Source organism: Miscanthus floridulus, chromosome 3, assembly GCF_019320115.1.
Source record: "Miscanthus floridulus cultivar M001 chromosome 3, ASM1932011v1, whole genome shotgun sequence".
NCBI lineage: Eukaryota > Viridiplantae > Streptophyta > Magnoliopsida > Poales > Poaceae > Miscanthus > Miscanthus floridulus.
In genome coordinates, this window is record NC_089582.1 from 130,926,342 (window position 1) to 130,996,794 (window position 70,453).

At 46.8% G+C, this 70,453-nt stretch overlaps 4 protein-coding genes and 1 pseudogene across 7 annotated transcripts; 2 read left to right on the top strand and 3 right to left on the bottom strand.

The window, feature by feature from the left end:
• The first annotated feature begins 5,092 nt into the window (after nt 1–5,092).
• Nucleotides 5,093–6,784, top strand: LOC136546956 (F-box/FBD/LRR-repeat protein At1g51370-like). Of its 2 annotated transcripts, XM_066538912.1 has the most exons (4): nt 5,093–5,152; nt 5,393–6,295; nt 6,405–6,539; nt 6,663–6,784. In XM_066538912.1, exons 2-4 carry the CDS (start codon nt 5,423–5,425, stop codon nt 6,693–6,695), a joined length of 1,041 nt encoding a protein of 346 aa, XP_066395009.1. In that variant the 5' UTR covers nt 5,093–5,152; nt 5,393–5,422; the 3' UTR covers nt 6,696–6,784. The 2 variants fall into 2 exon arrangements, with proteins under 2 accessions (XP_066395009.1, XP_066395008.1); XM_066538911.1 differs by lacking the exon at nt 5,093–5,152 and having other exon boundaries at nt 5,220–6,295.
• A 334-nt stretch (nt 6,785–7,118) lies between these two features.
• Nucleotides 7,119–11,120, bottom strand: LOC136546957 (equilibrative nucleotide transporter 3-like). The gene is made up of 9 exons (XM_066538913.1): nt 10,762–11,120; nt 9,804–9,869; nt 9,589–9,693; nt 9,092–9,247; nt 8,851–8,994; nt 8,652–8,757; nt 8,034–8,209; nt 7,769–7,929; nt 7,119–7,658 (listed from the first exon to the last, which is right to left on the bottom strand). Exons 2-9 carry the CDS (start codon nt 9,837–9,839, stop codon nt 7,292–7,294), a joined length of 1,251 nt encoding a protein of 416 aa, XP_066395010.1. The 5' UTR covers nt 9,840–9,869; nt 10,762–11,120; the 3' UTR covers nt 7,119–7,291.
• Nucleotides 11,121–12,596: 1,476 nt separating this feature from the next.
• On the bottom strand, nt 12,597–15,183 carry LOC136546958 (equilibrative nucleotide transporter 3-like; annotated as a pseudogene).
• A 6,560-nt stretch (nt 15,184–21,743) lies between these two features.
• Nucleotides 21,744–25,153, bottom strand: LOC136546959 (equilibrative nucleotide transporter 3-like). 2 transcript variants are annotated; one of them, XM_066538914.1, is made up of 10 exons: nt 25,074–25,153; nt 24,870–24,932; nt 24,674–24,778; nt 24,159–24,314; nt 23,947–24,090; nt 22,899–23,004; nt 22,630–22,805; nt 22,393–22,550; nt 22,017–22,275; nt 21,744–21,930 (listed from the first exon to the last, which is right to left on the bottom strand). In XM_066538914.1, exons 1-10 carry the CDS (start codon nt 25,104–25,106, stop codon nt 21,823–21,825), a joined length of 1,308 nt encoding a protein of 435 aa, XP_066395011.1. In that variant the 5' UTR covers nt 25,107–25,153; the 3' UTR covers nt 21,744–21,822. The 2 variants fall into 2 exon arrangements, with proteins under 2 accessions (XP_066395011.1, XP_066395013.1); XM_066538916.1 differs by lacking the exon at nt 25,074–25,153 and having other exon boundaries at nt 21,746–21,930; nt 24,674–24,798; nt 24,870–24,911.
• A 13,926-nt stretch (nt 25,154–39,079) lies between these two features.
• LOC136542452 (E3 ubiquitin-protein ligase JMJ24-like) lies at nt 39,080–49,824 on the top strand. 2 transcript variants are annotated; one of them, XM_066534882.1, is made up of 6 exons: nt 39,080–40,211; nt 40,397–40,530; nt 47,988–48,096; nt 48,185–48,311; nt 48,383–48,446; nt 49,212–49,824. In XM_066534882.1, the coding sequence occupies exons 1-6, from the start codon at nt 39,201–39,203 to the stop codon at nt 49,606–49,608; spliced, it is 1,842 nt and encodes a 613-aa protein (XP_066390979.1). In that variant the 5' UTR covers nt 39,080–39,200; the 3' UTR covers nt 49,609–49,824. The 2 variants fall into 2 exon arrangements, with proteins under 2 accessions (XP_066390979.1, XP_066390977.1); XM_066534880.1 differs by having other exon boundaries at nt 39,082–40,292.
• Nucleotides 49,825–70,453: the final 20,629 nt, after the last annotated feature.

Consider the following 70,453-nt stretch of genomic DNA (forward strand, 5'->3'; position numbering starts at 1 on the left):
CCTCGGGTTGGGCCGAGCCAGACGTTTGGGCCTCGGCGAGCCTGGTGGCGAGGCCTTGTCTTCTTCGGGCGCCAGCTTCTGTTCCCCGTCTGTACGGTGCGTTCGGCTGGCTGGCCGCGTTGCCTGATGCCGGATTGTGCACAGTAGCTGTTTCTTTTCAGTTTCGTCGGTAGCTATTCTTAAGCGTTTTCAGTTTCAGTAGCTAAGTTTAGCTTGTGCGCATGTAGCCGCTCGCTCCAGCTCGCCATGCGCGCTAGCTTCACGGCACGTCCCAACGGTGTGGGATGGCACTTCGTGAGCACGAACGTGCCGTGATTTTCGCAGCCACTAAGGCTTGTAAGTTTGTTTATATTCAGCAATCTAATACAGAAAACGTTGCCACTTGGTAACACCAAAACTACTCTGTGTCATCTGTGTTCTTGCGTGCGTTCTCTGTTCATCTCGCCGGCAATTGTTTTCTAACAATTGGTACCAGAGCCACGGTTACGCCGTCGCCATGTCGTCGCAGCCTCCGCCCGACAAGTCGAAGGCCCAGGGCGACATCTCCGGCGAGAAGAAGGAAGCCAAGCCGTCGCGTTCGCCGCCTCGACGTCGGCGCGGCCGCTCCAGCCGCTCGCGCACCTGGAACGCCGGGGAGCGCATCATCGAGCGCGTCATCGAGCGACCGTCCGCAAACGTCTCCTGGCCGATGCTCACCCGGACAAATTATTCCGAATGGGCGTTGGTGATGATGGTGAACTTCCAGACTCTCAGGGTCTGGGAGGTTGTCCGGGACGGCATCAACGACGAGCACGACGACGAAGAGTACCACGACGATCGAGTTGCCATGGCCGGAATCTTGCGTTCGGTCCCCGCTGAACTATGGAGCACACTCGCCCGCAAGCCCACGGCGATGGAGGCGTGGGAGACCATCAAGAGTCTGCGGATCGGCGACGAGCGCGCACGCGACGCCAGCGCGCAGCAGCTACGCCACGAGTTCAACTCCATCTCCTTCAAGGAAGGGGAAACCGTCAGCGAGTTCGGCCTCCGCATCGACACGCTCGCCACCAACCTCTGCACGCTCGGGGACGAGATCACCGACTCCGAGGTGGTGAAGAAGCTGCTGCAGGTCGTCCCGGAGAGCCTCAACCAGGCGGCGGTCTCCATCGAGATGTTCATGAACTTGAACACGGCCAAGGTGGAGGACGTAGTCGGGAGGCTGCGCGTGTTCGAGGAACGAGCCAAGCCGAAGCAAGTCACGGACGCCATGGGGCGCCTGATGATGTGCGAAGAGGACTGGGAGGCCCGCCGCAAGGGGCGTCGCGAAGGGGAGAACTCCGGCGGCGGCGGCGATTCCAGCAACCGCGGCAAGTCCAAGGGACGCGGTCGCGGGCGCGGTGGCTCGGGGTCCTCAGGGCGTGATGGCCGCACTGGCCAGAACGCGAACGCTGGGAACGCTGGTGGCGGGAAGCCACCACCCGGCGACCGCTGCAAGAACTGCGGCAACACGGGCCACTGGGCCAAGGACTGCCGCAGCAAGAAGAAGGCGGCAGCCCACGTTGCGGAGGCGCACGGCGATGAAGAAGAACCGGCGCTCATGCTGACCATGGTGGAACTGGATGCGGGCGACGTCATTGCGCCTGCGCCAACGGCACCACCAGCGACGGGCGTCGCGCACCACATCGAGCTGAACGAGGCCAAAGTCTTCGGCCAGTTCGAGGGCGAGGCCGATGAGGCGGCCGGGCGCTGGCTGCTTGACACGGGAGCAACTAACCATATGACAGGTGTGCGCAACGCTTTTGCCGAGCTCAGCCCCGACGTCTCTGGGACGGTGCGTTTCGGCGACGGCTCGGTGGTGAACATTGAAGGACGAGGCACGGTGCTTCTGGCATGCAAGTCAGGCGAGCACCGCGCACTCACTGGCGTGTACTACATCCCACGTCTCACTGCCAACATCATCAGTGTCGGGCAGTTGGACGACGCTGGGAGTAAGGTCGACATCGAGCACGGTATCCTGTGACTCTTCGACCCCGACCGCCGCCTCCTCGCCAAGATCAAGCGCTCACCAAATCGCCTCTACTACCTCGACGTCCACATTGCCCGCCCTGTGTGCCTGGCGGCGTGCGCCAGCGAGCCGGAGTGGCTCTAGCATGCCCGCTATGGGCACCTGAACTTGAGTCCATGGTGCGCGGAATACCACCGATTGATCGGGTGAACCAGCTGTGCGATGCTTGTCTGGTTGGGAAGCAGAAGAGGGGCTGTTCCCGCAGCAGGCCTCCTGGCGCGCCGACAAGCAGCTGGAACTCGTGCACGGCGACATCTGTGGACCGATCGAGCCTGCCACGCCGGGTGGCAAGAGGTACTTCCTTCTGTTGATCGATGACATGAGTCGCTTTATGTGGCTTACCTTGATCACCAGCAAGGATGAGGCAGCCACGGCCATCAAGAAGTTCAAGGCCCGTGCAGAGCTGGAGAGCGGGCGCAAGCTCCGAGCCCTGCGCACTGACTGGGGCGGGGAGTTCACGTCCATCGAGTTTGGCGAATTCATGGCGGAACATGGCGTCCACCGACAGCTGACAGCCCCCTACATGCCCCAGCAAAACGGGGTTGTCGAGCGCGGGAACCAAACTGTGGTTGCCACCGCTCGCAGCATGATGAAGGCAAAGGGCGTTCCCGGGAGGTTCTGGGGAGAAGCCGTGCACACCGCGGTCTACCTCTTGAATCGCTCCCCCACGAAGGCGCTGAATGGAGTGATGCCTTATGAAGCCTGGCATGGCGAGCAGCCGTCTGTCCATCACCTGAGGACATTCGGTTGTATCGGCCATGTCAAAGATGTTCAGCCTCACCTCAAGAAGCTGGCTGATCGTTCGACGCCGATGGTGCTGCTCGGTTACGAACAAGGGAGCAAGGCGTACCGGCTCTATGATCCTGCTGGTGACCATGTCCATGTGTCCCGCGACGTCGTTTTTGACGAGAACGCGAGCTGGGACTGGGAGTCTGCATCGACTCCGCTCAGGGCGCTGAGCCATTCAGCGTTGAGTACATGGTCCTGCCTGTCAGCGACAGGACACCGGAGCCATCTGCATCACCGACGTCGCCAACTCCATCAAGCCCCGCACCTGCGCTGTCTCCATCGGGCTCACCGACTCCCATCGCGGCGTCTGAACACACCCCAGGTGCTGCATCCTCTGCTGCTCCGGCTTCTCCGCAGGACGGCATCGAGTTTGCGACGCCACCGTCGTTCGACGACGCTCTGGACGCGGACGTGGACGACTCCGAACCCCAACGCTACCGGCTTGTCGACAACATCCTTGGCGAAGGAGCTCTCCCTGGGTATGCACCCCGGCCACTTGACTTTGATGAAGTCCATGCTGTCAGTGCCGAGGAACCAGGCTCGTTCGAGGAGGCGGAGCATGAGCCGGAATGGCAGCGTGCCATGAAGGAGGAGATGGACGCCATCATCGGCAACGGGACTTGGAGCCTCACCGAGCTTCCTGCTGGTCACCGCGCCATTGGCCTCAAGTGGGTCTATAAGGTGAAGCGTGACCAGCGGGGCGCCATCGTCCGTCACAAGGCGCGTTTGGTGGCAAAGGGGTACGTCCAGCGCCAGGGGGTGGATTTCGAAGAAGTGTTCACACCCGTGGCTCGCCTCGAGTCTGTCCGCCTCATGCTCGCCATCGCCGCGCACTGGAGCTGGCCGGTTCATCACATGGATGTGAAATCGGCTTTCCTCAATGGAGTTCTGAAGGAGGAAGTCTACGTCGCTCAACCACCTGGCTTCATCGACAAGCATAGCCCCGGCAAGGTGCTGCGCCTTCACAAGGCGTTGTACGGGCTGCGCCAAGCTCCCCGCGCGTGGAATGTCAAGCTGGACGCCACACTGCTCTCACTCGGCTTCAGGCACAGCGAGAATGAGCATGGGGTGTACACGCACGGAAGGGGCCAGAAGAGGCTGATCGTTGGCATTTATGTCGATGATCTCATAATCATAGGTGGTGATGTGGATGAGCTCTAGGCGTTCAAGGATGATATGAAGGCACGGTTCCAGATGAGTGACCTTGGTGCCCTCTCGTACTATCTTGGTATTGAGGTGCACCAGGCTCGCTCAGGGATCACAATCTCTCAAGAACGCTACGCACTCAAGCTGTTGGAGCGAGCTGGGATGCTGGGCTGCAACCCCACCTCGACTCCAATGGAGCCACGCCTCAAGCTGCTCAAGGAGAGCACCGCTGCGCCCGTCGACGCCACAAACTACAGGAGTATCGTCGGAGGCCTCAGGTATTTGCTCCATACCCGCCCTGATCTCTCATTCAGCGTGGGCTATGTGAGCCGTTTCATGGAGGCTCCCACGGAAGAACACCAGGCTGCCGTCAAGCGCATACTGCGCTACCTGGCGGGGACGGTCAGGCTGGGCATTCATTACAAGACGGGCAACAAGAAGGAGCTGCCGCTGTTGCATGGCTTCAGCGACAGTGACCTTGCCGGTGATGTCAATGATCGCAAGAGCACCGGCGGGGTAATCTACTTCCTCGGAGATGGGCCAATTTCCTGGCAGTCCAGCAAACAGAAGGTGGTGGCCCTCTCGTCGTGTGAAGCGGAGTACATCGCTGCGGCGACCGCGACATGTCAAGGTGTGTGGTTGGCTCGGCTTCTTGCAGATTTGCTCAACGTAGAGGCCAGAGCACCGACACTAAGGGTGGACAACAAGTCTGCCATCTCCTTGATCAAGAACCCTGTGCACCATGACCGGACTAAGCATATCGACGTGAAGTATCACTATGTCCAGGAGTGTGCAGAAGGAGGTCTGATCAATGTTCAGTTCATCGGAACAGCTGAGCAGCTAGGTGACATTCTGACGAAAGCACTCGGCCGCCTGAAGTACGAAGAGCTCAAGAGCAAGATTGGCCTCGCCAAGCTCCTTCCCGGCAGCAGGGCTTAGGGGGTGATTTGTTGGATAAGCCTGATGCCGGATTGTGCATAGTAGCTGTTTCTTTTCAGTTTCGTCAGTAGCTATTCTTAAGCGTTTTCAGTTTCAGTAGCTAAGTTTAGCCTGTGCGCATGCAGCCACTCGCTCCAGCTCGCCATGCGCGCTAGCTTCACGGCACGTCCCAACGGTGTGGGATGGCACTTCGTGAGCACGAACGTGCCGTGATTTTCGCAGCCACTAAGGCATGTAAGTTTGTTTATATTCAGCAATCTAATACAGAAAACGTTGCCACTTGGTAACACCAAAACTACTCTGTGTCCTCTGTGTTCTTGCGTGCGTTCTCTGTTCATCTCGCCGGCAATTGTTTTCTAACACGCGTTCGGCTGGGCTGGCTGGCGCACTCACAAAATCAACAGTGATTTTAGTTAGAATAGTATTTTTTTCTCCTGCCAATTAATTAGAACATTATTTTGATTTATTTTTCAGTCCCGCCGCCCGCCGCGCCGCCATTCAGCCATGGCGATGGTCTCCGGAGCCAAGAGGAGGAGAGGACTGGAGGAAGAACAAGAGGAAGACCGCATCAGCCGCCTTCCTGACGGCATCCTCGGCGACATCGTCACCCTTCTCCCGACCAACGACAGCGCCCGCACGCAGGTGCTCTCCTCCCGCTGGCGCCACATCTGGCGCTTCGCTCCTCTCAACATCGATCTGGACATCAATCCCGATTACCCCCTCGGCGCCAACAACGTCACCGAAAGCGTAATCTCGCGCATTCTCTCCGCGCATCAAGGTCCCTGCCGCCGCTTCTCCATTCCGGAGCACTACCTCTACTACAGGGGCCTCCCCGTCACAAGCCTGGACGGCTGGCTCGAGTCCCCCGCCCTCGACAGACTCCAAGAGCTTGAGTTCCACTACGGCCGTCCTCATTCGTCGAATTTAGCGCCGCCTGCATCTGTACACCGCTTCTCGTCAACGCTTCGCGCTGTCAGCTTCGGGGGCTGCGGTTTTACGGATGGATACAATGCCAGCGGGCTCCACTTTCCGGTTCTCAAGCAGTTGAGCCTTGCGGATGTCAGATTCTCGGAGAGTTCTTTACGTGCCTTGCTATCTGCCTGCCCTGTCCTGCAGAGCTTGCTGCTAAAGGGCAGCATTGGCTTATCTCGCGTCCAAATTGCGTCCCCGACCCTCCGAAGCATCGGCGTGCGCTCTAATCATGGACGCGTGATTCTGCGACAAGTCATCATCGAGGATGCCCCCTGTCTAGAAAGGTTACTTTGCTTTGATTACTTGGGAGTCACCATATCGGTGATTTCGGCGCCAAAATTGCTTGTTTTGGGTCCACTATCTGATCAAAGCCCCAGACTCGAGTTTGGCACCACAGTTATTCAGGTATCAGTATCACCGTGCTTTCTCACTTTCATATTCATGAGGCTCTTTCTCCAAACAAAGTCCCTATGTTGACTTTGATTCTAACCTTAGTACTTTGTGCCTTACCTAGGGAGGATCAGGCTTTTTTAGCTTGAAGATGGTGGTGCACAGTGTGAAGGTCTTATCATTATTTGAGCGTCTTAGTTTGGATGTGGTTATTGAATTCATGAAATGTTTTCCCTACTTGGAGAGTTTGTACATCCAGGTGACTTCACTTACTCCATAGTTAAGAGGCCATCTACAATCTTTTTGTCACTATTGCATCATATACATGGTCTAATGGTAGGTTGTAAGTTGCAACTGTTCTCTGTTCATTTTTCCTTTTCAGACAAAAATGGCAGGAGAGAAAAATGTGTGGTAATGAAATTCGGTTTTTACCGTGGTGGAAAAAAAAACTCGTCACCTTTCCGTTTCAAGCTATATTGGTGCCAGAATAGTCAGTATAATTCTTATATCTCTATCGAGGTAATATGAAGAAGTTATGATTCTTGTTACAATCTGTGCAGAAACGAATAGATTTAAACCTCGTTGTTTGAAACTGTGAGATTTGAATGTTGCCATTTTATTTGGCGACACGAGTAAATTCCTACAAAAGTTTGATTTGGGTAATTATTTTTGCAAAAGCCAAATTATATTTTAAGAAAATACACCCCGGTGCTCAAGCTCACAGCTCAACCAAATCAAATTAGCCGTGGGAATCTTCAACTCTGCACGAACTCCAATAATATTTCATTCCAGAATACTATACAACATTCAAAAGTTGGAACAGAAAGGGTGTGATTGCATCTGAAAGAGAATTTCAAATGTAGCCAGATTACAGTATCCGTGTTCTCTCACTGACTAGTATAGCTACCTAAACACAGAAGAAATTTTCCTTTTTTAAGGAAAAACAAGAGGGGGAAACAGTGATCTAAAACCCAATCGATCCCGCACAGGACCCACGTGCAGAAGACGTACTCACCAGCCCTTGCCAATGAGCCAGAGCCAGTCGAGCACGACGCCTGAGAAGAGGCCGCCGAGGAGGCAGACGACGAGCACGTTGCCCAGCGCGTTCTGCTCGGGGCCATTGTAGCCGTTGGGCGCCTCCATGAGCACACACACGGTGAGGTACCCGTTGGTGAGCCCCAGGAAGGAGGTTAGGAAGATCATGTACCCCTGGTCGCCATATTTGGCCGTGAAGTAGAACGCCGGGATGAACAGGAACCGTGCCAAGACAGCCGCCATCATGACCTTCCGGGAGGTTAGCTTCAAGCACGGGATCAGCGGCACGTACCTCCCGATCAGGTCCCACACATTGTACATGGCAATCAGCACAAGTGCGTACCTGAAAATATAAGATTTCTCAGAAATCACAAGCATTTTTAGTGTTCACGAAAGGAACATCAACAGATTGGAATTCTGATTTGTAGAGCGCATCAAAGCAAGAAACTTCACCATGATCCTAGGTTGTGTTCTCCAGTGTCTTCAGACAAAAATCCTGGGAAGATTGACAGCGTCAGGACGTATATCAGGTAGATATCGATCGCGTAGTCGATGTTCTGCATGAGCAGCTCTTTAGTGGTCAGACGCTTGTATTTCTGTGGATCCTCCTCGATCTGCACGAGTCACCCACTGAACATCATGAGCATTCGGATCTCGAATGATAAAGTTGCAGCGAAACGCACAATTGTTTGGTATCTATCACAGGGGGAACGCATACTTGTCCCTGTTGTTCAGCGATGATCCCTGCAGCAGCAAGGTCGCTGGCAACAGTCTTGCTACCTTCAGCCGCTGCCTTTGCACGGTAGTACTTCACGATGGGTAGTTTGGCGAAGACGAACGTGTATAGCAGGAGGCACGCCAGCTCGAACAGGCATGTGATTGAAAAGAACAGTACTGCACCAAGTAATGAAAGACATGTTATTTGACAGACAAAGATCATGATCTTCTGTGAAATTTCTAGACATGATTGGAACAGGGCCCAACGGCACATCAAAGGGAAGAAGAGAGTTATGAACAATCTTGTTGATGAGATCATTGGATCATTAAATCCTATCTGATAAAATAATCCAGGAAATGCAAGTATAAGACCTTGGTCAAAACAGATGCAAATCCATAGGTCTAGTTGACATAGCAAATAAATTCTCAAGAAAAGATACCTAAAATGCACACAGATCTAAACCGCCCATAGTATAACCTCACGCTTTTGGCATCCCGTTAAATTCCCATGTTTGCTTCAGAATCATATACTTTTATTTTGGAAGTGTCAAGATTTGTTTTCTTAAACCAATAAATAACTTAACTAAATCTGAAAATGTTTCACAAAATTCTGACTTACTAGCTCCAATGCGAAGACCATCTTTTGAGCTCTCAAAAGCTGCCTTGGTAATTAATCTCAAAGCTGATGTGAGAACCCCTGATGCAGCTAAGCCTGCCATGAAGGACTGAAAACCCAAAGTGCAATACAAGTCATGAAAACTCTGAATGACTGAAAACAGCAGCATAAATGACTGAGAAAAGACAATGTGAGATGTTACCTGAATGAACTCTGGGCACATTAAAGAAAGGTCGCCAACCAATGCGCCTTGACAATTAGCATCAGCTGTCCCAAATATGGCGCTAATTATGCATACACCAATGAAAACTCCAAGCCCACCATGTCCTTTAGTTGCAACATCCAGCTATAGCAACAAAACGTGATTGCATGAGCTCATATGGTGGTATACTAATCTGTACTGTCCTTTTTTTTCTTTAATGTTGTGAAGGCAATGTGCTTACAATTATCAATGCAAAGGAACCGAGGAAGAAAAGGGAAAACCCTGCAAGATTTCTCAATCTTGTGTTCATCTTTGCTTCGTAGTATGTCATGATGAGGGTTATTCCAAAGGCAAAAGGCTGGTAAGATAGCGTGAGTACTCTTGTTGGGTGGTAATTCTGCAACAATAACATATTTGTTACAAATTTGAATGTATGGATACAACAAATACTGCAATGAATATGGGACTAACTTTATCTTCTCAGTAACCATTAAAAAATGGACTGAAATTAGAACGTTTGAGAAACCATATCAGTAGAAATGCAATTAATAATATCATTGGCTAGTGAGACATTGCAATATTAACTGTTTGAATATCTGAATAGAATCAAATCCTGGTTCCATTCAGTTTATTCGACGAAACAAAGACAAATCAAGGATGCCACCCCCCATGTTTTTCAACTTTGCTGCTAGCCTGCTACTCTGCTACACTGAAACTGAACTCATTCCAATCATGTACCGGGAAGAGATGGGAGTAGTAATCTTCAATGGTGAGCATACTGTTCCACGCGAAAAGGCTTCCATTTCCCAAAAGCCAGCAGACAAGTATACCAAGGAATTTCCCCTGTCAATTTTCAGAAGCAACCTCATGAGTACAAATCAATCTGCAGCTCATACAATGCTACATGGACCTGTATCTGAATTCGCAGAACAGATGAACAGAAGCGAAGATACCTTAGGTGCCTCTGCACCTGCTACGTCCATGCTCATGGCAACTGTATATGTTCACCTGCTGTGTGCCTATAAAGAAAATGATCCAGACACGTTATTTCGATTTAGACATCAGGAATGGAAAGAACTGAACAAAGACACTTCGATTCTGCTGTCTGTCAGCTAACGAGCTCACAGTCCACAGGTTAGAAAAAAGGAAGTGTTTCCGAATCACGTGTGGTAACATATCTAGTACTAGGATGATTACATACAGATTGGCTGTCCAAAGACGCAGACTACAGGAGTAGGATTTCCTAATCTTATCCCGATGGAGGGAAAAGAAAACAAAATGGAACCCGATATCCCTGACCCCACGAGAGCACGAAAGAAGCCTCAGCGAAAAGGGGCGGCGAACTAGGCACATCCCCACATGCGATGCGTCTTGAGCTGGGCTGGAGTTTATAGGAGAAGTTTCAGACGTGCAAGCCACCCGTCGCTGCTACTCACTGGTCACTGTTGCTACCAACCACCGAACTGGATGGAAGGAAGGACCAACAATTCACGGGGCGAATCCGATACGACGCGGCCACCGCTTTTTCTCCGTGCCAGAACAAGAACAAGCGCGGGCGGCCGTCGTGCGTCGTGTTCCACGCCACAAAACATTTTATTAAACTCTGAACACACTAGTCTTCTATTAGCAGTAGATGAGCAGATCTTCTTCCCCTTGGACTTGGAGGATGGACGGATGAAACCCGCGAGGAAAAAAAAAGATTCCGTCGACGGTCGACTCAGCCAAGCCAAACAGGCAGGCGCGTTAGCTAGCGACTGGCAGCAGCCGAGAAATCACGAGGAGAAACTCTCCAATCGTCGGCGGCATCTCTGTCACTCCGATGCCTTCACCAGAGACAGAGGCAGAGGAGAAGAGCCGAGGCAGAGAGACGGGACGGGACGGGAAAGGGAGGAAGGGTTAGCAGCAACTCACCGGCCGGCGCGGGGGCCAAGTATCGGTGTCGTCGGCGTCGTCCGCAGCGGCGGCGGCGGCGCCCAAGAGCGGCTGGTGGCCACCGAGAAAGCCGGGGAATGGCAACGACCAGTCGACCGCGACCCAGGGAGAGGGAGTGCGGGTTAGTTAAGCGAGCGCGCGGTATCTTGATCCGACGGTGTGGTGTTTATATAGCAGTTGAGATTCTAGGCGCGGACGCAGAAGAATCTCCGGGCAACGTGTGCGTTTGTTCCGTGAGGTGAGGGTGAGGGTGAGGGTGAGGGTGAGGCCCGGCTCAAGATAGCTTAGCGCGTGGGAACAGCGGCGCCATGGCCAACCACCGAACGGCGGGGCCGATGGATGCCTGATTGATTGCCTGCGGGGTTGGAAATGGGACGGCGTTCACACCGTCTCCACGCTCAGCGTCAAAGCTCGTGACAGGAAAAAAAATATTGACGCCTTGGCGCGTGAGGGTGACATCTGACATGGTGCCGTGTCAGCTTATATATTTATATACAAATTTAGAAGGTTATATCGTCGTGCTAAACATGGTGTTAGATTCCATCGGATTTTAAACGGATGATGATGGCTGGTCAAGAGATGGCCAAATTCGATCTCATCTCCGTGGCTGTCGGCTCAAAAGCCACGGTGGATCTCGTCTGCCACTGCTAGCTCTATCATTTGCCTCCATTCTGCAAAGGGATGGTGCCATATACAACAGCGTGCAGCTCAATAAAAGGCACTCTGTTTTCTCTGAAGCAAGATATCCATTCTTCCGAGCGCAAGCTCAAACAGCTCGTGGCATCGCTGGTCGCTGCACAGGGAGAATAATCGCCCAAAGTGAAAAGGCTCCCAGCTCGATTTGACCTAAAATGTCGAGGGGACAGCGACATCGGCCGTCATGGGACGGGAATCCGCTAATCTCAACCTCAGCCACCCGCCGTCTCACTCATCATTGGAAAACTGGGATCCACTCCCTCAACTTGCTAGTACATTTTTTCTTTTGAAAGCGTGCTAGCATTTCTTTCTTTCTTTCTTTCTAAAAAAAAGTAGTTGGTTTTGTTTGTACTAGTAGCTTATTCGTGCACTTAGTTCACATGACTAAAGTTCGCTGGTTGGTTTCTGGGCTGATAAGCCCGGCTAATGCTGGTTTGCTATGAGAGAAAAACACTGTTGGCTGACTGATAAGCCTTAGCTGAAACAAATAAGCGAACGTGTTGTAAGAAGCCTGTTTGATCCATTAGCTACTAATAATTAGCTAACTAATAATTAATGGCTAATATTAGTTACTACGAGCTAGTTTGGTCTAACTAATGAAATAATTATTAATTGGGTATTCAACTAACAATTAGCTAAATTATTAGATAGACTTGTTTGGATCGAGGAGCTAATTATTAATAGCTATCTATTAGCTCCTTAATCCAAACAGGACCTAGGGTTCTCATCTTGTCCTCTCTTCTTTGCCGGCCATGTTCGTTTGGCTTATAAGCCGTACTTTTTCAGCCAACGAACATTATTTTTCACTCACAACAAATCAACCAATAATACTTTCAGCCATGGTTTATCAGCCATGACGAACAGGGCAATATATGTCATCCGTTTGCTTCCAACTCGCAGCTTTTCCTGCACGCTTTCCGTAGTCAACGATGCTGACAACATGTAGATGTGCATGACTGTATCAGATACCTTCAATTATGGGTGGTTTTTTTTTGCCATATAATTTGAGCAGAACCGCTCTTCAATCAGGTAGAATATCTTTCCCATCAAAAGATAGCCTGTGTATTCAGTTTCAAGCCTCTCTTTGCATTTGTGGAACATTTGCAACTTTTGCTCTACAGAACTGGAGGAAAAAAATATATACAAATTGGTACACAGTATTATATATTCACAAAATTGTACAATTCAGTCCAGACCCAGCGTGCCTTTTCCCTTTCCATTAGTTCTTGTTCCCACCCCTTCTTGGCCCAAAAAGAGCTGTAAGCTAAACCTGAAGTCCTGAGAAATACAGTCAGTGCGATTGGAATCGAAACCTTCGGCACAAGATGAACCAAATGCTGCTAGGCGCTTGATTGCAACCACACATCAGACTCCAAGGACAGGAAGAGCTTGTGCTACACCATCTGATCACCACCCTTTGCCTATGAGCCACACCCAGTCAAGAACGGCCCCGCAGAAGAAGCCACCCAGGAGGCAAAGCACAAGCAAGTTAACCAAAGCGTTTTGTTCTGGTCCCTGCAGGCACCATCGTGTACACAACTCGATCAGATGTTGCAAAATGACAACAGTGATTCTCTCATGCTGAGCTCAAAGCATTTATACGCTAACCTTGTACCCTTTGGGTGCCTCAGTGAGGACACGGTGAGATAGCCATTGCTCAAACCGAGGAACAACGTTAGCATGATCATCCAGCCCTGATCGCCATACTTTGCAGTGTAGTAGAATGCAGGAACGAGTAGTAACCGTGAAACAACAGCAATTAGAAGCCCCTTCCGAGACCTCAGCTTGATTTGCTCAATCAGGGGTACGTACCTTCCAATCAGATCCCACACGTTATAGCTTGCAATCAAGATGAGTGCATACCTGCATAATGATGTGACATGGCGTGAGTGGATCCTTTTGTTTGCTAAAGTAAACTACAGAAGTTCAGATAGTTACCAAGATCCCAAGCTGTGTGATCCAGTATCTTCAGCTAAAAAACCCGGGAAGATGGTCAGAGTCAATATATAGATCAGGAACATGTCCAGTGCATAGTCTATGTTCTGTAGTAGCAGTTGCTTTGTGCTCAAACGCTCCACACATGAAGGGTCTTCCTCAGACTGAAAAAGTCATGAAAAAATTAGCTGCGAAAGATCATATGCAATTATAAGAAACTTGCTGCGAGTTAAAAAAAAAAGATACCATTGGATTTTGGCTATTTTCCACGCCACCAGCAGCAAGATCAGCAGCTACTGTCAAAGATCCCTCTGAAGCTGCCTTTGAACGATAGAACTAAACAATTGGCAGCTTGGGAAAGACGAAGGCATATAGCAGGACACATAGCAGCTCAAAAAAGCATGATATTGAGGAGAAGAGCACTGCATAAATTGTAGCCCAAGTAAATATATCAGATGAAGTAAACAGATGCAAATGTAATTTTATCAACAGTTGTTTCAACATACTAGCTCCTTTGCGAAGTCCATCTCGGGAACTCTCGAAAGCTGCTTTAGTTACAAGCCTCAGCGCAGAGGTTATCGCTCCTGATGCAGCCAATCCAGCAAAGAAGGACTGAAAATAATAAAATGGATCAACCTATAAGTCAATCTACACTTCAAAATGTGTTTCTTGAATCTTTCCAAGAAAAAAAATCTTGTTAAGTGATATCTGGATGAACTCTGGGCACATCAGAGAGAGATCACCCGTCATCCCACCTTGAACATGACCATCAGCAACCCCAAAAGCAGCAGCAATGATACATATGCCAACGAAGGGGGCAATTCCACCTCTTCCTGAAGTTGCAATATCCAGCTGCAATGTTTAAGAAAAGATCAGTGAAAATGTGAGATATGAATAGTGGATTAACTATTCAAACAAGAACGTCTCAATGCAATTAGTCATACTTACAATGATTGCTGCAAATGAGCTCAAGAAGAATAGTGTGTACCCCGCCAAATTGCGCAACCTAGTGTTGACCTTTGCCTCATGATACGTGAATACGGCAGTTGTGGCGAGGACGAATGGTTGATATGTAAGTGTGACAACTCTAGTGGGGTGATACTTCTGAATTCAGAAAGCATAAAACAGTACATCATTTTATATCAGTAGTTTCAACACAGTTGGAGAACTAAGTAGAGAACAACAACACAGTATGCATATCGTACCGGGAAGAGGTATGTGTAGTAATCTTCAATAGTAAGCATGCTGTTGAACCCAAAGAGGCATCCATTCCCCAGAAGCCAGCAGATGAAAATGCCCCAATGTTTTCCCTGTGATTAGTGTACCATTGTTACAGAAACCAAAATATATTGAGTGACAAGGTTACAAGGACCATTTCACAGAGGAGAGCTAACAAAAACCTGGTTTGAAAGTGCAGGGTCTTCTTTCTCGTATGCCATGTTTTGTAGTCACTTTGATGGCCCTATAGATCGAAAACAAACATGAGAGGAAAAGATCACACAAAGATATGCCGAATCACTTGGAACACAAAGAGTACTTATGTGATGGCACTCTAAGATGACGAGCTGTGAATCAACCTGGAAAAGCAAGAGAAGCATATATAGGCAGACGACCAGGAAGTTTGCAGGGGCAAAGGAAATAAAGAGCAGACTAGGAAAGGTAATAACAAGAAGAGGCTGCACCCAGGGGAAGACTAAGATGGGGTTAGATGAACCAACAGAAAATACAGATGGGATCACGATGGAAGTATTATACAGATGCCTACTTCATAAGTTGACGCTAGCACATAGGGATCACAATCACATCCACACATGACGCTGGGCAAGAAAATTTGGTGATAACAAAGACACATACCCATTGTTCAGTGGCAAGTGGGAAGTATTTTAACATTTTGAGTCTCGGGCCTGGGGATAAAACAAATATAGTTCGTTGAATCATTGTACTATTTTTTTCAAGGATCTTTGAATCAATGCATGGACAACTATTGCATTCCCATTAGTACATGGCAACCCATGCTCACCAATCGTTGCATAATTGTATGGTGCATAATCCACGCAAGCAGAACAGAGTAAGTTTCCGTGTTGCCTAGAGCACATGCCAACGGATTTTTGGTATATATCAATCAGCACTAGGGAATGTGGTGACCTCACCTCCCAATCCAGCGCTCGCCAACCGCGATGCTCTCCCCTCTGCTGCTACGCCACCGCTGCACCCTCCTCCTCCCGACCAATGCACAAAAACCGTGTCAGCGCATCCCCCGAAGCCCCAGAGCAAGAACCGAGAGCAGAGCGTGGGTGGGCCCACCGACCTTGCGCAATGGCACATCCCCGATCCGACGGGACCCGGATCCATGCGCAGCCCCGCTGGGTCCATCAGGGAGCCGGTGATGGGGCACGTAGAGCATGGGCAGAGAAAAAGGTTTATGGCATGTGATGTAGAGAGTTCAAGATAATAGAGAGCTCATGTTACTGCAGTTCATTCCACTTTAAATGGGTCCTTGGAGAGAACTTCTCAGAAGAAAGAGCATGGAGCTCCCCACTTATGATTGTGTCCTATGCACCCAACCTTCTGAGGAAACCTTGGAACACCGCTTCTTGAAGTGTGACTTTGCACAAGCTTGTTGGCTCAAGACTTAACCTCAGCATTGACACTGTGGTTGAACCTTTTGTCACTCTTGAACGTTTCAAACAACATTGGGAGTCCCTTTCTACATGGAAATTATCATACTAATGAGCTGGAGCATTTGGGTCGCAAGGAATGATCTCATATTTCAAGGGATTCTGCCGACTATATCAAATTGTTGGGTTTTCTTCAAGAAAGAGTTCGCTCTGGTTTGTTGGTCCCTCGGCCGCCCTGCACAGGTAAGCAGTAAGCTTACCAGCACACTCACTCACTATGGCTAGAGGTAGAAGAAGATATTGAGAACAGCTCACACACACAGCACAAGTCCAGCGCTGGCCGAAAGCTCTGCTTCTGGATGTGGCAAACTGAACTGCTCTTTTGCATTGTCTTAGGTGTGATATATATAAGTGCTAGTACCTCTATCAGGTACATAGTTGTTGGTGAGTACACCAACTACCTACTCCTAAGATATACCAACTACTCCTAGTACTAGCGGTTCAAAGCTTTGATCAGCCCACTACCAAGACATGACTGATGTAATAGCTACCAACTAATGTACTAGAGGTGGCCTATTGCCATACTGCTACAGCAGTAGAGACTAGACAACCGAGGTGACCAAATGCCAACTCTGCTGCAGCAAGAGAGAGAGATCAGCAGCAGATTATGTCTTACATGGTTATCCATAGAGCGAAGAAGAAATATTTCCTTTTTACAGAAGAATGGCTAGAGCACCAATTGTGATATTTTTTTATCTTCTTTGTCTCCTTTTTTGTCTCATAAATTCAGTTACTTGGACACACCTTCTTCCCTTTTTTAAATATATATATTAACCAGTAGGGGCTACCCCTCCTGTTTCTAAAAAGGGTGGGGGGGATTTGAACTCCAGGAGTTCAATGGATCCTTCTAAGGTATGGAAAAGATGAAGCTACAAAAGACAATACCCTCTAAATCCTAAAAGACTACCATTGGTCTCGATTTGGTAATGTTTTAACATAGATATATTTGTAGCCTGCATATATTTGATTTTGACCTGTGTGAATCCTCATGTACTATAGAACATCTACTTACAAAACTTCAGTTGCCATTATGGCACTGTCCCAGTGTCCCTGGAACAGGGTTTCACTGTGGTCTGATATTTGTGTGTACAGAGAAGTAAGAGAACCATATGAGATGCTATAAGTACATATTTGCAAGTACTGTAGCCTGAATATAGCTTCACAACTGGGTGCAGGAACAAACTCAGAGGAGTTCTTGGTTAGTACAGTAGATGAATTTTTGGATCGCTTCAAACATGCATAGGATTCCTCGCTGCTAAAGAATCCCACACCCTCCAGCAATCCCACACTACTAAAGAATCCCACATCTCCTTCATCTTTAGTACTGTAGTGAATAGCACAATCTAGAGAAACACAGATTTCATCCCTTGTTGGAGCTGTCCTTACCATAATCATCGTATACACAGTCGACCGGTCAGGAAGGCTGAACGAACCTCTCATTCGAGGAGAGCAAATGCAAATTGCATGGTGCTCTTGTAGTGCTCCCCACGCACACAGCAAATAAAAAAGGGCAGACCTAGTATCGGAGCCTCCCACATGGGTGGGGTCTGGGGAAGGAAAAAACAGAGGTAAGCCTTTCTCCGTAAAATCTGCGGAGAGGCTGCTTCAAACCCACGACCTGGTAACCCGGTGAGACAGCTCTCACCGCTGCACCAGGCCTGCCCTTCACGCACACTGCAGATAGATAGATTAATTTCCCACTGCGACTAATTACTTTTCACAGTGCCAGTGATGATGTGCATCTGCCATGAAACAATTTTATTGACCGCCAAATTAGGCTTAAGTTTATACTGTATGCATGTCCACTGCCCAGAGCAATTTTTTTTAAAAAGGAGACACCAAACTACAACCAGGAGAACACAGCATGCATGGCACGTAATACTGTCCATTTCAGACTTTCAGTGAACCATACAATGGAGTTCTCCAGGACATTTCAGTCCTCTAGCACATTCTAGTTAAACACAGATCTAATCATCTAAGTCTCTAAGCAATGGGCAATGGATTTTTAAGCCTCCTGGAAGGAAACAGACACATCAAAGACAAACCAACACGTTGAAAAGAATTTAGTTGGGTTGAACATTACCATTTCAAATGAAAACGGTGAATAGGGTCAGGGTGGTAGCCAGTACTGGCGAGAGAGCTGTGTCTTCTCGCCCCTGTGGAAAGCCCCCCGGGCGCCTATTTAGCCGGGCGATGCTATCACTCCTCCGCGGTGTCGATGTCGAGTGGGTCCAGGCGACGGAGCAGGATGCGAGAGGCAAGTGTCGAGGGGCGAGGGCGAGGGCGAGGTAGCAGTTGCGAGAGGCGAAGGGCGTAGGGCGATGGCAAGGTTGAGGTCTGCTGGCTTAGTGGACAGGTAGCGGGGAGGGGGTGCGGTATAGGGGAGGCACACTGAAGTCAGGGGGCACGCCGAAAGGGAGTACAGATGATTCCTGTTGTCTTTTTAGTAGTAGAGATTTTGGGAGTACATTCTGTATAGCTTATATTTGTCTTCACTAGACATGTTGTTCATGTGACCAAAACCTGTTTCACAAAAGGTCATGTTGTAGATTCCAACATGAATTTCCAATACATTTCATAAAATAATGCTGCTTCGACTAATGTTTCTATATTGTCATCCTATTGCAAATGAGCATCTATACCTACTACACACGCATCTATGATTCTAGTAGACCTTGTATTTCCTGTTGTAGGACATGAAAAACTTCATAGTCGAGATTAAGGGCCTCTTTGGCACGGCTTATGTCGGCTTCGGCTTCATCTATTTTGCGCAAATCGAGGCACTGTAGCGTGAAGCCGTTTTGTAAGCCGGGGTTAAAATGAACTAGAAGCCGAAAAAAAACCAGTTTTTCTGGCTTCACCGGCTTTGGCTTCACCGGTGAAGCCGTTTTGGATGAGCTGTGCCAAAGAGGGCTTAACATGTCATGTTCCTTTTTTCAGGACCTCGACCTCCTTCGACCTTAAACCCATGAGGGGTTCCAGGTTATGTAGTATGACCAGAGTTACATTCCTCTCAGGAGGGCCCGACTTCATGTGCAGACATGTGGAATGTGTATGAGATCTGCATGTAATCTTAAAAATCATGGACGTCTTTCTGTGATGTGGTTACATGATTGTGATATGTTTATGGAGTGTATCTAACATGTTTATGATCTGCTTGTCATGTTGAACTTATTGGAGGTTTTTACATGTATGCCATTAAGAAAGTTTGTAATTACACAGAAGACATTAAAAAACGTGACCGTACACAGGTGCCACTGCTCTAAACTTCTTTGCCTTACACGTCATTCTGTCCTTGTTCTGTTTGTTTTTTGCCGTTTGGTAGCCCTTACAGGTGGGACCGGCCAGTGAAATTGTCCATGTTGCCCTTGAACGGTGGAGATCGTGTTGACTACGATTCACTGCCACGTTAGTTTTCTTGTCTCTCGGTCTCTTCTGCTCATCCTCCTCTGGCCACGGCATAAAGACAAGGGCGTTACGGCACCGCGCCTCCGCCTACTGGGCCCGGCGGCCGCGCCTCGGGAGGAGAGCGCAGAGGAGGCCCTGACGCCGAGCGCGGCGAGCTCCACACGGCAAAACCCGCGGCGGCGCTTGGTGGTGGGAAACACGAAGTAGATCCGCCCTGCTCGGAGTGCCTCCGCGTCACGCACAGCCGGGACCTCGGGCAACCGGCAGCCGCGGGCGGGTGGAGGACGCAGACTGGGCCTGCCGCCTAGTGACGGCAACGGAGGCGCATGGGCCAGCAGCTACGAGCAGTAGCGCGCGCCTATGGGCTGTGGACGAGAAAGTGTGGCACTGCAATGGGTGCGCACCACCGGCTCCACCATCTAACGCCGCTCCGCTGCTTGGATCTGGCGCGCCAGGTGTTCGACGGCCACAACGGCGTGTCGGCGGCGGTCTACAACAAGGAGCATTTGCTCGAGCACGTCATGAGCGCGCTGCCGCCGGACATCGGCCGCGACGACTGGCTTCAGACGCTGCCCCGTGCGCTCGTCGCTGGCTTTGTCAAGGTGACCCTGGCGGCCTGGCCCCACGCTCCCGACCCCGGCACCGCCCTGCACCCTCGGCGGCGGCGGCCGTGGACGACGCGAGGAGGGCGAGGTGGTGGCCGTCGCCGCCGCCGCGGAGGAACAGGAGCAGGAGCAGGAAGGCGAGCGGGAGCACGAGGACGAGCAGCGGGTGGTCGGGGCCGCCGGGGTGGAAGTGGTGCGGCGGGGCCTTGGGGTGCGCCTAGGCCTTCTTGTCGTCGGGCTCCGGGTCCTCGACAACCACGGCCTGGAAACGAGGAGCAGTTGGCACCGTGGGCGAGCGCAGCAGCAAGGACAGCGTTGGCGTCAGCTTGCCGGCCCCTGGCCCCGCCCCCGCCCCGCCGCCGTGGCCGTCCATCCCTCGCCGCCGCCGCTCCCCGGCCCCAACGCCTCCGTCCCTCTCCTCAATCTCTGGCGGATCTCCCCTAGAGCAGACGCGCCGCGCAAGCGGGGCAGGCAGGCAGAGGATGGACGGCCACCGCCCAAGGGCAACATGGACAATTTCACTGGCCGGTCCCACCTGTAAGAGCTGCTAAACGGCGAAAAACAAACAGAACAAGGACGGAATTACGTGTAAGACAAAGAAGTTTAGAGCAGTGACACCTGTGTGTTGTCACCTTTTTTAATGGCTTCTGTGTAATTACAAACTTTCTTAATGGCATACATGTAAAAGCCTCAACTTATTGTGATATGTCTATGCATGTAAACTGGTTGCATGAAGTGATTATGATATGTGTATGCATGCGAAGGTTGCACGAAGTAGCTCAGATTCTGAAGAAATGCATGCAACCTCATGATGCTAGTGTAAGCCCAGTCTGCTTTGTCCGTTAGTCCGTGGCGCGGTCGGCCTCCTGAACGGTGTGCCTGCCTGTAAGGCCTCGAGGGTGCCGAGCCGAGGTGGACAAAACTGTGGCGTGCAAGGAATCCTACGTCTGAATGTCTTCTGAAGTTATAATGCGTGATTTGTTTAATTGTCTTGCCTATTGCAACTTGCTAGTATTCTACAGTGCACCTGAGCAGGGTTTTCATCGGTTGGCAGATCTGGGTCAACTTGACAGAGTTCCTTACCCAAGTTCCTGATGACTGGATAACCACAGTAAGGGCCCGTTCGTTTAGGACAGTATGCACCAGAAATAATTCCGGCAAATAAAAACTTATACAAATTTACTAATGATTCCGGCCAGGAATTCTTCCTCGGCTCATTCCAGCAGAAGCTAACGGGGCCTAACTCTTTTCAGAGCAGGTTCTGCGTATCCTTGCGCTGTTGTACAACCCACCTTCACCTGGTGTTTTCACACCTAGCTGCTTATGATCAACCCAACACCCACGAAGCCCACCCCCTGCCACGTCAGCTGCCTCATCAGCCACCTCAGCGCCAAGTAGCTCTACACCGAGATGTGTAAATGTGTAACCTGGTGCCAAAGGTCATGGCAACTGCAAACCTTTCTCCGATGGGTCTAACTTTTAAAAATATTTCAAAAAAGGACTAAATTAAAAAAAGGTCTACAACTCCCGATGTTCAATGTTATTCAATCCTCGAAAAATTGAGCTATTCAACACTATGACAACTGCATAGCAAGTGAATAATTCATTCATATTGATTATGATAAAAATACACTTATTTTTTCTGAAAACTATTGAAATGAGTTATTAATTGCATGATCACTCGCTTGCATAAATACACCTGGGTAAAATAAGTTTGGTCACCACCCTTTGCCTATGAGCCACAACCAATCAGAAACAGCGCCAACAAATATGCCTGCCAAGAGGAAAAGCACTAGCAGGTTCCCCAGAGCATTTTGTTCTGGTCCCTGCAGCCAAAACACCGGCAATGTGATAAACCCGAGCAAACTCTGTTACAAACAACAATGGCGGTTTTAAATGTTCATACACCAACCTTATAGCCTTTGGGTGCCTCGGTGAGGACGGAGACGGTGAGATGGCCGTTGCTCAGTCCAAGGAGTGACGTTAACATGATCATCCAGCCCTGGTCACCGTACTTTGCTGTGAAGTAGAACGCGGGGACGAGCAGGAATCTAGTGATGACTGCGATTAGTAGCCCCGTCCTGGATGTCAGCTTGATTTGCTCGATCAGAGGCAGGTATCTTCCGATCAGGTCAGACACGTTAAAGCTCGCAATCAAAACAAGCACGTACCTGAATTGTCAAAAGGAAGTAATGATGACTCACCTAGACGACATATGTTTTTTGCAGTTACAGATGAGGTGAATATAGTCAACTTGATAAATAAAAAAATTAAAGTAGGATTATTACCAAGAACCCAAGCTGTGCGATCCAGTGTCTTCAGCCAAAAACCCTGGGAAAATCGACAGTGTCAGGACATAGATCAGGAACATGTCCAGAGCATAGTCCATGTTCTGATGCAGCAACTGCTTGTTGCTCAACCGTTCAACCACACGATCTTCCTCAGCCTGACCAATCGGCGAGAAATTCAGCATCATGAGGTTGCATTTCAGCTGAAACAAGATTTTCTATCAGTCATGTGGGTACCAATGGATTTGGCAGGCTTTTGATGCCTCCAGCAGCAAGGTCAGCTGTGACTGTCTGAGACCCCTCAGAGGCAGCTTTTGAACGGTAGAATTTCACAATTGGCAACTTGGGGAATACCAAAGTATAAAGTAGAACGCATAGAAGCTCAAAGAAGCATGAGATCGAAGAGAACAGCACTGCAATCAATTTAGTTTCATCCATATGTATCAGTAATGGTAGGTTTTATTATAAATCATGAGGTAAATGCAAATCTGATTGTTGCCACATACTAGCTCCTTTCCGCAGGCCATCTCTGGAATTCTCAAAAGCCGCTTTTGTGAAGAACCTTAATGCTGCGGTTATTGCACCTGATGCAGCTATGCCGGCAAAGAAGGACTGAAAATCCAGATCCAAACATACCGAACAGTGTAGTAGTAAGTTGATATCAGAGTTAAATGCACTAGAGGTCCATTAACTTGTGAGGAGGTTTCGGTTAGATCCACCAACTTTCAAAGTGGTTTTTTGAGTACATAAACTTTGTACACCGTATCACATAGGTCCATATCCCTCCACGTGGACTTCTCATGCTGATGCGGTCTGCTGGCTTGTCCATCTCAAGCAACTATTGACCTTCATTTTGTCAAACATGTTGTGGGCGCCCAAGCAGGCGCCCGCCGCGGCCACGCGGGCGTGCGAGTAGGCATCGCCGCCGCCACCGCGAGTGCGTGGGCCACGCTTATGGCACACCCGGCACACCGCGCGGGACCCGAGCGCACCTGACATGCCATGCGGGTCATCGACGACCTAGCAGAAGGTCGGTGCCGGGAGCTGTGGAGAAGACGAGGCACTATAGCAGGATATGGCGCGTGGACGAGTACGTCGAAGGCGCTCGACTGGTGATGTCAGCACCTGGAATTGGAACGGGCTCATGTGAGCCCCGTGAGCCGTGAGACGGTGGCGGTGGCGGTGGCGGTGCCTGCTCGCGCGCCCGCATGGCTGGCCGCAGCCGAGCCTTGCTCACGCCCCCGCGTGGACACGACGTGCCTGCTCGGTCGCCCGACGCGTGCTTGCACGCCCACAACGTGTTTGACGAAATGAACGGTCAATATTTGTTTCAGATAGATAAGTCATCAGGCTATGTCAGCATGAGAAGCACACATGAAGGGATATGGACCTAATTGATACGGCATACAGAGTTTATGGACTCAAAAAGCTACTTTGAAAGTTAATGGACCTAACTAATGGACCTCTTGTGCATTTAACTCTTAATATTAAACAAATTCTGAACAAATGTTTCCTGAAAATTGTTGTTGCAACGGTGATTATATAAAACTGCACCTGGACGAATTCTGGGCACATCAGGGACAGATCACCAGTCATTCCGCCTTGAACATGACCGTCTGCTACGCCAAAAGCAGCAGCAATGATACAGACACTAATGAATGGGGCAATTCCACCACTTCCTGAAGACAAAACATCCAGCTACCAGAGCAAGAGCAAATAAGTGAAGATCATTTATGTGTTTGTAGGCAGTAATTAGCAGGGCTTACAATGATCACTCCAAATGAGCTCAAGAAGAATAGCATGTATCCTGCCAAGTTGCGCACCCTAGTATTGACCTTTGCCTCGTGATACGTGAATATGGCGGTTGTGGCGAGAACAAAGGGCTGATAGGTGAGAGTAATAATTCTTGTTGGATGGTACTTCTGCATTCAGAAGGCATCAAATCAGTTAATGCGTGCCTTTTTACCAGGAAGGGCGCGTTTAGTTCGGCAAAGTTTGCATTGCATAGTGCACGATTCTCCACTGTAGCATTTCGTTTGTATTTGTGAATTATTGTCCAAACATTGACTAATTAGGCTCAAAAGATTCGTCTCGCAAAGTTAAAGCAAACTGTGCAATTAGTTTTTTATTTCGTCTACATTTAGTACTCCATGCATGTACCACAAGTTTGATGTGACGGGAAATCTTCTTTTTGCATAGTGCACTTTTGGAGAACTAAACAAGGGCCAAATCAAGGTACATGGAAAACACATGGAAATAATAGTCATGTAGACATTCATACCGGGAAGAGGTACACGTAGTAATCTTCAATTGTAAGCATCCCATTGAACCCAAATAGACATCCATTTCCGAGAAGCCAGCAGATAAAAATGCCCCAATACTTCCCCTACAATCAGCACTCCTATCCTTCAGCCAACAATATATTTAGCTTATGAAAATACTAACGCATATCTTCAGTAAGGGCAACAAGGGTAAACCTGAGTTTTAGCAACTCCAATTTGTTCATCATCGTTGTCCATGGTCAGTTCACTCTGATAGCCCTACAGATCAAGAAAACAAGGGGCAGAAAGCCAGAAAGAGTGTCAAGAGTCAAAACTGGTGGTACCAGAGCTGCATACGGCATACCATCTGTATTGAGCAAGAAATTGAACTGTGTAATTTGGGAAACTGAAAGTACTTACAGGGAGAACACTGTATGACGAAGAGCCTGCCATGGAACCAAAAGGAAACACCAAAGGAACAAACAGACGAAGAGACCGAAACTGAGGGGGGGGGGGGGGGGGGGGGGGGGGGGGGGCAAAATAAAAGAAAGAAAGGTCACTTTCTGTGAAAGCTTAGGGGTGATCTAAGAAGTTGATGTCTACACGCCTAGGGTCACGTGGAAATATTATATGTCTCCTGAGTCCGCGTGTTACCACCACGAGCTGGGATCACAGTCGCTGAACAGAGCCAGGAACCATGTTGCTAATTAAAGAATCATGGCAATGTGTATCCTGACCTGTTCAGTTATCTTAAAAAAAAACCTGACCTGTTCAGCAAGAAGTGCAAGCTGCATTTCTTTCTGCTGTGATGATGGTGCATAGATTACACATTCTCTGGTGTCCTAGTCCCTTTGAGCTTGTAATCAGCCTTCTTGATTCAGGTGGCCTTAATCTCACACCATATACATCATGGAGCTTCCATTGGCATCTGTAGAATGTAAGGGAAGCTCAATTTGAAACTGAAACTACATGTAATTGAGCTTCTATTGCCAAGCACTGCACATTAGGGATGAAAACGGTATGGATATTTTCCGACCGTATTCGAGACCGAATCCGTTTAGAGGGGTTCAGATTTGTCCGTATCCGAGTCCGGATATTCAACATCCGATACCGTATCCGTATCCGAATACTAAAATCGCATATTTATGATGTCGACATCCATTCGTATCCTATCCGGCATGGCTGACACTATCCGTATTAGAATCCGAATCCGACAAAAAATATGAAAACAAATGTAATATCAGTGATATCCGTCCATATCTGATCCGTTTTCATCGATACTGCACATGAGGTAAAATTTCAAAGAGTTACACAAGGAGGGAAGGGGAGAGGATGCTGTGGGAATCCAGGACCAGAGTAGGTCGTGTTCCCCAGCTGCTCTGGCGGGCCAGGTGAGACCTGGGGACGAGGAGAGAAGGGAGCATCAACATCAGTTGCATCAAGCATTCGACCGTGCACCCCGGTGGTGGTGTGGTACCGCCGAGAAGGTGAACAGGATGAGGGAGGGAGGGAGGCACTGCAGGTGCCGCCATGCCCTGAAGGAAAGCTGTTTACCAGTGCTGCAATTTCTCTTTGAGCTCTGCTACTGGTCAAGCAGATCTCCTTCAAGACTTCCCGGTGTCATCTAGTCTGCTGCTAGAGCTTACTGATTGGCTTCAGAAATATTTGCAAAATTTTAAATTTTCAAATCTGGTTAGCTTGAAGCTTCAGAAGTTGTCCACGACAGAACTGTTTCAGTTTTCACTTCAAATAATACACAACCAATTTTTACACAGTACTAGGGGAATGCGAAAACATTATTTACAGGACACATGACAATGAAATGAAGATAACAGTCGGTATTCGGCAACAACAGACTGAATAATGTTCAGCTGCTATTGTAGTGTTGTACTGAGCCAGTTCCAAGGTTTCAAAAAGACGAACAAAAATAGATGAGCATTCTAACCGGCCACGTCATTTCAAGAATAGCTGCTGATTGGCAAAATGACGTGATACACAAAGCTAGTTTCAAAAAGACGAACAAAAATAGATGAGCATTCTAACCGGCCACGTCATTTCAATAATAGCTGCTGATTGGCAAAATGACGTGATACACAAAGCTAGGCTTGCACGTAATTTTGAAAAACAGATCCAGTTGGGCAATACACAGAAATGTCGATAAATGGTCACCAGGAAAGTCACCACCCTTTGCTAGTGAGCCACGACCAATCAAGAACATCCCCAAATGGATCGTCTTCCTTGAGGCATGCTTGGGATCGTCTTCCTTTCAAAGCATGCTTTTGGTTCAATTCAAAGGCCCTATGGATCTACAGAACAGGTAGCACTGTACCAGTCACGCTAAAATGGATATGATGACACAGACTGAGTTCTCTAGGAAGTAGGAAAACAATAGAGCCCTTAGCATGAGTGGCCTGTAAAATATAGAAGAATATGTTGGGCACATAAAAAGGAGGAGAAACAGCAAACAAGTAACAAAAGATGGAAGGCCCAAGAGGGAAGCCAAAAAAAAAACAGAGGGGGCAGAAGGAAGCGAGCAAACGAAGATATGTGTAGAAGGAACATTGCAAAAGAAGTGGAAAGAAAACAACCAATGAGGAAATTTTGATTGAACTTCTTTAATTCAACTTTGGAAGCCTAGTGTATGCATTATTAAATGTCTCGAACACTTGCGCTTGCAACATGAGCTTTCATCGCAACATCTCCTTGCCGAGGTCGTGCGTCGCGGCGGCCATGACATCGACAACGGCCACGATCTTCTGGTGGAGAACGGCGGCGTCTACCGCACCCCAGCAGCACCTCGGCGCGCGTGGGGACGGGGCACGGTGCGCAGCAATGGGGGCGCAATGCACAGTGAGCTGGAGCGGGCGTGGCGGGGAAAGAGCGCAGCGCGGCAACGGAGGGGGCACGACGCTGCAAGGGGGAGATGTGTAGCGCAGAAAAATGGGGTGTGCAGCGGGGAACACGGCAATAGCGGGCTCAGGCGCAGCAGCACGCGATGGGCGAGCACCGGAGTAAAAGATATTTTTGAGAGAGAGATGGGAAGACGCAGAGGGGAACCAGGCCTGTTGGGCCGGTAGCGCGTAGGCTCGGAAAGCGGTGTCTGTCCGAACCTGCTCCTGAGCATTAACGGAATTACGGAAAGAACAACGAAAATATTTTTTTGCCAACAAGAACATCGAAAACATTGTCAACTCTGAAGTACCTCGAGTCGAGATATTATCATGATGCAAAATTGATGTGTGATGGCTATCTCTCCAGAGACTAAAGTTTAGTAGATGTCACATCAGGTATTTAAGTACTAATTAGAAAGACTAAACATGAGTCTAATTAGTCTTAATAGATTCGTATCGTAAATTAGTCTCAATCTGTGCAATTAGTTTTATAATTAGTCTACATTTAATACTTTATGCATGTGTCCATACATTCGATGTGACAGAAACTAAATTTTAGTAGGTGGAACCTAACACCCGTAGCAGATTCTAAAAGGTATACTGCGTGAAGTCCCTACTCCGTGTTATATAGTAGCGGTTGGCCGTGGGATTGTGATCGGGTCGCCATGTACCGTCGCCGGTGCTTGCCATTCAGTGAAGCCGGGAGGCAGAGAAGCTTGGGCTGGCGTGTAGGGTTTTTTGGAAGGCCCAGACCCATCGGCTCTAGTAGGCAAGACCGTGATGTTTCATGGACTGGGCTTTTGGTACAATCCCACAAGAAACGGATTCAAACGGGGAAACTCTTTAGTCTACCACCGTTCAATTCAGATTTAACACGGTCCAGATCACGCGTAGCTCACCACTGAATCGCCCATAAATGATTTCTATATATATACAGACGAAAAATCTCCTATAAATGATTCCTCAAAAAAAAAATCTCCCATCAATGCACATCGTACGATCTCAGCCGCCCAATCTCAATCCCACGGCTGGGCTGCTCCCCGTGGCCGGCGCAGCCCACCACGAGCTTGAATAACTTCCTACTGCTTTCGAATCGTCAGTAACCGCCCCCACGTTTAAAGCTTTGGCATCCAACGATGTGCCTCTGAGTCGTCAGAGAGTGGGCCCCACTCGTGCAACCCTCTTAACCCCATCCGCAGGGGATATTTAACTTTTTATCATCATAACGGATGGCGCCTCCTCCAATAGCAACTCTAGGTTTGGCGCTACGCTTTTAGTAGTAGAGAGAGAAACGATACACATTTACCACTTTTGCTCGCGTGGCACGCCAACTCCGCTGTCCAGCTCGGATCCAAGTCAGCATGCTCAAGTAAAAAGACCTCCCCCGCCCCTGGTGTCTTTATCCTCCCCCGCGCGGCCCGGCCCACTCCACTCTCCCTCCCTCCCCCATCTTTCTTTGCTCCGTGCAATGCCTGCCCGTCACCGCCGCCGCCGCCGTGTAAACCACCGCATTAGGATCTGTACTGATGTATGGTGTAATAAAGTGACAATGTATGGATGAATCCAGTGACATGAACCAGCAGTACTAAATCTAGTGACATTAACCAGCAGTACTAAATCCAGTGACATGAAACACACAAAGTTTTGCCACACACATTGTTCTGCCCACACACACTGAGCTGGCCACATACATTGTTTTTGGCCACATACATATCCATGTTTTGGACAACATAAGGCCTTAGTTACACAAAAGAGACATTTTTTGGGCCTTTACAACCAAAATGAATTTGTCCTTGATGGTGCTCTCATTTTTTTTTTCTTTTTGTTGGCTGGGATCTTCCTCACCTTTGTAGCTAGCTGCTTCTTCCTTGGAGTCATTTTCTTAGGTGGTGGGTCCACAGATGCACTTGCTATTTCATTTACCTCATTCACAACTTATAGATCCCAGCAGAGATTCCTGTTGAATGCAAGACATGTTATCGGAATGGCAACAGTAAGTTTTGGCCAAACATGTATTTTGAAGTAGGGCATACCTTCTAGTTGCTGCAGTGGTTGAAGGTGGTGCATGCTCAACCTCAATTGGCGCCACATCTAGGACTTCTCTCTCTGCAGCAGCTGCAGAAGCTTTAGCTGCAGCTTCTAGAGCCTCCTTTGTTGCCTTAGCTGCTGCTTCTTTAGCCACTGTTGCCCTTGTTCTTGTTGTATTTCCTCCACTAGGGGTAGGATTTGTCTTGCCTTTCTTCCTTCTAGGTTTAGGGGTTGACTTTTTAGTTCTTTTCCTGCAATGTAGTTGTTAGGGTTAGTAGTTAACAGTTAGAATTATATATAACAGTAGGGGTAGTACATTACCTTTTTTGGTGCCAGTCAGTGAACACCTCCAGCTTCTAGACCTGTGGCCATACTCACCACATCTAGGGCATTTGACCTGTCTTGTTGCTTTACCACTTTTCTCAGATGGAGCCAAATGTCTTTTCTTCTTCTGTCTGCCTGAGTCTCTCTTCTTCATATTTGGTGGGAACAACTTGAAGCCCTTGTCCACCTTTGGCCATTGTCCTCTATCTGCTATGCTGCGAATGATCCCACGGTATGTAGCCTGGAACTTCTCAACTGAGTAGTAGTTGTGCACATACATGTCCATATTGGGTTGCCTTAGGGTTGTGATTACAGCCAATGCATGTGGGCAAGGCTTTCCAGTCACTTGCCACTCTTTACAAGTACAGATATGTTGTGTTGGATACACAACATGCCTCCTAACCTCCTCATCTTTGTAGATCTCAGTCACTTCTGCTTCCTCTAGGTGCTCTTTAGTCACTTTCAGATGGCCTAAACCCCTAGAGGCTGCATTGAGCTGATGGATAACTGCAGGTAGAATTCCAGCAGACAGAGCATTAGCTATTGAAGGGGACCATGACGCCTAAGAGGGGGGGGGGTGAATTAGGCAACTTAAAAATCTAACTCTAAACTATGACCTCTTTTTCTAACCTTAGCAAAACCTATGCAAAAGATAAGCTATCTAAATATGCAACTATGGTTTTGCTAGTGTGTTGCTATCTCTACCGCAAAAGGAGTAATACAATCAATGTAAATGCAGAAGCTAAAGAGCAAGGTAGAGATATGCAAACTCTCGTCGACGACTCTGATATTTTTACTGAGGTATCGAGAAGCGCGCAAGCTTTCCCCTAGTCCTCATTGGAGCCCCTCGCAAGGAATCCCTCGCAAGGGCCAAGCTCTCGGTCGGGTAACTCCGTGGATAGCCTCGGACCTTCCCCATGCGCAAGTGGGTCTCTGACGTGCCTTCCAGCAAGCCTCTCCTAGATGCTCCCCGCCGTCTTCACTATCAAGCTTCCGGCCGAAACGCCGTGGGCCTTGTTCCCTCTAGTACACAGTGACGGCCACACAACAAACGTGGTTGGTGTGATCTCGCAAGACTACAAGCCCCTCCGATGTACAACAATGGTGCGCATAAGCACCGAGTGGTAAGAGGTATGCAAACCTCACTAAACACTAGGCCTAAACCTAGAGCAAGCGCATAAGAGGTGGTCTAATCAACCTAAGCACTTCGTAAAGCACCTACGCTAATCACCTAATGATCACTAAGCACTATGCAAGTGGAGATCACTAAAATAGTGTATCAACACCCTTGATATGTTTCCTTCGCTCCACACCCTTCAAATGGTCGGTTGGGGGGGGTCTATTTATAAGCCTCACTGAGAAAGTAGCCGTTGGGGACGAAATCTTGCTTTTCTGCTACTGACCGGACGCTGATCACGTCCTGACCAGACGCGTCCAGTCGTCCCGACTGTTGAAGCCACGAACAACTAATCGAACGCTACCAGTGTCCGGTCACCTGCCACCGGACGCGTCCGGTCGTATTTTTGCCACTTTGGAACCTCTCTGTACTCGACCGGACTCTGTTGTCCTGCGTCCGGTCGATCTGCCGCTAGTGTCCGGTCCAGCGTCCGGTCACGCCTGTTGCTGAGCCTATTGATCGGGGCATCCGGTCACTTTCCTCCAGCTTCTGGTCACCTCTGTGAGCTCGTTTCTTCGCGATCTTGCGTACGGCTTGGTTCCTATCTTCGTGCTTGGACTTTGCTTGATATCTTGGGTCTTCTGTTGTGCTCCTAGGGTCTTGCTTATGGTGTTGATCATCGGATCATCACGTCGTCTTCGTCCAAGTCACGTCTTGCATCCTATTGAACTACAAAACAACCACTTACAAATTTATTAGTCCAATTTAGTTGTGTTGGTCATCAAACACCGAAATCCAAAGTAAATGGGCCTAGGGTCCATTTTCCTTACAATCTCCGACCAAAACAAGCAAATAATAAAAATTTAGAATTTAAAAACTATCTACTTGCTAGGATGCAATGCAAGGGGCAAGATTATATGATGCTAAAAGATACTACTTGTAAGACTAGAAGATATCACTTGAACACTTATCTTGCCCTTGCAAAAATCCCCATGTGGTATTATGGATCTAAGCCATAAATTCTCTGCATTACATAGGCTAATCCATAATCCACTATCCTCCCTTTCTCGGACCATTATCACTTGTAGACACCACTTATAGATCATTACCACTTGTAAATTATTATGATCTAGCTTTTGGTTCTATAAATTAGTGCTTGCTTTTGGTCCTCTAAATTTCTCCCCTTTGGAATCAAACACCAAAAAGGAAGACATTAGTAGCACAAGAGAGAGTCAAACTTTGTGATCCTTTGTGTGTAGAGTGGAATATGTCACAAAAATTAACTCTCACATTATATAGATTAAGCTCCCCCTAAAAATATGCATACATATGGTAGAAAGCAAGGCATATGCATATTTGGCAAATTATTGCTCAAGGGAATTTAATCGATGTAATGCATAGAGAAAGCATATAAATATCAAAATGAAATCAACATGATGATATCGATTTAGAAATACCACATGTGAAAATCAATTTGATTTCTACCACTTGCAATAGGTGATGAATATTTGAAGTATGATGCTTAACTCCGGGGACTTCATTTTCCTTGCAATGAGACTACTACACACATGATAAGCTTGAAAAGGTGTTAGTCTCAAAGCATTCAACTTGTAGAGTAACCTCCCCCCTAAATTTATGCACACAAGTGTGGGATACTTGTAGATGTCATGCACATTGATTTTAGAAACAATAATACCACTTGAAAGATGACATCTCATGAATGTGAGAATCATTTTCGAAGATGATATTCGGGAGAAATTATCTACAATTTGGACTTTGGCACATATTAGGTAAACATTCAAAAGACAAGCTATGTGTCGTGCTCCTAAACACTTTTAAACCATGTAGGTTTGCTCCAAGGGTTAAGAATGAAATCGAGCAAGCCTACCATAAGATATACCTAGTGTATGCATGACAAAAGTTATAAGCATGCAAAAGCAAACATAGGCATGAAAAGTAACTAGATGCTTAAAGATACTAATTTGTAAAAAATACCACTTATAGAAAATACAAATTGATACTACTTGAAGGAAATTGAATCTAGTTACCTAACATGGGAAGGGGAATTTAGGTCTATAGTATTCACTAACCCACTTGGTAATGATTTTGTCTATCATGATGCACCCCATGAAATACACTCCATCATGATGCACCCCATGAAATACACCCATACTTTGCCAAGTCTCCAAATTCCTCGAAGTCCATTGGACTTCTCACTTCCCTTTTCAGGATCCAAACCTTCTTGGTGCTCTTCATGTTGGAAATGATTTCCTTTGGCACCCAAAAGCGTTTGACCCCATTGTTGGCTTGCTTGTTCACCTTGATGGCCACCACCTTGTCATTTTTCTTCTTCTTTAACAAGTATGGTGTGGAGACCTTCTTGTTCACCTTGTTGGTGTAGGTGTTGGAGAGCTTGCTTATTTGCTTCTTCTCTTTCTTCTTTGCTCCTCCCCCATTCTTCACCTTGCACTCATAGGACTTGTGACCTTCCTTATGGCACACGTAGCAAACCACGGTTTGTCCTTCATCAAGCTTCTTCACTCCCTTGACGGTGTTATTTTGATGAAGTTGGGCTTGCTTCGTCTTGCCTTTCACTTGAGTCAAGTCCTTGGTGAGGCAAGCTATTTCTTGCTTGAGTTGCTCATTCTCTTTTGTAACCTTTTGTGTGCATGTATCTACAACAACTTTCTCAACACAAACTTTGTTGCACAAGGATGAGTCTAAACATAAATTATTACAAGAAGTAGAGGCATCCTTTTTAGACAAGTTAAAAATAAAACTCTTTCTTTTAGATGCCTTGGTGGAGGTTGTATTAACGGCTTCAAGATTAGCAACTTTATTAGTTAGCTCATCACAATATTTGCACATAGTTTCCATTTTAGCAAGCAAACTTTTATAAGCATCTTGTGAGCTAGCTAACTTTCCTTTTAATTTTTTATTTTTCTTTACAAGTTGCTCATCATTGATTGTGCATGCATTTGTTGTTGCACTAGCCTTAAGTTGCTCAATTTTAGTAGATAGTTCAACATTGAGATTAGCAAAGTTCTCATATTGTTCAAACAAAGTTTTGTATGCTTCTTGTGAACTATTTAGCTTTTCTTTTAATTTTTCGAGCTTCTTTTGTTGACTAGTGCAAACTTTAGCATAATTAAGATTTTGTTGCATAATTTCATCATAAGAAGACATTTCATCATCACTATCACTCTCACTAGAGGATGAGCTTTCGTTACCTTGTGCCATAAGGCACACACGAGAGGACCTTGATGATTAGTGCTTGCGGCCCCGCCTCTTGTGATGGTGTTCTTCTTTACTTGAAGAATCATCTCATGACCTTATTGATGTGAGGGCTTGGTTCTTGCATGCCTTCTTCTTTGTCTTGGGTGTGGGCTTGTTTGAACAAACTTCCACAAAATGCCCCAACTCACCGCATCCATAGCATTCTCTCTTTCTTTGCTCATTTCTTTGATTGGTGAAAATGAGATCTTGGATTTGGATGGGCACACCCTTGACATTGAGTCTTTGGATCATCTTCTCCACCTTGTTGATTAGTTTGATTGAATCTTTATCAAGGTCGGAGGTGGAGGAGGAAGATTGATCATCATCACTTGAATCTTCATCATCATCATCATTGTCGTCCTCATCTTCTTCTTCATCTTCACTTGAGGAGCTTGAGCTTGAGCTTGCCTCAACTTGCTTGCCCTTTATCTTCTTTTTCTCGCTACATGCGAGAGCTTTGCCTTTGCTTGATGAAGAGGCTTCTACTTGACCTATCTTAGTGACATTTCAAATGCCACTATCTTGCCAATGACTATGCCCGGAGTCATGATGCTCAAGTCCTCTATGTTGTGAAGGATGGTGATGATGCTTGCATATTTTTTTGTGGTAGCACGGAGATGATCTTCCTCACGATGTCTGCATCATCTAGCTTTGTTAATCCTATTGAATGGAGCTCATTGACAATTAGATTCAAACGAGAATACATATCACGAACAAGCTCATCATCATTCATTGTAAAGGAATTAAAATTTTGTTTAGCTAGACAATATTTTTGCTCACGGACATTAGATGTGCTGTCATGGAGCTCTTGAAGTTTTAACCAAATTTCATGTGCTGTATTTAAAGTGAACACTTGGTTAAACACATCCATACTAAACGATTCAAATAAGCAATTTTTTGCTCTAGCATTGAAATGCATTTCTTTTTCATCACTCTTGGTGGGTTTTTTTGGATTCTTAATGTGTTTCATCCCATCACGAGTGACTCTCCAAACTCTCAAATCAACCGCCTCAAGGTAGCAAGCCATTCTAGCTTTATAATAGGGGAAGTTAGTACCGTCAAAGTGCGAAGGCCTAGAGATATCCACCCCAACCACTCTAAATGTCGTCGGCTCAACGGCGGTTAAGCCAAAGGTCCTAATTGAGCCAACCGGCTCTGATACTAATTGAAGGGGACCATGACGCCTAGGAGGGGGGTGAATTAGGCAACTTAAAAATCTAACTCTAAACTATGACCTCTTTTTCTAACCTTAGCAAAACCTATGCAAAAGATAAGCTATCTAAATGTGCAACTACGGTCTTGCTAGTGTGTTGCTATCTCTACCGCAAAAGGAGTAATACAATCAATGTAAATGCAGAAGCTAAAGAGCAAGGTAGAGATATGCAAACTCTCGCCGACGACTCCGGTATTTTACCGAGGTATCGAGAAGCGCGTAAGCTTTCCCCTAGTCCTCGTTGGAGCCCCTCGCAAGGAATCCCTCGCAAGGGCCAAGCTCCTGGTCGGGTAACTCCGTGGATAGCCTCGGGCCTTCCCCACGCGCAAGTGGGTCTCTGACGTGTCTTCCGGCAAGCCTCTCCCGGATGCTCCCCGCCGTCTTCACTATCAAGCTTTCGGCCAAAACGTCGCGGGCCTTGTTCCCTTCGATACACGGTGGCGCCCACACCACAAATGCGGTTGGTGTGATCTCGCAAGACTACAAGCCCCTTTGATGTACAACAATAATGCACACAAGCACCGAGTGGTAAGAGGTATGCAAACCTCACTAAACACTAGGCCTAAACCTAGAGCAAGCGCATAAGAGGTGGTCTAATCAACCTAAACACTTCGCAAAAGCACCTACACTAATCATCTAATAATCACTAAGCACTATACAAGTGGAGATCACTAAAATAGTGTATCAACACCCTTGATATGTTTCCTCCGCTCCACACCCTTCAAATGGCCAGTTGTGGGGTCTATTTATAAGCCCCACTGAGAAAGTAGCCGTTGGGGATGAAATCCTGCTTTTCTGCTACTGACCGAATGCTAATCACGTCCTGACCGGACGCGTTCGGTCGCCCCGACCGTTGAAGCCATGAACAACTAATCGGACGTTGCCAGCGTCCGGTCACCTGCCACCGGATGCGTCCGGTCGTATTTTCGCCGCTCTAAAACCTCTCTGTACTTGACCAGACTCTGCTGTCCTGTGTTCGGTCGATCTGTCGCCAGCATCCGGTCCAGCGTCCGGTCACGCCTGTTGCCGAGCCTATTGATCGGAGCGTCTGGTCACTTTCCTCCAGCGTCTGGTCACCTCTGTGAGCTCGTTTCTTTGTGATCTTGCGTACGGCTTGGTTCCTATCTTCATGCTTAGACTTTGCTTGATATCTTGGGTCTTCTCTTATGCTCCTAGGGTCTTGCTTATGGTGTTGATCATCAGATCATCACGTTGCCTTCGTCCAAGTCACGTCTTGCATCCTATTGAACTACAAACAATCACTTGCAAATTCATTAGTCCAATTTGGTTGTGTTGGTCATCAAACACCGAAATCCAAAGTAAATGGGCCTAGGGTCCATTTTTCTTACAGCTATCTTCATCCTCTTTGCAAAAAGAGTGAGTGTCTTCTCTCTAATAGCATCAGCCAAGTGGTGAACAGGTTGATCCTTGTGCTCCTTGATCCAAGCATTCCAACTCTCAGCCAGATTATTGTTGACGTAGTCATATTTGATGTCTGGACTGAACTTGCTCCTTGCCCACAACAGGTTGTGATGTTGTTTGAGCCAGTGAAGCACATCTGGACTAGCATCTACTACCTTGTCAAAGAAGTACTTGAACTTGTGTGGTGTATATGCTCTAGCAGCAGGCCACATGTTCTTGGCATAGACATCTCTTGAGTAGTACTTCTTCATGTTTTCCATCAAATGCCTAAAGCACTCCCTCTGTTCACTGTTAGGGAAAACCTTGGCAACTTCAACTTCAAGGCCCTTGCAAGCATTAGTGCAAACAACTATCTTGTCCATGGGGCCTATTGCCTTGCTCAGTTGTTCCATAAACCATGTCCAATTTTCCTTTGTCTCAGAGTCAAAAAGTCCAAAGGCCAAGGGGTACATCCAGTTATGCCCATCCAAAGCTTGAGCTGTAGGCAGGTGTCCATTCCAAAGTCCATTCAGTGTTGTTGAGTCTATACTAATATAGGGCCTGCATCCATTTCTAAAACCATCAATTGCGGCCTTCAAACAACAGAAAAACCTTTTGAAATGAACCTTGTCCTCCACATTCTCAGTGTCTATCTCCAATATACTCCCAGGTGACCTCATCTCAACCTCTGTCTTGAATCTGTACAACCAATCAAATGAATCATCCCATTTACTAAACAACTTGTTGGCTGTCCTTTGTCTACCATAAACTATAATCTAATATGGGATCTCTATTTTGTACTTAACTTGAAGCTCGTCCTGTACTGCCTTTGGACCCATGCCAGGCTTCCTCTTGAGTAAGGGTATGGTCCTCTCTGCCACCCAAGCCTGTGATGCCATTGAACACCCAGGGACTCTAGCTCTATAAGGACAATTGTGAATGCCTTTATTTATTTGCACTTGCAAAATAACATAAGACATCTGGAAGTATGATCAGATTGGCCCAATCCATTGGCTCTGGTATATCAGCAGGCACGGATGGAGGTGGCGAACTACATGTATCACCAATGCCCTCTGCATTCTCAGGTGCATTAGAACCACTGCCTCCTACATTTCCAGGAATTCCACTGCCTTCACCAGTAGTGACACTAGATGCACATCTACGCGTAGAACTATCATTACGAGAGTATGCATGTTTACTGACAACGTCAACTACAAGAAAAGCAACCCTTTGTCCCCATCTGTCCTTTACCATTTACTGAAAATGCTAATCCCTTCTCACTTTCCATTTAGAACTACTGTCAGTGTCAACTACCTAGACTAATAGTGTTTCTGATGGCCCTTATATGATCTTTGTGGCCATCTCATCATGAAAATTATCTAGAGTATACTGCCCAGTTCTATCCAACCACAACTCATGCTCTTGCTCGACCATTTCTACTAGCCCATACTCCCCATCAGCGACATATTTACCAACCTTAACAACTAATCTAAATGCATTGTCAGGATCAATCCTGACAGAATGAATCAACAACAAAACAACCAACAAGTTAGAAAAAATATCCTACACGGCACGGTTCTAAACAAGTCTACCATTTCTAGTGCAGTCAAATATTGAACTTACCAAATAGGGCACCCGCTAGAATCCATTGCAAGGAGTAGTACTACATAGCACAGATGGAGAAAAATCGAATTAGATCGACGAACCCTAACCCTAATCCTAAAAACACAGTGCAATGCAGACCGCGGATATGGCTCGAAGTAGGCACATACCTTTACTCCTTCGCAAAAGTGCTCGGGGGCGACTGAGATATAGCTCGAGGTGGGGGGCGGGCATCGGTTTACATGGCGGCGGTGGCGACGACGGACGGGCGTTGCACGGAGCAAAGAAAGACGGGAGAGGGAGGGAGAGTGAAGTGGGCCGGGCCGCGCAGGGGAGGATAAAGACGCCAGGGGCAAAAAAAAAAAAAGCCTTTTTATCTGAGCCTGCTAACTCAGATCCGAGCTGAACAGTGAAGCTGACATGTTATGCGAACAAAATTAATAAATGCGTATAGTTTTTCTATCTGCTATTAAAAACATAACGCCAAACCTAAAGCTACTGTTGCAGAAGACGCCGATGGTAAAAAGCTACTGTTGCAGAAGACGCCGATGGTAAAAAGTTAAATATCTCCGTGCGCAACCCGCGCCTGTGTCCTCTCCCCGAGCCAGCCACCAGTACACGCACCACTTCCCCCCACTTCGATCTAGCAATCCCGACCCCGCGCCGACTCGCCGGAACCCTAGCCAGCCGCCGCCATGCCGCCGCGCCGCGGTAGAGGGAAGGGGAGGGGTAGGGCAAAGCCGAGAGCCAAGGCCACCGAGCCCGAGCCCGGGCCCGAGCCCGAGCTAGAGGAAGCCGTCGAGTCCGAGATCGAGGCGGGGGACGCGAAGGCGGAGGAGGAGTCCGCCGCCGAGAGCGAGGACGCGAAGGAAGACGAATCGGAGAGCGACGCCGAGTCCATGGACGCAGAGGCCAACGAGGAGGCCGGCGAGAACGGAGCGGACGAGATGGATGCGGAGCCTGAAGCCAAAGCCGGCGAGGCCAAGGCTGAAGCCGCAGCCACCGAGGCGGAGGCGAAACCTGACGCCTCGGATGCCGAGGATGAAGAGGGCGGTGAGACTGGCTCCGACCGCGAAGCAGATGCAAAGGGTGCTGATCCGAAGGCCAAAGCGGAGGAGTCCGACGGCGAGGATGAGGAGGGAGCTGCCGCCGAGACCGACGGCGAGAGTGAAGAGGAAGCCGCTGAGACGGGCGGCGAGAACGAAGAGGACGGTGGGGACTCCGACACCGAAGGTGATGCTGCGGAATCCCCTCCATCCCCTCCTTCCCGTACTCGCCGCCGTAAGCGAGCGGCCACTCCCGATGATGAAGCAGAGGAGACCCCTACGCCGTCGCGCCGCCGGCGCCGTCGGAAGTCGGGGGAGCGTGGTGACTCTCCGCCGCCACTTCCGGACCACCTCCGCTGCCGTCGCAGCGATGGGAAGAAGTGGCGCTGCTCGGGCCGTGCGCTCCCAACTGTTAGCTTCTGCGAGTACCACTACGCGAGGGCTAACAAGGGCAAGAAGCTACCAGCGGATGGGGAGGTCCTAGCTGTTGCTCTTCAGAGGCAGAAGAACAAGAGGAAGGGCAGGAGGAGCATCAATCCGCCGATGTCCCCTCAGGCAGCCACGACTGACCACCAGACCAGGGATCTCCCGAACGGACTGATGACGATCTCGCCAGGTAGCAGTGGACCTGCAGCACTGTCAAGTCCTGTTACTACAAAGGTTGGTGTAGAAATTCCGGCACCTATACAGCGGTGCTATCGTTCCAAGAATGCTGAGCCATTGCCTGTTGGTCCTGTGAAGGTTACACCCAGCTAATCTTCAATTGTTCATGACTGACAGTTTGATCTTCATTATTTATCTTTCTGTTGGGTCTTTGCTTATCACTGATGTTTGTTTGGGATTAGGTTGTTCCTCGTGCGATGAGTATGACAAAAGCAGCAGCAAGAACATGTCACTGCTGCGGGATAAAGAAGGCAGCGCGTGTTGCCAATTGCAAGAACTGTGATAAGAATTTCTGTAACAGCTGCATTAATAAATGGTTAGTCTTTGATTTGCTTGCCATTGCTTTATTTGCATGCTTAATCAGTGCATCAGGAACGTATGATTAAATTACACACAAAGTTCAAACTTTAAAGTTTTAACTATGTGGTAATGAGAACTTGGTAGATTGCAATTTAGTAATTATATAAGAGATTAGCTCGCTATTTAGCTTGTTATAGTGATTGAAGAGGTGCACCTGGGGGGCTTATGCCTTTTATTGATGTCATCAAATTACTTTCCTGTGTAGTTGTGGATAACCAACTCTAGGTCTGTACTCTGTTAAATTTTGTTAATGATTACAGAGGAGGAAGTAGAGATTGGAGACAGATTTGCTTAGTTTATGAACTATTGTTTCCATGTAGCTGTGCTTATCCTGTGTTTTCCATGCATGTTAAATTATTTTGCATATAACTTCTAACTTGTCATTGTGTATATTGGTTATAATCAATTTCTGATGTATCATGTATGGACCCGTACTGTGCCTGCATTTCCCCCAATCAAATATAATATGGTAATTACTTTGGAGCTATTCTTTTTCTAGTGCTTAAATATCTCTATTTGATGTGATTGGGGATACTGCTAAGGAGATTTAACTTAGATTTATACTTGAAGAGTTTGCATAAATTACTTCTTGCACCATTCTGAATAAAGCAAATGTGGTGCCATGTCAACATAAATGCAATATTTAAGTGGTGCTTTCATTTGATAGATAATCATAGGTTATCCTGCTGTGCAATATCAATGGTTTTTCTCTTCTTTTTTGTGTCTTGAGGATTGTTGTGGGGGGGGGGGATCATACAGAAGGGTTTCCTCAATTTGATACCCCTAGGAACATCTCCAGCTGTCCCAGGCCCCCAATACCTGTGCTGTTTGGTGGGTGAAGTAACCGCCTTTGGTGATGTGTGGCCTGGCTGACCTAGGGTGCATGGGAAACATGCCCATTCCTTTGCTGGTGTCAAGGGTGGTCACCCCACCCTCGAGGTGGTCGCCCTCTTCTTCATCTAACAGAAAAAAGGCCATGCCACAGCTGCGGGCATTGAGGGTGTGGCAGGTCCAGGCCTTGGTACAGCGGGGGTTCCTTGGCAGAGTTGGTGGCCGAAATGAGCCAGCTCAGCTGGGAATGAGAGAAGGGAGAGAACAGGAATGGGAGCTGTGGGGGTGGGGGCGAGGGCGAGGAGGAAAAAAGGGGAAAATAAAAAATGAATTGATCGGTTCATCCGTGATAGGTGGCCTTAATATGTGTCATGTACGGCCGGACCTATACCAGGAAGCGCCGGGCCCGTGACATCAGGCGCGCGGCTGAGCGCGCCCAGCGCGCCACGGACGCGGTCCAGGAGCTGGCCGAGCCAGCTAGTGGCTAAGATAGGCAATAGTTGTTAGTATCCCTAAGACTGAGGAGGGATTAGTTTACTATTTTATCCCATCAAGGATTATTTATTCCCCCTGTAACCGGCACTTTGAAAGGGAAGAGAATTATAAACCAATCTGTCTTCTTCCTCCCAACTCTCAAGCCTAGGTCGCTGAGGGGTATAACCTCGCCCTAGAAGACGGATCGCGGCTACGAACTACGTAGCCGAGGTCCAGCTACCCAAGGGTTCGACGCCCTTGACAACCTGGTATCACGATCCCGACGATCCTCTTCCCGCGCCAATTCGCCACTCCCACCACCAGCCGCCGACCCGCCCACTCCACCTCCGATCCAGCAGCCACCACCTCCGCTCCAGCAGCCATCACCCGCGTCCTCCTGCACCAGCAGCATGGGCGACGATCTGAGGTCCACCGTTGAGTCGCTCGCGAAGGCAGTCCAGAACCTGCAGGCCACCGTCGAGGCCAACGCGACGGCGATCACGGCCCTCTCCACCGATCGCTCGTCATCCTCGGGCTCCAAGCACGCCGAGGGCGTCCCTCCTGTCGATCGTCCTCCCAAATTCCAGAAGATGGATTTCCCGAGGTACGATGGCAAGTCTGATCCGCTGATCTTTCTTAATCGCTGCGAATCCTACTTCCACCAGCAACGGATCATGGAGGAGAAGGTTTGGATGGCCTCCTACAACCTGGAGGACGGGGCCCAGATGTGGTACATCCAAGTCCAAACGGACGAGGGTACTCCATCATGGCGCCGATTCAAGGAGCTCATCAACCTGCGGTACGGGCCGCCCCTGCGGTTCGCGCCTCTCTTCGAGCTCGCCGATTGCCGCCGCACCAGCACCGTCGCCGACTATCAGGATCGGTTCCAGGCGCTGCTGCCCCGGGCCGGCCCCCTCGACGAGGCGCAGCGCGTCCAGCTCTTCACCGGCGGACTACTGCCACCGCTCAGCCTCGACGTGCAGGTGCACAACCCCCAGTCCCTGGCGGCCACGATGAGTTTGGCCCGCCAGCGTGAACTGCGGGAGCAGTTCACGGCGCCTTCGACTACCGTGAGCCGCGCGGGCACCAGGCCGTTGCTCCCGGCCCCAGCCCCACGTCTACTGCTGCCGGCGTCGGCGGCCACCAAGGGCTCCACCTCTCCACCAGCCGCCATCGAGGGCCGGCCGCCGATCAAGCGGCTGACGTCGGCCGAGCAGGAAGAATGTCGCCGTCTCGGCCTCTGCTACAACTGCGACGAGAAGTTCTCCCGCGGCCATAACCGGGTCTGCAAGCGCCTCTTCTTCCTGGACGGCACCGTGGAGGACGACGACACGGAGGAAGCCATCGAGGAGGCGGGCTCTGAGGAGTCGCCCGCTTTCTCCCTGCAGGCCATCGCCGGTGTCCGCCTCAGCGACACCATGCAGGTCCACGTCCAGCTGGGCGCCACTCGCCTCGTCGCGCTTCTGGACTCCGGGTCCACGCACAACTTCATCTCGGACGACGCGGCGCAGCTCACCGGCCTCCCTCTCCAGCTCCGACCACGTCTCACCACCACCGTGGCAAACGGTGAGCGCGTGTCGTGCGTGGGCGTCGCTCGCAGCGCGGCGTTCTCCATCCACGACACGCCATTTCGCGCCGACCTCTACGTCATGCCTCTCGCCGGCTTCGACATGGTCCTAGGGACCCAGTGGCTGGCGACGCTGGGACCCATTGTTTGGGATTTCAGCACCCGCACCGTCTCCTTCTAGCTCGAGGGCCGCGAGCTGTGCTGGAGTGGACTGGCAGGGCCGACCGCGACCAGTGCCCACATGACCACGACCACGACGTCGCTGCTGGACGAGCTGCTCGAGGGCTTCTCCGACCTCTTCGCCGAGCCGAGTGGCCTGCCTCCTCAGACAAGCGACCACCACATCGTCCTCCAGCCCGGGTCCCAGCCGGTGGCCGTGCGCCCCTACCGCTACCCGACCACGCACAAGGATGAACTGGAGCGACAGTGCGCCGCCATGCTTCAGCAAGGGCTCATTCGGCGGAGCTCGTCGGCGTTCTCGTCTCCGGTCCTCGTCAAGAAGGCGGATGGCTCCTGGCGCTTCTGCGTCGACTACCGCGCCCTGAACGCCATCACGGTCAAGGACGCCTTCCTGATCCCGGTGGTCGATGAGCTGCTCGACGAGCTACACGGCGCCAAATTCTTCACCAAGCTCGACCTCCGTTCCGGCTATCAGCCTATCACCAAGTCCGGATGGCGCCCGAGGATATCGCCAAGACCGCTTTCCACACACACGAGGGGTTGTACGAGTTCCTGGTGATGCCGTTTGGCCTCTGCAACGCCCCGGCCACATTCCAGGCGCTGATGAACGACGTCCTTTGCGCCTTCCTCCGCCGGTTCGTTCTCGTATTTTTTGACGACATTCTGATCTACAGTGCATCCTGGGCGGATCACCTTCGCCACCTCCGCGTCGTCCTCTCCGTCCTGCGCCACCACCGCCTCGTCGTCAAGCGATCCAAGTGCGCGTTCGGCGTCACCTCCATCGCCTACCTCGGCCACATCATCTCCGACGCCGGCGTAGCCATGGATCCTGCTAAGGTGCAGGCGGTCCTCGACTGGCCCCAGCCCCGCTCGGCGCGTGCAGTGCGCGGGTTCCTGGGCCTCGCGGGCTACTACCGCAAATTCGTCCACAACTATGGCGCGATCGCGACGCCTCTCACCGCGCTCTTGAAGGAGGGCTTCGTCTGGTCCGAGGAGGCCGCCGTGGCGTTCTCGGCCCTCAAGGCCGCGGTGACATCCGCGCCAGTATTGGCGCTGCCCGACTTCGCCCAGCCGTTCGTCGTCGAGTGCGACGCGTCGACACACGGTTTCGGGGCGGTGCTCATCCAGGACAAGCACCCCATCGCCTACTTCAGCAGGCCGGTTGCTCCTCGCCACCGCTCCCTCGCCGCCTACGAACGGGAGCTCATTGGCCTCGTCCACGCCATCCGCCATTGGCGCCCGTACCTCTGGGGCCGCCGCTTCACGGTGCGGACCGATCACTACAGTCTGAAGTACCTGTTGGACCAGCGGCTTGCCACGATCCCGCAGCATCACTGGGTCGGGAAGCTCCTTGGGTTCGACTTTGCCGTGGAGTACAAGCCGGGCGCCCAGAACACGGTCGCCGATGCGCTGTCTCGCCGAGACACCGAGGACAGCACGGGCGCGGTCTTGGCGTTGTCTGCGCCACGTTTCGACTTCATCGACCGCCTTCGTCAAGCACAGGCTGTGGATCCGGCTCTCGTTGCCCTTCGGGACGAGATCGTCGCAGGCACCCGCGTGGCGCCCTGGGCCGTCCATGACGGCTTGGTCACCTACGACGGTCGCCTCTACATCGCCCCGTCCTCGCCACTCCTCCTGGAGATCGTCGCCGCAATCCATGAGGACGGCCACGAGGGTGTCCAGCGCACGCTTCATCGTCTCCGCCGTGACTTCCACTTCCCCAACATGCGCCATCACGTGCAGGACTTTGTTCGTGCCTGTGCCACTGCCAGCGGTACAAGTCAGAGCACCTCCACCCGGCGGGACTCCTTCTGCCGCTGCCCGTGCCGACGGCAGTGTGGACGGACATTGGGCTCGACTTCGTGGAAGCTTTGCCCAAAGTTCGGGGCAAATCCGTCATCCTCACCGTGGTGGATCGTTTCAGCAAGTATTGTCATTTTATTCCACTGGCTCATCCATATTCTGCAGAGTCCATCGCTCAGGCTTTCTTCGCCGACATCGTCCGCCTCCATGGGGTGCCGCAGTCCATGGTGTCCGATCGGGACCCCATCTTCACCTCGACGTTTTGGCGCGAGTTGATGCGGCTCATGGGGGCCAAGCTGCACATGACGGCGGCCTTCCACCCACAGTCGGATGGCCAAACTGAGGCTGCCAATCGCGTCATCACCATGTACCTTCGCTGTTTCACAGGTGATCGTCCTCGTCAATGGCTTAGGTGGCTCCCTTGGGCGGAGTTCGTCTACAACACGGCGTACCAGACCTCCCTCCGTGACACGCCCTTCCGCATCGTCTACGGCTGTGATCCCCCGACCATCCGCTCTTATGAGCCTGGGGAAACGCGGGTTGCTGCTGTGGCCAAGACTATGGCCGAGCGCGAGGAGTTCCTCCAGGACGTTCGTTTCCGGCTGGAACAGGCACAGGCGGTCCAGAAGCGGCACTACGACAAGCAGCACCGCGCGGTGGCTTACGCCGTGGGCGACTGGGTGCTGCTGCGCCTCCGTCATCGCCCCATCGCGTCCCTTCCCGACGCCGCGACAGGGAAACTGACACCTCGCTTCTTCGGCCCCTATCAGGTCACCGAGATCATCAACGCCGTCGCCGTTCGTGTTGCACTTCCGCCTCGAGCTCGGGTCCACGACGTCTTCCACGTCGGGCTCCTGAAGAAATGGGTGAGTCCCCCTCCAGCAGCTCCTCCGCCGCTCCCGGTCATCCACAATGGCGCTACGGTTCCGGAACCGGACAGCGTCGTCCGCACTCGCCTGGCACGCGGCGTGCGCCAGGTCCTCGTCCGTTGGAAGGGCGAGCCGGCTTCTTCAGCTACTTGGGAGGACTGGGACTCCTTCGGCGAGCGCTTTCCTGTGTTCCAGCTCGAGGACGAGCTGGTACAGGAGGAGGGGAGAGATGTCATGTACGGCCGGACCTATACCAGGAAGCGCCGGGCCCGTGACATCAGGCGAGCGGCTGAGCGCGCCCAGCGCGCCACGGACGCGGTCCAGGAGCTGGCCGAGCCAGCTAGTGGCTAAGATAGGCAATAGTTGTTAGTATCCCTAAGATTGAGGAGGGATTAGTTTACTATTTTATCCCATCAAGGATTATTTATTCCCCTTGTAACCGGCACTTTGAAAGGGAAGAGAATTATAAACCAATCTGTCTTCTTCCTCCCAACTCTCAAGCCTAGGTCGCTGAGGGGTATAACCTCGCCCTAGAAGACGGATCGCGGCTACGAACTACGTAGCCGAGGTCTAGCTACCCAAGGGTTCGACGCCCTTGACAATATGTCAGGGTGCTGACTTATTGGTAGTCTGCTGCAGCAGTGTCCCTGATATTGCTGATAATGTTATTGGCGCTCCCCCAATAACCGGGAGCTAACAGTTCAATTTCCTAAAAATTTAAACAGAGTTCTACTCTAAATTATGACACTGAAGTGGCAAACATGCCTCAACTAAAGAAGTATGGACACTCTACATATTGAAGGTTCTAACTTGTTTATTTTTATGTTCCCATACTATGGCTGCTCATGTGCATAAACAGATAGACTACAGATGGCTGTTTGATATTACCATGTTAGGTTTTAGTACTAGTTTAACATACTTGTAACTCTAGATTGGAAGGACTCAGTGTATTTTAAGATCACACCTCCTTATTCAAATTAGTTCGTGAACATGTATGTGACTGTTCTGTTGCTACTCAGTTAGGAAAAGTTTTGCAGGAGACCGCACTAGGAACTAAATCCTATGAATTAATATCCCTCCTGTCCAACATGCCCTTAGGGAGCTTGGAGTGTTTAGAAAACATTATTGAAGTTAGTTATTGAAATGACAGCTTTATCTTCTGTACATTGCATTTATGTGAACTGATTTGTCATCTTTGTTCTTGACTGTTCATACATGAATGCATTCATACTGATTTTATGTATTTTTCCAAGGAATACCTACAATAACTTGTCTGCTGTAACTTAGCTAATTGTGGTGGATGCTTGTGTCAGAGTTAGAAGTGTCGAGTTGCATTACAATAAAGTGAGTTAATCAAATATTAGGAGATATCATTAATTGCAGTAACAATGCTACTTGATTGCTGAACATTCTTAGTTGAGAAGTGCAAACTGATGAATAATCGCTGAACTTAGATTTGAGATAACCTATGGAAATTACATAAGTACCAACACATTAAATTTGAGATGCATTATTTGATTTATTTGGAGTTTTGGAACAAATGATTCAGTAATTCATTTTGGGTTTGACATGGATTATCTGATTTTATGTCAGGAGATTGTTAATTAGATCTCAAAACCTTGATATGCCTATGTGTGCTTTGGTTCTAGTAAATCTTGGCCCTGACTGTTAGTACACTGCACCCTGCAGGTATTCTAAGTTGTCCAGGAAGGATATAAAGGCTCGTTGTCCAGCTTGCCGTGGTCTCTGCAATTGTAAACAATGCAGCCTTGGTCATACCAAGGGTGCTACGAATAAGGTGATCTTTCTTCCACTCAGCGTAAAGCAATTGAAATGGTATTTTATTGTTGTATTTATTTTTTTGGTTTTATGACTTGGATCTCCAGGAACCGCCAAGTGGTGAAAGGAAGATACTCAGCATAAAAATTTCCAACCATCAATTTTACAAGCTTTTACCTGTAAAACTTGACCAGGAGCAGCTTGATGAGTTGGAATTAGAAGCTAAAATACAAGGTTTGTTTGTACTTTTTAAAAATCTGAAGCTATGTGGTTCTTTTGTAATCTAATTGTCTACTCTTAATTAGGAACAAAAATATCTAATGTCCGCGTCCAGGTTGCTGAAAATGGTCAGAATGAGTCACTCTACTGGTAAGCTCTAATCTCTTATGTCGCCATCAGCTACTATGTCGTCATCAGCTACATATAAGCTAGTAACTCTCAGTTCAATAAGTTTTCATCCTTCACTTATTTGAGACAGAATAAAGTGTAACTGGGTCCTTGCTTTTGAGTGGCTCACTTTAACTGGGTCCATAAACTCTTAAAAATGAGGATTTAGGTCCTCTTTTTAAGTGGTTCACTCTAGAGCAACCAATTTAAATGTATTATTACCTGGATCCTCACTGAGACTGAACCTAGATGAGAACCTGGAAAAAGTTTAAGGACTGTGGGTGTTTACTCTTATACTTGTGGTGAGCATAAAATAAATCAATCCTGTAAGTGCACATATAGTTAGATATTTCTTTGGTCAGGCAAACGTTAATCTGCATATTAATGGTTGTCTTGTCACTAGTTTAGTACCAATACTGTTCCAATTTTGTCAGTTATTTTCACATGTTCAAATATTTATGTCGTATAAACAAGTCGACGCTGTTACCTTGCCTATTACCTAACAATAGGTGTGCTAAAAGGATTATGGTACCCTTATGATTCTTTTGCATTGAAGCATCTACATTGATCATCCTAGAGAGAGTTCAGTTTTCTTTTTTCATTTTACGGTTTAGCTTTTTTCTTAGCTATTCTAATACGCATTTTGGTAGTGTGGTTATGCTGCCTTTTGATGTATTTGTCAACTGCTATTTTCTGTTGCAATTTCTCATTTAACCAGAGATCTTGTTGAATGTTTTCTGAAAGCAGTAATAACTGTAAGCTCTCTATGAGCCAATTCTTGAGATGCTGCCCAACATGCCCTTTCAAGCTGTGCCTAAGTTGCTGTCAGAAGATACGTGAAGGAAACATGTCGGACAGCACACCCGAAGATAAATTCAAGAACCGGCTGCTTCAACAAGAGTCTGTCCATGAGGATGGCAGCATTACTTGCCCTTCGATTGAGCTGGGTGGCTGCGGTGACGCCATGCTGAACCTGATATACGCATCTCCATCTAGCCAGTCTGAAGAGCTCAGTTCAGATTGTGAGCTAGATGCTGCAGGCAATCATTCTGGAGTGAAGGATGCTCAGGTTCATGGCTCACCTGTACCTGAGAGTAATGGAAGATTATCGGCAGCTGCCCAGACAGAAACAATGTCCACATAGTCTCTGAAGATGCAGTTCGTGTTGGCTCATCTTTCAGGTGGGAGCGCAAGCTGACTTGTTCATTACCATGAAGCCTGAAGATGTGTATGATATGGTCAGACTTTGGTAGAGGGTAGTTTGCCTGATTAGGTTGCTTGTTTAGCGTCGGCCTATATGGCCATTGATTTTAGGCCTGTGACCTGTGGATAATCTTTAATTGTTGTGTTGTTCATCTTTGATCCGGGAGTCATTATGTTAAACATCGTTGTACATATGGTTATGGCTTTATTTTTTACACTACCGAGAGGCGAGAGCTGATGGAATGGTTGTATTGCCGTTCGTTTAAGGGATTACCTCGCTATTTGTATGTGCGTTACCATCAGTATTCAGTAGCACTTAGATCGTAAATGTTGTCATGTGAGGCTAGTTTCGTGTTCTGCCATTGGCCCTTGCGGCTCGATGGTGAAAGCATTAATAAGAGGCAGTACTACTGCCACCGCATTACAGTTGATTACAATGTTAATTCAATACATAGCTTGAACAATCTACCACATCGTACAAACATAAGCACCAACGCATTCCAATCGATTCACCAACGCATGAAGCAGGTGCACCCGCCGCGATCGTCTCCTGCACCGAGTTTCACCCGCAGTGGCGTCATGAACACACTTACACACACATGGCCTTCTGATGGAGGCATGGAGCACTTCCACCTGCGGTGCCCACAGCCTGACCAAGGGGCTCGCACCACCCACAGCCACAGGAACCGGTGGCTTGGCCACGATGGAGCCCTCGAAAGAACGGCGGAGGGAGAGAGCGTGACGCGATGGATTTTTGGAAGAACGGCAGAGGGAGAACAAACGGATGAGTAGTGATAGGGTTAAAATTATTTTTATTTGATACTGGTGTTTTTAACCACATTTTTTTTGACTTTCTATCTCCATATTCCAAACTACTTTCTGTAACCGTATTTTGTATTTCTCTGTTTTCTCCCTTCATTTCTATTTTATTCCTGTGATTCTTACTTTCTCTGCCCATTAAATATCTAGAGTTATCTTAAATCAATTTTTTAAGTCTTGGCGCTCTTTTTTAGCTCTACGGTCATATTGCTCTTGGGTTCTCTTCAGTAGCACCTACTACCCTTAATAAACAGTAATTCTAGCCTTCTACATTTGTTTTAAATTATTTGTCATTTTCACCTTTCAGTGCACCTTTTATCTTTTCTCAATATATCTATTTCTATCATTTTCATTTTCTGTTCACCACACCTTTTTTAGTTTTTAATTCCCGTGCATAGAGCTAAAATGATAAAGGGATTAAGTGGTACGTACTATTGTCATGTGAGAGCGGTTTTCATTTGTGTTTTGGGGTGACCAGGGGCGGGGACAGATCTAGCGGTGGGGCAGGGAGGGGCTCAAGCCCCCTTACCACCGTTGATCCCATGGAGCCCTCCAAGAATTTTTGTCATGATTGCTTTAAGGAAGAGAGGCTGGAGGTTGAAGAAGAACTCTTACCCTCCCTGACTACGTCCATAAGCAGAATCCACTAGTAGAACCGGAGCGAAAGAGTACCCGTACACTGCCGTCCACTGCCTTCTGTGCGCCGGCCCTTTGTCGCCCCCACCGGATTGCATTGAAATTTAAATACACAATACTGTACTCCACACAATGCAAACAAAACAATCCACACAATCTCGCAAAAGAAAATCCACACAATGCAAATACACAATTGTCCTGTTCGCTTGGCTGATAAGCCATGACTGAAAGTACTGTTGGCTGATTTGTTGTGAGAGAAAAATACTGTTCGTTGGCTAAAAAAGTACGGCTTATAAGCCAAGCGAACAGGGCGAATGTAAATACATAACCCAATCACCTACACTACTACAGAACTGACATGTAGTCCCGGTTGGGAACTGGTTTTAGTCCCGGTTTCCCAACCGGGACCAGCGTTCCGGGACTAAAGGTGGTGTTCTTTAGTCCCGGTTTGCCACAACCGGGACTAAAGATCCTTCCAGCTTTAAAAAAAATAATGCCTCCCACCGCTGCGCCCTGTGAGATTCGAACCCAGGACCTCATGCACTGCCTCGCGCGGAGCTTTCCACCCCACCTACACAACACATGTGACAATAGATGGGATGCTTTCCTTTTGAACTAACCCATCGGAGGACCTTTAGTCCCGGTTGGTGTTACCAACCGGGACTAAAGGGTCCTTTAGTCCGAGTTGGTGTTACCAACCGGGACTAAAGGGTCTACCTTTAGTCCCGGTTGGTATTACCAACCGGGACTAAAGGTTGGAGGACTTTTAGTCCCGGTTGGTGGCTCCAACCAGGAGTAAAGAAACCTTTAGTCCCGGTTGGTATTACCAACCGGGACTAAAGGAACCTTTAGTCCCGGGGGCAAAAAATATCGAGGCTAATGCCAAATTGGGACATCGTTCTAAAGTCTGTTCTGTAGTAGTGCTAGGTATATATATCCCCTATACCAGAAACATGTCCTCCTCAGACCAGCAGCGAACCTGCTAGGATGCGAAGCGGGGACCTGAGCACCTCGATGATGATAGCGATCACCTTGCTGGCAGCCGCGTCGTGTGGCCGTGGGCGCCAAGTCGATCGCTGTGACCGTGGGCACCGTGTCAAGCCCTGCTTCTCCGACAAGCCTAGCCCCTAGACGCCACGATGATCGAGCCCTTTCTTTTGACCTTGTGCGCCTATCGTCTCGGTTTCCTTTTTCCTGCACTTTGTGTACGTTTCTGCCTGAGCCGTTGTGCCTTCGCGCCGGCGCGATGCATGCCGATGTGTCTATTTTTGGGAATAAATGGGTTCTAGGAGGTCTGCTTAGCACTGTTCGCTGTGCCTTTAAGCCGGCTGGTTGCGGAATGGGATAGCACGATCGGACGCAGGTTCACCGCCGCGACCGTGATGTGCTAACAGTACGGTTTTTGGGTTGTCTTGCCACGTTCAGTGAACTGCTGTGTCCGGCACCACCATTCGTGTGGGCGGATGTAAGCTGTGAAAGCGCAGAAGGGACCGGCAAGGCGACTCACTGTGTGGGCACGTTGGTTCACCAGGAGGATTGATTTGTACGGCACCACCTATCATGTGGGCGGATGTAAGCTAGGAGAAACACAGCAGAAAACACCCTTTTCTTATGTGTGGGTTGGGTACCGTTTTCTTGTGGACATACGTGCATCGCCTAGATGCGCCATTGGCCAGGGGCCTATGCCCCCCTAATGTTGCAGCAAAAAAATTAAGCCCCCAAATGCAACGCATGGAGTAACATATATATTCCGTTTTTGATATGCGAAAAAACTTAAACTCATGTAATTTCGTCATTGCTATCTAGTAATGAAATTTGGTTTTTACCCTTGTACAAAAAAATATATAACAAGTAGAATGATATACTAAGGGCGCGTTTGGATCCTGAGGGCAGCCAGGATTGAGCGAGCCAGCAAGGCTCCTTCAGTCATGCTAGGCGCGTGCGAGGAGGCCTTGTTTGGTTCATGGTATACTGTGAGCTTGGTGTAGTAGGGCTGTTAGTTATGGTCCCATAATGCACAGGTGTTAGAACGATGTGAGCCTCTCAAGTCTCAAGTACACCTTCCAGGCACTCGTGCGTGCACCGAGTCAATCAGGCTCCGAGGAAACGCGGAAAAATTTCGTATCCGAAGCCAGTCTGAGGGGCGCCTCTTGCATGTGGCAGGCCAAGCCTGAGTACCCACCCAGCCAACCAATCAAGCGTCACCTGCATCTGGCTGACCTGTCGAGGCTGCATGCAGGAAACCAAGGGCGTGTTTGATTTCATGCACCTGGTCGCCCTGGCCAGCTGGCCTGGCAGCCAGAGCCGGTCCAAATGATACAAGTGCCTGTATTTGATTGCCTGTTCATGCAGAGCCGAGCTCAGATGAGAACATGTTTGTTTACGTTACCCCCAATCATCATCTTTGGCATTTCATCGAACAAATGCAGGGCGAGCGCCATGGCGAACGCGGACGCACCCACCTCGGTCTCGCGGCGCCGACGGGACGCCAGCTGGGACCATACATACGCCGACAGCGCTACCAGCAGGTGGCCGGGGCGGATGAAGCCTTTGCCAGGCGCTGGAGACTGTCGTCCTGCCGAGCACCAGGTGCCAGCTTCACCGGTGGCGCCGCCACCGCTTCCAGGGAGGGACCGGCTGACGACGTGACCAGGGCGGAAGCCATCGGTGGTAGCCTCCGATTCATAGACGACGTCGTCGTCCCGGGTCCTCGATAACACCATGGCCTCCGCATCAGCTTGCCGGCCCCCTCCCAGCCGCCATGGCCGTCCATCTCTCGCCACCGTCGCTCCCCAGCCCTGATGCCTACTTCCCTCTCCTGAATCTCTGGCGGGTCTCCATTTCAATCAAATCCCTACAGCAGACGCGCCGCGCGAGAGCAGGTAGTGCATGGCAGATCGACGGGAGCAGAGCGGGACTGGGTGGAGCGGAGAGAAGAGAGGAGAGGACGGGGCGGAACTTCCATGGATGGCTGAAAAAGAGGGTGAATAGCCTATAAAATTTTTTATAAACACACTAGAACAAGTGGTTAATAATTTAAAAAGCAAAATGTAATTTTGCTCTAGCTCTAAAGGGTTGCAAGCCACCTATCCAACAATTCTAGTTGCTATGATCACTAAGCACAAACAAACGCTATGTCACTGCTCACTAAGAGCTCTCAAACACTCTACACTAAAGAGCTCTACTAAGTGATACTAAACTAGCAAGCAAGACAAGCTCTCAAAACTAATTACACTAAAGAGCTTGTTACAACTAGTTTGTAAATAAGTAAAGGAGTGAGTAGAGTGATTATACTGCCATGTCGAGGGATGAACCAATCACAAGACGTAGACAATTCAATCACATGGAGAAATCCAATCACACAAGCGTCACAAGATTTTTCTCTCGAGCTTCACGTGCTTGCCGGCACGTTAGTCCTCGTTGTGTCGAACCTTGTCCATGCAATTGGACACCGCAAGAACATACTCACAAGCGAGGTAGCTCAATGATACAAGCAATTTACTAGAGTTGCCTTTGGCGCTCCGTCGGAGAAGGCACAAGACCCCTCACAAGCAATCGATCGAGTCCGGAGACAATCACCAACTCCGCTCAACGATCCTCCAATCATCGGGACATCTAGGTGTCGGCAAACACCAAGAGTAACAAGCTCACAACCAGTCCAAATCACCCAACTAGTGCCACAAGATGATGCAACTCAATGCAATGCACTAGAGGCTCTCCGAACTCACTCAAGATGATAAAATCAAGTGATCAAGTGAGTGCAGTGTGTTGCTCAACTTCTAAAGGGTGTGCACAAGTGTATGAGGTGTCAAGAGAGTAGCCAAGGCCATCCACACTCTCTATTTATAGCCACATAAGTAAATAGAGCCGTTATACCCTTTGGAGCTATTTGCGTGGGGGCACCGGACACGACGGTGGCACACCGCCCCTGGGGTGGCGGTGCCCCAATGGTCACTTCCCAATGGCTAGAAAACTAGCCGTCGGACATGGCATGGCGGTGGCACCGCCATAGGAGTTGCGGTGACCATCCCAGCCAAGTCCCCAAAACCGTCCCTCTCTGGAAAAATAGGGCGGTGCACTGCCATCACCCTGACGATGACCATGGCAGTGACCTCCCTCTCTGCGCCTGTCTCTGTAGAAAAACGGCGGTGGCACCGGACAGCCCATGGAGGTGGCCAGGCGGTGCACCACCCCAAACTAGCCTCTCTCGGCCCTTCTCTGTCGAGCCCAGGTGGGCACCGCCCTAGGGGGCGGTGCCACCTAGGCACCTCCCCTTGCTCACCTTGTTGCAAACTTTTGAGCGATTCGATCCACGTCAACTCGAGCTACTCCCCACAAACGATGCTAACTCTCAAAGTGTTTTCTCAAAATATATTAAAGTCAAGTTAGCAATTGTTAAAACATTTTAGATAAATATTTTTGCTTGCTCTCCGATGTGCACTAGGTCTAAATGCAATGCATGAAGTCCAATACCTAGTGGCACTAGATGACCGAATTGTCTAGTTAAGAACCCCTCTTAATAGTATGATCATCTATCCTAAATATGATCACACTCTCCAAAGTGTCTTGATCACGGAAACAAAACCCCTATTTATACCTTTGTCTTGATCTCCATAGGGTTTGTTTTTCTCTTTCTTCTTTTCCACGTTGAGCACTTGATCATCATCACATGTGGTCATGCTCATCATTTCATGTGATCAACATCACCATTTGAGTGCCATCATGCTCCTTACTTGGATTGCACCGACCTAGCTCATATCGTGGCTCATGACAAAGGTTAGTGCTAGGTTTCATCAATTATCCAAAACCAAATTAGGGCTTTCAATCTCCCCCTTTTTGGTAATTGATGACAACCTATTTACAAAGATATCCAATAGAATCTTTTTGGATTCATGTTGCTTTCCCAAGCATATTACCACGAGTAAAGATTATAGACAAGTTTCATCAACCCAGTTTGGTAGTATTAGCTCCCCCTACATATGTGCTAAGAGTTTAGATTTGAAAGCTTGCACATATGCATGGATTAGAAGTTTGGGAGAGTAATAGCTAACAAGTGATGCTATGATGTAAAGAATGGACCTTTGAAGCGTGATACCAATTGGAGTTGCCAAAATACACCATCCTTAGCACCATTAGTAACTAGATATTCAGAAAAACTAAAAAACTCCGTGAGATCAATCATTATATGAAAGGGTCTAGTTTTTACATGATAGGCACAAGTCTAGTTACTCTTTCTATGCATGCTAGTTTTCATTTTATCAATCATTTTCTATAATCTAGCATACACCACACAAGCATGGATATGGAATTTAAAACTTGTGCCATGCAAGCAAACATATGTAAATGCACATACAAATGCAACAAACAAGTTTATGAGCTTGCTCCCCCTACTTGTGTGCTTCAAATTTTAATTAATTGATCCCCTTACAATGTCATTTCATTTGTTTGCTCCCCCTATCTTTGCTATCTTTGTGAATTTCTCTCCCTCTTTGTTAATAATTAGCACAAAAGGTGAGCTCAAATTTTAGATAGGTTGGGGTGAAACCATGTGAAGGGAGGATCATTTTTCCAATTTGGTTCAATCTAGATTACTTGCAAAAGATATTTAACTTGGTTTGATCCAAGGGCAAGCTTCTCACACCTTCAAATAAGGGTTATCATGCACAATGTTGAGTTAAACACTTATAGCTTATTTTCTAGATTAAACACTATGTTCACAAGCCCACAAACATGTCATATGCTACCACTTGATCATTTCAAGCATAGAAGCAATAGTGGTACCATACAAACATCAAATTCATTTGATTTTCATGAATGAGCCTAGGACATGATAGGAATGATTGGATGCATTAAACAAGTCTTTAGCAATGGATGAATGACATGTCAATCAACTTTTGCTTTGCTCGAAGGAGAGGCATGTCATACAATGGGGGTGCATCAATACATATTTGAGAAGTCAAGTATGTTCAATTCATTCCTTAGCTTGCAAAACCTCTTCTCATCAAGTGGCTTGGTGAAGATATCGGCAAGTTAATCATCGGTGCCCACACTCTCAATGCAAATGTTTCCTTTTTGTTGGTGATCTCTAATGGAATGATGGCGGACATCTATGTGCTTTGTTCTTGAATGTTGAACTGGGTTATTGGTGAACTTCATGGCACTCTCATTGTCACAAAGCAAAGGTACTTTCTTGAACTTTATTCCAAAGTCATTCAAAGTGGTCTTCATCCAAAGTAATTGAGCACAATAACTACCGACCGAAATATACTCCGCTTCGGTGGTTGAAAGTGCTATACTATTTTGCTTCTTTGATGATCAAGACATAAGCGATCTTCCCAAGAGTTGATATGTGCCCGATGTGCTCTTTCTCTCAACTTTGCATCCTGCATAATCTAAATCAGAATATCCAATAAGCTCAAACCTTGCACCTTTAGGATACCACTATCCAACATTTTGTATATGATTCAAGTACCTCAATATTCTCTTTGTTGCTTTCAAATGACTTTCTCTTGGTGAGGCTTGAAATCTTGCACATATGCATACACTAAACATCACATCCAGCCTTGATGCAGTCACATAGAGTAGGCTTCCAATCATAGACCGATACATCTTTTGATCCACCATGTTGCCACTTGTATCACTATCTAAGTTTTTATTTGTCCCCATAAGTGTATTAATGGCCTTTGCATCTTCCATACCAAACTTCTTGAGCATGTCTTTGATGTACTTGCCTTGACTAACAAATATACCATTCTTCAATTGCTTGATTTGAAGACCAAGGAAGTAACTAAGCTCTCCAATCATGGACATCTCAAACTCATTAGCCATCATCTTTCCAAACTCCTCACAATAATCTTGATTTGTTTATCCAAATATGATGTTATCAATATATATTTGTAACACAAACAAGTCATTACCTATCTTCTTGGTGAAGAGAGTGGTGTCAACCTTACCCATTCTGAATCCTTTAGTGAGCAAGAAATCTCTCAATCTCTCATACCATGCTCTAGGTGCTTGCTTCAAACCATACAAAGCTTTCTTCAACTTGTACACATGGTTGGGCTTCTTTTCATCTTAAAAATCAGGAGGTTGTTCAACATAGACTTCTTCATTGATGTAGTCATTGAGAAATACACTTTTCACATCCATTTGATAGAGCTTGATGTTGTGGGCACAAGCATAGGCTAACAAGATCCTAATTGCTTCTAATCTTATAACCGGGGCATATGTTTCACCAAAGTCAAGACCTTCAATTTGAGTGTATTCTTGAGCCACTAATCTTGCTTTGTTCCTTACAACTATCCTATCTTGATCTTGCTTGTTGCGAAAGACCCATCTAGTTCCAATCACATTGTATCTCTGAGGCCTCTCAACTAATTTCCATACTTGATTTCTTGTGAAGTTGTTTAGTTCTTAATGCATAGCATTGACCCAATCAACATCCACCAAAGCTTCATCGATCTTCTTTGATTCAATGGATGACACAAATGAGAAATGTTCACAAAATGATGCCAATCTAGATCTTATTTGTACACCTCTAGAGATATCACCAATTATAGAGTCCAAAGGATGATCTCTTGCAATATTGGTTGGTTGGAGCACTTGCACTTGATTGCTTACATTTGATTGATCACTTGGTTGAGATGATGAACTAGCCACTTGTTGTTGATCTTGCACTTTGTCATCACTAGTACTTGCTTAATTTTGATCATGAGAACCACTAGCTTGCACATTTGTTGTTTCAAACTCATTGTGAATTCTCTTGATAAATGTCTTGAAGGTTGCAAACACATCACTCTTATCAACAAGAAAGAACACCCATGTGTATCTAGTGAAATCATCCACAATCACAAATCCATATTTATTTCCATCAATGCTAGTGTATGTGATTGGTCCAAACAAGTCCATGTGCAACAACTCAAATGCCTTAGATGTGCTCATCATGCTCTTCTTAGGATGTGTGTTACCAACTTGCTTTCTGGCTTGACATGCACTACAAAGCTTATCCTTCTCAAATGTGACATCTTTCAAGCCTCTAACAAGATCATGCTTAATCAACTTGTTCATATTTGTGATTCCAACATGACCAAGCCTTCTATGCCATAACCAACCCATGCTAGACTTAGTAAGCAAATATGTTGACAATTGAGCTTCTTTAGCATTGAAATCAACCAAGTATAGATTCTTATATCTAAATCCTTTGAATATCAGGTTAGAGCCATCTACACTTATAATCTCTACATCATCCACACCAAATATGCACTTGAAACTAAGATCATATAATTGAGCTACCAATAATAGGTTGAAGTTTAAGCTCTCTACTAGTAGCACATTGGAAATGCTCAAGTCATTGGATATTGCAATCTTACCAAGACCTTTGACCTTGCCTTTGCCATTGTCACCAAATGTGATACTATCAATCCCATTGCTCTTATTTTTATTGATTGAATTGAACATTTTTGAATCACCGGTCATGTATTGTGTGCACCCACTATCAAGTACCCAATGCCTTCCTCCGGCTTTATAGTTGACCTACAAATGAAGATCAATTCTTTTTAGATACTCAAACTTGCTTGGGTCCTTGAAGGTTAGTTACCAAGGTCTTTGGTACCCAAATGACCTTCTTCTTTGGGCCCATAATTGATGTACCAATGAACCTAGCCTTCACACCATTCACACCCTTGGTAAGCATGTAACAAGAATCAAAATAAATTGAGGATACATTAGCATTGTTCTTGTTCTTGTCCTTTATGCAAGATTGCTCTAAGTGCCCTACTTGCTTGCATCTATTGTAAAATCGACCATTGCTCTTCACAAACCTAGCTTTGGGACTAGCAAAGGCTGCCTTGCCTTTCTTAGGGGTATAGCCTAACCCCTCTTTGTTAAGAGAGAACCTTTGGCTACCTAAGCACTTTAGCAAGCGGGCCTCATCGCCATAGGCCTTGCCTAGGGCGTGAGTGAGTCATCCACCTCTCTTTTGAGAGTCTTATTCTCAACCATTAGTGAGGCATCATAAGTGAAACCATCACTAGTAGTAGAGGTAGGAGTGGTGGTGGTGGTGGATGATGAGCTACAAGAAGGGTTAGTGGGAGCAATAACAATGGGTTCATAAAAAGATTCATTAATTAAGTCACATGTTATGCCCACATCACATGATACTATTACCCTTTCCTTATCTTGTTCAAGAAGCAAGGAGTGAGCCTTTTCAAGATTAGTGTGAGCTTTGCCAAGCTTCTCATGGGCTTTTACTAGCCCCTCATAAGTAGCATTGAGCTCATCAAAGGATTGCTCAAGAGCACTTAGCTTCTTTTGCAATTTTTTGCACTTCTTGCTCTTCTTGTTAATTATTGAGTTGGCTTGTTCTAGCATGTTCATTAGTTGTTTATTAGAGAATTCATCATCACTATCATTTTCACTTTCACTATCATCATTTTCACTCTCATGATATTTTACCTTTGAGCCCTTGGCCATGAAGCATGATGAAGTGTCAAATAGTGAAGGCTTACTATTGATAGCAATGCTTGCTAGAGCCTTCTTCTTGAATGCCTTGTCATCATCACTTGAATCATCATTAGTGGAAGCATCACTATCCCATGTGACAACATAGAATCCACCCTTCTTCTTCTTGAAGGTCATCTTCTTCTCCTTATTCTCCTTCTTTTCTTTCTTGTTGTTCTTCTTCTCATTGTCCTCATTGTCACTATTGTATGGACAATCCGCCACAATATGATCGGGACTCTTGCACTTGTAGCACAATCTTGCATACTCCTTATTCTTGAAGTGATCTCTTCTCTTTCTTGAACTATACCCCTTCTTCTTCATCATTTTGCCAAACTTGCGCACAAAGAGAGCTAGTGCTTCATCTCACTATCATTATTGGAGCATTCTTCATCACTTGATTCTTCCTTCTTGGCCTTGCCCTTGCACTTGTTCTTGGAGGATGAGGCACCAGCCTTGAATGCCACACTCTTCTTCTTCTTGTCTTCCTCCTTCACAATTTCTTCACCTTCACTATTGTATTGGTCCTCGGTCATCACATCACCAAGCACCTCATTTGGAGAGACATCCTTCAATCCACCTCTAAAGATGATAGTTCTCAATGTCTTGAATCTCTTGGGCAAACACATCAAGAACTTGTGAGATAAGTCCTCATCCTTCACCTTGTCACCCAAACTCTTGAGATCATTGATGATAACTTGGAGCCTATAGAACATCTCCGGAATGGACTCATCATCCTTCATCTTGAAGTTAGATAGCTTGTCTTTGAGCATGTAGAGCTTGGCACTTTTTTACCATTGAAGCGCCTTATATGTTTCCTCTAATCTCACCCAAACTTCACTTGCCTTCTCAAGATCTTTGATTTTCTCAAACACCTTTGAATCAATGCCATTGTATATTATGTTGAGTGCCATGGTATTGCATTGTTTGTTGATCTTGTCATTGTCGGTAAGATTGGTAGGGTCAAGAATCACAAACTCATTCTCTACCACATCCCACACCTTCTCATTGATTGAACAAAGGTACATCTTCATCTTTCTCTTTCAATAGTCAAAAGATGTGCCATCAAAGAACGGTGGTTTACCCCAACATGGTTGAACACAATTTGAGCCATATTTTGCACCGAAGGTTGTTAAGCCTTAAATCAAATGGTGACCATGGCTCTGATATCACTTGAAAGGTCCTGAATGGCTAAAGGGGGGGATGAATAGCCTATAAAATTTTTCTACAAACACACTAGAACAACTGGTTAGTAACCTAAAAGGCAAAATGTAATTTTGCTCTAGCTCTACAAAGGTTGCAAGCCACCTGTCCAACAATTCTAGTTGCTATGATCACTAGGCACAAACAAAGGATATGTCACTACTCACTAAGAGCTCTCAAACACTCTACACTAAAGAGCTCCACTAAGTGATACTAAACTAGCAAGCAAGACAAGCTCTCAAAACTAATTACACTAAAGAGCTTATTACAACTAGTTTGCAAATAAGTAAAGGAGTGAGTAGGGTGATTATACCACCGTGTTGAGGGATTAACCAATCACAAGATGTAGACAATCCAATCACCAGGAGAAATCCAATCACACAAGTGACATAAGATTTATCTCCTGAGGTTCATGTGCTTGCCGGTACGCTAGTCTCCGTTGTGTTGACCAACACTTGGTGGTTCAGCAGCTAAGAGGTATTGCACGAACCTCATCCACATAATTAGACATCACAAGAACCTACCCATAAGTGAGGTAGCTCAATGACATGAGTAATTTACTAGAGTTGCCTTTGGTGCTCCGCTAGGGAAGGCACAAGACCCCTCATAAGCAACCGATGAAGGCCGGAGACAATCACCAACTCCACTCAATGATCCTCCAATCACCGGGCCATCTAGGTGTCGGCAAACACCAAGAGTAACAAGCTCACAACCAGCCCAATCACCCGACTAGTGCCACAAGATGATGCAACTCAATGCAATGCACTAGAGGCTCTCCAAACTCACTCAAGATGATGTAATCAAGTGATCAAGTGAGTGGAGTGTGTTTCTCAGCTTCCAAAGGGTGTGCACAAGTGTATGTGGTGCCAAGAGAGTGACCAAGGCCGGCCACACACTCTATTTATAGCCACATAAGCAAATAGAGCAGTTATACCCCTTGGAGCTATCTGCGTGGGGGCATAGGACACGGTGGTGGTACACCGCCCCTGGGGTGGCGGTGCCCCAATGGTCACTTCCTAAACTAGCCGTTGGTCACCGGACATGGCATGACGGTTGTTGGTAAATTTTAAACGCACACAAATAAATCTGCAAGCGCACGGATACCGTTGTAGCTTTCACCCGGGAGTATTCCAGAGTATCGTATTTATCCATAGGGAAACAATGGTTAAAAAAGTTGATAATTCACCATCATTTATCTACTAACTAGTATACTAACTAAATTAAAGTGGGTGTAAGTGTTGTTTATGATAAGAGTTATGAATAATGACTCACACTTAAGAGAATGACATAATAAATGAGTAGTCTAGCTAAGTTGAGAGGACAACGGGTGAGTTTAAGGTTCCCAAATACTTTTCTATTGCTTTGGTTCTATAGGGTATAATTAATCATGGGTAAATATAGCGATCATACACAATAACACTTTGGAGTAACAGTACCTTTCTAACTCTCGAGGGGGATGAGAAAGCATAGTTGGGGGAAGGCTGCCTAAAGCTCTATGGACATCAATCCTGATGTGGTGGATTACAATGGCCAGATAGAGCTGTCACCCATGGGGCTACCACAACTAACCGTAGGATTGAGCGCAATCTCAGATAACCTATAGTCTAGACACCATGTCTATACTACGAATTACTACTCTAGTCACATGATAACTAAAGCACTTGATGCGAGCGGAGATCCCATGCTAAGGTATGTTAACTATACTAATCATACACATGAAAGGCATAAAAATAGATAGAGAAGATAAATATATTAAAGCATAAGTCTTGCAAAGGTGAGATACAAAGATATACCCGACATTTGAAGATTTCTCTAGAACCTGAGCATGGCTCAACTCTCCCTAACTCTCAACTAGAGCTATTCTACTTTTACATCTTAAGAGCTGGCTCTGATCCTGACGAGGTGGATATGAATTAGGGTTTCAAGGATGCCTCCAGGGAGGGGGTTAGGGGCTGTTATATATAGGCTGAGGTGGAGTAGGGGGCAAGGAATCAAGGTGGAGTTGGGGGCAAGGAATCGCCACATCATCAATCCACGTCAACTCCCTCGATCACCGTTGGATGAACCGACTTAAAACCGCCTTAAAATCAAGGGTCTAGATCTTAGGAAGGTGTACGAGGCAGCGAAGGGCGAGGGGCCTCTGTAATGGGCCAGCCGTCCTCACCACTTGGCCGGCTGTCCTGTTACTATGGTAGGTGGGCCTCCCCTTTGGATGGTGGGTCCTAGGCTCCGTCTTGAGTAGACTTTCATAGGTTTCGTGAGTTGAATCACTTGGTGATGTTGGTTTGCCTATTTGGAGTGTATGACAGTGGTCCTAGGAGCTATTTTCTAGATAAATCCTCCTGTATTCACATGTTCACCAAAGCTCATGGAATTTATTAGTTTAAACCCCTAGACCTATGTTTGGTGATGGAATTTAGCATATATGTAGGTTATATTGATGGTTTATGATTGACATTAACAACCGTCAACAAGTTCCCCCACACTTACCCTTTGCTAGTCTCTGAGCAAAGCTAAACTCAGCAATGGATCAGGAGTTGATACAATGCTTTTACGCCTCAAAAGTACACATGTGTTCAATCAAGAACTCTCCTCCGAATTAGATAAACTGATCTGACTTTCAAACTTACCCATATTACCTTCAACCATGGAGCTTCTTAGCCTTCACTTGGGTCTTGAGCAATTAAAAGACAGAACGATCAAGTCAAGCACTATATCTCAAGTTCTTTGTTCCACCATTGTTCTGGAGTTTTTATAAGTTTTCAAATAAAACTTAGAGATTTCATTGTATGGCACTCTCAAGTCTCTCAATATATGTGGTATTTGTGGATCCTCACCAAGGCAATAAAGATGTTATGCCTTTTTCTCTTCCTACCACTAAGGCTTATGTGGAGTCCATAGGTAGGGAGAAAGCTAGAGCATACTTGCAATGCAAATATTGTAAAGTCAAACAACAGATCCAAAGAGAGTTGAGTCATACAATCAAATCAAGATGTGCATGTGTGGATAATTGGTAGATATATATATGGTGGCTAACCTAATTCTACTTTGCTCCTTGAAAACTTATCTCTCTTTTAAAACTTTGAAACATTTGCTAGAGAGTAGGGGCTATCTTATTCATCTTTTTTAAGGCGGGCATCTAAGTACCCATTGTTTTAGATATCTCAGATACTTTTGTGTCCATTTTTTCTCTTCTCTTTCTTTTTTTTATGAATAACTTTTGCATAGCCCCATGCCTCTTTTCTGCAATAAAACTTTTTAGAGATAGCAACAAGAACTTGGAGCATTTATTTGGTGGATGGGAAACCTAACAAGCATGTTTTTATGTTCTCTCCCAGTATAGGAGTAAAACATTTTTGGGTGGATCTAGATGGAAGGCATGTTTTTGCGTACTCCCAGTGTAGGAGCAGCAGGTGTATACATGGGTGGTGTGTACGAGATCTTGATTTTAAGAGCATGACAAACCTCTCATAAGGGTCAACAAAGCTTGACAAAACTCAATGCAAAAGCAAGCAACAAATATGTGGAAGTTTTCTTAGCCTAAATAACATGTATGGCTCTGGTGGGAATTTAAGCTTTGCCATACAGAAACTCATCATATAACATTTTTGTGTTTTTTAAAAGATAAATCTCCTGAACTTTAGTGTTACTTGGAACAAGATAAACAATAGCTCAGACCTTCTCGAATCATATCCGTCAATTACCTAGACTTAGATCAAGCATATGCCACCACGAGTTTTAAGTTCATTATAAATCCTTATATCAAATAAGTTTTATCCAAAACTCGAGAGAATTCAAGACTAAAAACTAGTACTTGAAAGGAATTACAACAGAGCAACTATTCATCATTTCTATTTACGAGATTATTCTGAGTCCTCTTTATTTTATTCAGCTCTTAAAAATAAATTAAAGCAAACTAGACACATCTTTTTATTTCGTTTCCATCTTTAGATCACTCATTATTACTATAAATGACGAATGCAAAGATAAATTTTTATTTTATTTTTATTCACCATTTTTTAGCTATTAAAAAGAGACTGAAAACTAAAATAAAGAGAAAGAATACTTACCTGGATACATGGGAGTACTTCTCCCCCAAGCTAGCTCTTTCGGTGAGGGTTCAGTGTCTTAAGTCTTTCGAACCGGACTTCTCCTTGTGAAGTTCATTGATCAAGTACCTCGGTTTGCTCTTAAGTTGAGGATTCTTGGGATGTCACCTCTAATGGTGATGTCACTTTTTTCTGCCAAACCCATCTTGGTTTTGAGTTTGGATTTTTGTTTGATATGTTCATCTTTCTTGACTTGTTCCTCCTTCTTGTTTTGTGTTTCGAAGTCAAACATCAGTAGTAGAAACTGGTGACATTTTGTGTGCATCATTATTGCTGGTTTAGAACTTTCACTTGTAGAACTTGGTGGATCAACTCCCCCACACCTGCTCGAAGTATGTTCTGCTCATGAAGATAAGATAGAGATCAAGTGCATGGGCTCTGTTGGTGGAAAACACCAACAGAACCAAAACTTTATTTATTCTTCTCTAGCCTTAGGCACATTGGATCATGATAAGTGTTGATATTATGTGCATTGTTCATTCTTACAACATGGGTGATAAAATGAGAATGATTGTGATAGTTGAATACATTTGTCAAAAAGAATGGAGCTGCTTAACCTATGGAAGGATTGTCCATCTTTACATAATGTATCAAACTTTACACGATTATGACTATCATCTTCCAAAGATAAGATATGCAAAATTTTAGCTCATTTGGTTAAGACTATGAGATCAAGGAAGTGGTGCTATGAACAAGCTTAAGGAACAAGATATGTTGAGTTAATTAGGTTGAATCAAGCAAAGTTGTAACTCAATCATATTTGTTGCTTCATTTATGTGAATACCAAGATCAAAGGAAAGCTTTTTTAAATAATGACCACTTGCCTTAAGATATTACCTTCATCATTGGAGCATGATGACACCCTGTGATGAAAGGTAGATGACTTGTGGTAATCTTTTCTTCATGCTTGAAGCTTTCCTTGCTTGAGCTATTCATGAGCATCTTGTCTCCTATGTCGCACTCCTTCTTTCGCATCCTTTTATCATGCCATCCTTTTGTCCTTTCTTTCATGGATCTTGACACTTTGTTTGCTCCTCTCATTCCTACAAAAGATTAGTGGACATACCCAAAGGAGTATACAAAAATGCTCATTCCTACAAAAGATTAGTGGACATACCCAAAGGAGTATACAAAAATGATTCGAAGCAAGGGTAGTGTTATCGTAGAGCTAAAGGTCATCCTCTAACGAAGTTGGTTTTAACATTTTAATTAGCATAGAACATTTATCTCATGTTTTAAATAATATGCCTCATTTGTTACAAAAATTTCTTCTCGCAAGGATTGATTTTACTTTACATCTTAAGTTTGATTTTCATGTATGAAATTTGTAAACATATTCAAACTTATAGAAACAAAGCAATATTGAGCAGATGGATTGCAAACCAGCATGCCAGAGCGACGGGAGCCTGGGAGGAAGAAGAGTAGGGTTGTATCAATTGTAGAAAAGTCAGCCTTCCTCCCCCACACATTGACTTTTATGTCACTCGACATATCGGTGAGGGCTCATGGTTTTTAGGTCCATTGAGCAGGACCTCTCCCTTGCATCTAGCTTTTCTTTGCACCATCTGATCCAGGAGACAAAGATGCAGACAGTAACATGTTCTTCTCCCATCAACCTTTCTTGATTTTTGTTGATTCTCGGTTGACAAATTGGTGTTCATTGGAGATGCAGACTTGAATTCCTCTTTAATTGCCTGAGTCCTCTAGTAGTATGGCTGAAAGTTGTTCTTCTATCTTTGATAGCGATATGCCAGCTGTCTTGATGGTCAAGGAAGGAACCTCATTAATACTCACATGAAAGTTTCATCTTCAATGACCTAGGTGTCTTTGTGCGACCATGGTTGTGACCTAACACCGTTGGTAGACCATTGATCAATGATGTCTGTTGGCACGAGAATGTATGCCATGACATGGTGGCATCCCATCATCTTGGTCCTTGTTGCCGACGTGCGAGCTAGTCTTTTTGAAGATGATGAAAGCAGGCATATTCTAGCCAATACAAAGTGGGTTGCATCTTGATTCTCCTCAGCATTCTAGCATGCATCCTAGGAAAACTCAATGCTAGGTTGTCTTTGATGTTGCTCATATCCCATCGATTTGGTCGTCCACGTCCACAGCTGTAGTGGTTGATTGGTTTGGGATTTGCAAGTTCATACCAAACCACGAACAGACCTAGCTTCTATTACTTCTTTCCTATAAAATGTTGGTGGACACATACCCAAGGGAATACAATGAATTTGAAACACGGTTGTTGTCCATAACTTTTGTGATTTTTCTTCTATGCTAATGAAAGGACGGTTTTATGATTACTTTAGCATAGATTTTGTTTATTAGCAAATTTTATGTCTTTGCTGTATTCTAGCATGGTTCAAGGCAAAGATAACTTGCAACAAAAGATAAGTGAATAAACTTTGATACTCACTGTTCTTCCTTCCATGAAGAATGAGCTGGGTCTTCTTTGTGCAAAGTTATTGGGAGTTCATCACGTGCCTTGATTCATCTTTGATGTGAATTCATCTCTTGACTTACCCATATTAAATTTGAGAGTTTCCTACATGGGTTAGTCTAACAAAATGACTAGTATCTACTATAGCATATTCTTAGTTCAAAAATCAAACTAGACACAATGTCTAATTTAATTTAAGAAAGCATTTTAACCTAAGCACCACGCTTAATTTAAAAAGCCTTTGGTAGTAAGATCAGCACTCCTAAACTAAGCACCATGCTTAATTTAAAAGATGTATGAACACACTCCAAACCTTAAGCATACTATAGTAAACAAAGGTAGCATGAAAGCATTATAGAGATCTATTCAAATAGAGTTGAAAGAGCATGATCATAGGGACAAATTTTTTTTATTAAGCATGAGCCTTCATGTGCCCATATATTTTTTTCTTTTTAAATGCAAATGATATGGATATATGTAGGTAACCAAACATGCTGTGGATTTGACATAAGAAAATGCAAACTAAATGAAATGGATGCATGGATTATTCAAAGTAAACATGCAGTGGAATGCAAGAATTTAAAAGATAACTACTCATCGAATTTAAAGTCCATGAGCAAGACTATCTCACCTTTCTTGATCATACTTACCATGACTCACAAGATGAAATTTGTGAGTAGTGCATCATTTGTTTCTTCACTTGAGATGTGATTTTAATTCTTGTGATGTTGACCTTTTCTCTAATCTACAAATGGTTAGAATAATATATATATGCAATACCTGTGAGATGGCAGCGTTCCAGTGTTGGTGGATCATGAATGTTCAGACACCCTGGGTTCTTCGATGTTTCTCTTCTTTTCTTCTTTTTCTTGTGGAAACTTGCCGAAAGGTAGCAACGACATCTGTTGTCCTATCTTTTCCACAATTCGATAGAACAGGGGTAATCCTACTAAAGCTAGTGATAACTAGATTAGTAGACATCAAGATCAATATCAAAATCTCTATGCCAATTATTTCCCTGGCAACAGCCCCAGAAAGCTTGTTGGTATATTTTAAACGCACAAAGATAAATCCGCAAGCGCACGGATATCATTGTAGCTTTCATCCGGGAGTATTCTAGAGTATCGTATTTATCCACAGGGAAACAATGGTTAAAGAAGTTGATAATTCACCATCATTTATCTACTAACTAGTATACTAACTAAATTAAAGTGGGGCTAAGTGTTGTTTATGATAAGAGTTATGAATAATGACTCACACTTAAGAGAATTACATAATAAATGAGTAGTCTAGCTAAGTTGAGAGGACAACGGGTGAGTTCAAGGTTTCTAAATACTTCTCTATTGCTTTGGTTCTATAGGGTATAATTAATCATGGGTAAATATAGAGACCATACACAATAACACTTTGGAGCAACAATACCTTTCCAACTCTTGAGGGGGATGAGAAAGCGTAGTTGAGAGAAGGTTGCCTAAAGCTCTACGAACATCAATCCTAACGTGGTGGATTACAATGGCCTGATAGAGCTATCACCCCTAGGGCTACCACAACAAACCGTCGGATTGAGTGCAATCTCAGGTAACCTATAGTCTAGATACCATGTCTATACTATGAATTACTACTCTAGTCACATATCATAACTAAAGCACTCGATGCGAGTGGAGATCCCATGCTAAGGTATGATAACTATACTAACCATACACATGAAAGGCATAAAAATAGATAGAGAAGATAAATATATTAAAGCATAAGTCTTGCAAAGGTGAGATACAAAGATATATCCGACCTCCGAAGATTTCTCCAGAACCTGAGCATGGCTTAACTCACCCTAACTCTCAACTTGAGCTATTTTACTTTTACATCTTAAGAGCTGGCTTTGATCCTGACGAGGTGGATATAAATTAGGATTTTAGGGATGCCTCTAGGGAGGGGGTAGGGGCCGCTATATATAGGCCGAGGTGGAGTAGGGGGTAAGGAATCACCACATCATCGATCCACATCAACTCCCTCGATCACCGTTGGATGAACCGACTTAAAACTGCCTTAAAATCAAGGGTCTAGATCTTAGGAAGGCA

Bases quoted from the DNA above. Each gene is read 5' to 3' on its own strand.
- LOC136546959 (XM_066538914.1), bottom strand. From the start codon at position 25,106: ATGGCAGGCTCTTCGTCATACAGTGTTCTCCCT. The intron at 24,091-24,158 runs GTAAGCCCTGCT...TTGCTCTGGTAG, and splicing joins GCTCATTTGGAGTGATCATT to CTGGATGTTTTGTCTTCAGG. The intron at 22,806-22,898 runs GTATGTGGCAAC...AATTGATTGCAG, and splicing joins TGGCCTGCGGAAAGGAGCTA to TGCTGTTCTCTTCGATCTCA.
- LOC136546957 (XM_066538913.1), bottom strand. From the start codon at position 9,839: ATGAGCATGGACGTAGCAGGTGCAGAGGCACCTAAG. The intron at 8,995-9,091 runs GTAAGCACATTG...TTGTTGCTATAG, and splicing joins GTTCCTTTGCATTGATAATT to CTGGATGTTGCAACTAAAGG. The intron at 8,758-8,850 runs GTAACATCTCAC...TTGGGTTTTCAG, and splicing joins TGTGCCCAGAGTTCATTCAG to TCCTTCATGGCAGGCTTAGC.
- LOC136542452 (XM_066534880.1), top strand. From the start codon at position 39,201: ATGCCGCCGCGCCGCGGTAGAGGGAAGGGGAGGGGTAGGGCAAAGCCG. The intron at 48,097-48,184 runs GTGATCTTTCTT...TTGGATCTCCAG, and splicing joins CCAAGGGTGCTACGAATAAG to GAACCGCCAAGTGGTGAAAG. The intron at 48,312-48,382 runs GTTTGTTTGTAC...ACTCTTAATTAG, and splicing joins ATTAGAAGCTAAAATACAAG to GAACAAAAATATCTAATGTC.
- LOC136546956 (XM_066538912.1), top strand. From the start codon at position 5,423: ATGGCGATGGTCTCCGGAGCCAAGAGGAGGAGAGGACTGGAGGAAGAA. The intron at 6,296-6,404 runs GTATCAGTATCA...TGCCTTACCTAG, and splicing joins TTGGCACCACAGTTATTCAG to GGAGGATCAGGCTTTTTTAG. The intron at 6,540-6,662 runs GTGACTTCACTT...TTTCCTTTTCAG, and splicing joins TGGAGAGTTTGTACATCCAG to ACAAAAATGGCAGGAGAGAA.